General features: G+C 39.7%; 2 protein-coding genes and 1 pseudogene across 3 annotated transcripts in view; 1 reads left to right on the forward strand and 2 right to left on the reverse strand.

Annotated features, from left to right (window-relative positions):
• Window positions 1-9,266: 9,266 nt before the first annotated feature.
• On the forward strand, window positions 9,267-32,045 carry NIPAL1 (NIPA like domain containing 1). The gene is made up of 6 exons (XM_012441186.2): window positions 9,267-9,361; window positions 17,631-17,897; window positions 22,013-22,069; window positions 24,868-24,958; window positions 27,122-27,282; window positions 27,785-32,045. Exons 1-6 carry the CDS (start codon window positions 9,316-9,318, stop codon window positions 28,393-28,395), a joined length of 1,233 nt encoding a protein of 410 aa, XP_012296609.2. The 5' UTR covers window positions 9,267-9,315; the 3' UTR covers window positions 28,396-32,045.
• Window positions 18,540-18,649, reverse strand: LOC135271901 (U5 spliceosomal RNA; annotated as a pseudogene).
• Window positions 32,046-49,365: 17,320 nt separating the features above from the next.
• Window positions 49,366-72,089, reverse strand: part of TXK (TXK tyrosine kinase) — a 68,227-nt gene continuing 45,503 nt past the window's right edge. For both annotated transcript variants that reach the window (XM_012441143.3, XM_012441145.3), the window contains exons 9-15: window positions 71,199-71,273; window positions 67,872-68,043; window positions 61,336-61,552; window positions 57,795-57,859; window positions 55,310-55,428; window positions 52,930-53,087; window positions 49,366-50,685 (exon numbers count right to left, since the gene is read on the reverse strand). In XM_012441143.3, the coding sequence (XP_012296566.1) occupies window positions 50,617-50,685; window positions 52,930-53,087; window positions 55,310-55,428; window positions 57,795-57,859; window positions 61,336-61,552; window positions 67,872-68,043; window positions 71,199-71,273 (875 nt within the window). In that variant the 3' untranslated portion in view covers window positions 49,366-50,616. The remainder of the gene's footprint in view (window positions 50,686-52,929; window positions 53,088-55,309; window positions 55,429-57,794; window positions 57,860-61,335; window positions 61,553-67,871; window positions 68,044-71,198; window positions 71,274-72,089) is intronic.

Raw genomic sequence — 72,089 nt, forward strand, 5'->3', positions numbered from 1 at the left:
GAAGCTCATAAAGGATCAAGCTAACTTGCAAATAACTCAAATTCCTTTCCCTCTTTTAAAGAGACAATAAAATCCAAACACTTCACAATATATACTAATACTGTCTGGCATTCAATCAGAAACTACTAGACACATAAAGAAGCAGAAAAATGTGACACATAATGAGGAAAAGAATCAGTCAATAGCTGCATTCTCAGAAGTGACAGAAATCATGAAATTTGGCTGGGTGCAGTGGCTCATGCCTGTGTAATCCCAGCACTCTGGGATGCTAAGGTGGGTGGATCACCTGAGGTGAGACATTTGAGACCAGCCTGGCCAACATGGTGAAACCTTGTCTCTACTAAAAACACAAAAATTAGTCAGACGTGGTGGCACTCACCTGTAGTTCCAGCTACTCAGGAGGCTGAGGCAGGAGAATCACTTGAACCCAGGAGGCAGAGATTGCAGTGAGCTAAGGTCGTGCTACTGCACTCCAGCCTGGGAGTCAGAGCAAGACTCCATTTCAAAAATAATAATACTAATAATGGAATTAGCAAACAAGGACTTTAAAATATATATTATAAATATGCTCAAAAATTCAAAATAAATCATGTATAAAATCAACAAACAAATTTAAAAGGAAAAAATAAATAGAACTTCTAGAAATTAAAATATCTGAAATTAAAAATTTATTGGATATCTGTTCAATAGAATAGAAAATGCATATGATAAAATCAATGAGTGTGAAGACATAGCAATTAAAGCTGCCAAAATAAAGCAAAAAGAGATGAAACATTAGAATCTTAGTAACTCGTGGAACTATATTAATTAGATCAATATGTGCAGTTGGTACCCTAGAGGAGAGGAGATTAAAAACAAATATTTGCAAAAATAGTCATTGTACCGAACCCCAAGTTTCTCTTCAAAGAATCGGTATATCAGTATGTTCAGTTCTCTTATTCTTCTTTAATTCTCTATTTTAAAGTTTAACTTCTTTGTAATTCCAGTAAACAACCTTCTCCACTGGTTCTAATCGGTGGTTCACTTCTGCTCCCCCTTCCTCCATCTCCATCCTGACTCATCCTGGTCACCTAATAACTCCTGGTTACCTGCTCTGACCTGCCCATAACCCTCCTTCCAGCAAAAACACCCACACTGCCACTTCCGCTCGGATCCCTGCTCTTTTTAAAATAGCCAGTCAAGATTAGTCTAGCTTGTGCGTTCTAACCCTAGCTAACAGGGGACAACAGAGCAGTACAGACAACTCCCTTCAGGCATAAGTACCCCTTCCCCCTTGTCAAAGTATGCTGCCACCATTGTTCCATCCCTACGCCACACCCTTCTATAGAAGTAAACTGCCTTGCTGAGAGGACTTACCTTCAAGTGCTGTTTCTTTTGCAGCATCAAAATTTTACTTATAACATAATGGCCAATAATTTTCCAAATTTGATGAAAAGTATAAAATTACATATTCAAGAATTTCAATAAACCCCAAGCAGAGTAAAAACAAAGACAATCATTCCAAGGCAAATAAAATCCCAATTACTAACAATAAGTGATTAAAAAAAAAAAATTTAGACAGCCAGAGGGAGAAAGTAGGCACATTACAAACTGTGGGAGAAAAAAAAGAATAATTAAATGAGAAATAGTATAAGTTTAGAATATAAAAAAATAATATTATTAAAGTGCTGAAAGTAAAGAAACACTGTTGACTTATACTTTTGTACCTAGGGAAAATAGCTTTTGAAAATAAAGGCAAACTACTTCTTCTCAGACAAAGAAAAACTGGGAGAACTTACTGCCAGCAAATCTACACTATAAAAAATATTAAAGGAACTAATCTTTAGCCTTGAATCCACATCAATTTTTATAAAATATGTACTCAGACTAAACAGGCTAATTAAAAGCAAAGATTTTCAAATTGATTACAAAAGTAAAGTGCAACTAAATGTCATTTATAAGAAATAAGCTTTAAATATAAAGACACAGGTTAGAAGAGGGACAAAAGGCATGACATAATAATAAATGCTAATAGGCTGGGTGTGGTGGCTCAGGCCTGTAATCCCAGCACTTTGGAAGGCCAAAGCAGGTGGATCACTTGAGGCCAGAAGTTTGAGACCAGCCTGTTGAGAAATATGTTGAAACCCCATGTCTACTAAACATACAACAATTAGCTGGGTGTGGTGGCACACACCTGTAATTCCAGCTATTTGAGAGGCTGAGGTGGGAGAATCACTTGAACAAGGGAGGTAGAGGTTGCAGTTAGCCAAAACTGCACCACTCCACTACAGCCTGGGTGACAGAGAAAGACTCTGTTTCAAAAAAAATGCTAATAACACAGTTGATTTAGCTATATCAATAACAGACAAAGTAAACTCCAAATCAGAATGTATTACCAGAATAAATGGGGACATTTAATAATGATAAAATTGTCAATTCATTAAGGAGACATAATAATCCTACTTGTGTTTGTATCTAATGACCAAGTTCATAAAATTCATGAAGCAAAAACTGGCAGCACTAAATTTATAAACAAATCCACAATTACAGCTGATTTTAACACTCCTTTCTCACTAATTCATTAACAAATATAAAAATTGGCAATAAACTACATTTTGATCAAGCAATTTAACCCAATTGACATTTCTAAAACACGACACCCAACAAGTGCAGAATACACATTCTTTTCAATTTAACTTGGAACCTCCACCAAGACAGATCATATGCTAGGCCATAAACCAAATCTCAATACATTTCAAATAACTATCATTGTATAGAATATGTTCTGTGTTCAAAAGAGGATTAAACTAGTAATCAATAACAGAAGTATATCTGGAAAAGCTGCAGTTATCTGGAAATCAACCAACACATTCCTTTATAACCCATGGGTTAAAGAAGAAATCGCTAAGAAAACTTTAAAATATTTTGAACTAAATGATAATAAAAACACAATATATCAAAATTTGTGATATGGAGCTAACACAGTATGTGGAGGCAAATGTTAGCTTTAAACATTTGTATTGAAAGAGAATAAAGGTTTCAAATCGAAGTCTAAGCTTTCACATTGGAAACTGGAAAATGGATAGCAAATTAAACTCCAAGTAGAAGGAAATATGTAATAAAAGTAAGAGTAGATATCAATGAAAATTTAAAAATAGGTAAAGAAAATCAATAAAGGTAAGAGCTAGTTCTTATAAAGATTCATAAAATTGATAACCTCCGAAGTAGACTGATTGAGAAAAAAGTTACCGAGTGTAGGCTAGGCACAGTACTAGGCTGGACTGCAACACTTCTGCAAACAGCCTCAAGCCCTGCTCTGTAACTGCCCAAGGAGTTCTTCCTGCCCACTACAGGAAGACAGACCACAACACTGTAGTAGAGAAAATTTAGTAGACACAAGGCTAGCTATGCCACATGAGAAATGGAGTTTGTATTCAAATTATCTCCTCCAAAGTTCTTAGGTCAGGTTTTTTCAAAGGCAGTTTTAGAGAAGGGGAGGAGGTGGCCAGGTAATAGGTGCTTGCTGCTGATTGGTTGGGGTGGAGGTGAAATCATAAGGAGTCAAAGCTGTCCTGGGGACCGAATCGCTTCTGGGTGGGGCCACAGGAGCTGGGTTGGCTGGTCCAGGTGGAGCCATGAGTGTCAGACAGGCAAAAAAAAAAAAAAAAAAAAAAAAAAACTTGAAAAGATATCACAACAGGCCAGTGTTAGGTTCTACAATAGTGATGTTATTTGCAGGAGTAATTGGGGAAGCTGCATATCTTATAACATCTGGAATAATGGCTGACAATTGTTTATGTCTGCACCTTAGCAGGACTCAAGCTCCCCTCCTCCCCACCAGGCTGAAGGCCTCCCATTAGCTTTACAAAAGTGGATGAGTTTTAGGATAAGACTTATTATCATTTAAACTATAGCCTAAATATCTTCCAAAGTTAGCTTGGCCCTGTGAACCCTGAAAATCTTATTACTAGTTGGGTAGGTCCCGAGTCATTTAGGAGGGCTCATTTTTAGCAGATTGTGAAGTCTCATGTCCTATGAAGAGAAAATTAGGGGAGAAAGGGAAAAAACAAGAACAAACAAAAGAACAATCCTGGAAAATTGATATAGGCCTCATTACTCTGAAGTCCACACATCAAGAGAGAGGTATGAAAGTAGCTTATGTATGTAAATAGGTTGCTGTTATTTTCTTTTGAAGTTTAAGTTGTCTAGCTTCTGTTCTCAGGGCTTTTTGAAAACACAGCTTAGTTTTCGGTGACTCCAAATTAAGTCCGAAAAATGGAGGAAAAAAGAAGGAAAGGAATTGAAAGCATTATTTTGAAGGCTTGTAGCCAAGAAAAATTAGAATTCAGTCCAAATTGTAGAAAATAATAAAAATTGAAAAATATTAGGCAAGACTGGAATCTAAGAACAGGAGTACTATAGTTTTTGAACCATAATTTTTTCTCTCCAGTTTCCCATTTTTACTAAAGACAAATCTGGTAGGACTGATTTGCTTTATCATACTTGGCCTGGTTATTTGCTTATGGTGCAACAAGAATAAGTGTTTTTTTACATGGGCTTTTAAGTTGGCTTTGATGGAACTTTATTCCATAGAAGAAAATCTCGGATAGGACTGTTTTAAAGTCAAGTCTAGTCATGGATTTGTACCATCAAATACCTATGAGTTGGGTGAATTCCTGTCCTCTTGAGGGTCCAAGATAAACTTGGGACTCCTGAGCCTGTCAGAAAGTGACATTCTTTACTTAACACAGGTCAGGAACCTTATACAGGGGCTCGGTAGACACAGGTATGAGGCCAGTTTTCCCAAGGCGCTTGTATTGGTTCCATAAGTCAAGTTTGATTCCTTAAAGTAAAGCACACCATTCCAGTAAAAGCTTTGGTAAACTAACTAATTTCTCCAATTGTGTCCTGTTACAAATGAAAACAGATTCTTATTGCACTTATGCAAATAACTGTATTGCCATAAGTTAAGAATACTCACAAATAGTTTCCAAATTCTGTAGAAATCCGGTACAGAGAAACGAATATGCTCTGAATTTTATTCATAGGAGTATACTTAATTGTTAAAAGCTGTAAATAGCTTGAAAGTTTTCTTGACTTTGAAAAACAAAACAAAGGATCAGCAACATTTTAAGCAAAACATTAAAAAGATTACTTTGGACTTCTATTAGTTTAGTACATGCAGTTAATTCCTGTTCCACTTGATATTCATGAACATTTCAGCTCTCCATGAGTCCTGAAAGTTTTTCATCTATTCTGATGTCACAGATGCCTAGCTAACAAAAATGTGACATTATGTAAATAAAGCCTCTTTAGTAGTCAAAATCAAAAATCTTTCCTCTTTTTTTTTTTTTTTTTTTGAGAATTTAGCCACTTTCTTCCCCATAATCTGGAACTTGCCTTTGGATTTGATCAAGTTGGATAGCACTGATCAAACCCAGTGGGAAAAAGACCCACAAAAAACAAACAGCAAAAAACATTTAAGCAAAACAAACGATGGCACTATTTATATGATCACTGAATGCTCTAATGGTAAGGAGAAATTAAGACCAGTTGGTTGTTAATCTTAACTTTAACCAATTCAGGTACTTACCTAGGGATGAGTCTCAGGCTGTACACTGCTCTTTACCATCCTAGAAACAGGGAAAAAAACCTCTTCTTCCCTTTTGGAAGTGAGCCAGACTCCATAAAGGAGTTACCTGCCTTCCAATGTCATAGAAACAGGAACTCTTGCCTTCCTTGATGGAAACAAGTAAAACTCCAAAAAAGAGGAGTTGTACAGCAAAATAAACTTTAGATCTTGACTAAATTTTGGGAACTCAGGGATTATCTAAGAGTATCAGAGGTGCTGAGCATCCCTTCTCTCTCTCTCTTTCTCTATCTTTCTTTCTTTCTTTCTCTCTCTCTCTCTTTCTCTAACTTTCTTTCTCTCTCTCTCTCTCTCTCTCTCTCTCAGAGCATCAGGGTGCTCTCAGATCTTAGCAAATTGTCCTATTGGTTTGAGCCATAAAATTAGCTCATGCTGATACCAAGCACCAATAGGAAATTTGTCAAAAGTCAGGGGCATCTCCACTCAGAATCCCTCTGTGGTTACCAAAATGTAAACCTTGAAAATTTGAGAGAGGTCTCAGTTAATTTACAAAGTTTATTTTGCCAAGGTTGAGGACACACACCCATGATACAGCCTTAGGAGTTGCTGATGACATGTGCCCAAGGTGATCAGAGCATGGTTTGGCTTTATACATTCTAGGGACACATGAGACATCAATCAACATATACCAGATGAATATTGGTTCTGTCTGGAAAGGTGGGACAACTCAAAGCAAAGGCAGAAATACTGGAAACAGAGAGGAGGCTTTCCAGGTCATAGGTAGATAAGAGAAAAATGGTTGAATTCTTTTGAGTTTCTGATTAGCCACTCCAAAGAGGCAATCAGATATGCATTTATCTCAGTGAAAAGAGGGGTGACTTTGAATGGAATGGGAGGCAGGTTGGCCCTAAGAAGTTCCTAGCTTCACTCTTCCCTTTAGCTTAGTGATTTGGGGGCTCCCAGATTTATTTTCCTTTCACAGCCCAATAACCCAGGAATAATTAAGGGAAAGGCAAGATAGAGGATGAATTAGCTCAGCTTACTGTTAAAATTTTTTCAGTGCTATGATTTTTGCAAATGTGGTTTTAATTTCCCAGCTACCACCCCTCTTGTCTAGTTGTCTTATCCATTGCCCCAGAAACCAGAGACCTCCCCACAATGTAGCAACTGAGGGGTTAACCTTTACACAGCAGGAACCCTCCCAGACCTACCCAAGCTCAAAAGACCTGTGGCCTTGTGCCTTGAGGTTCTAAGGCTCTTCTGATCGTTATTTATTTTGACCATCACCCCTAGGTCTAAGTGTCCTAGCACAAAGACCAATAAAACAGGAGTTGGCATTTTAGAGGGTTTCATTCAATTAGATTCATTAGAATCTCATTCTAATTTTTGAGTCAGAAGAGGAATTTTCCTAGAATCAAAGAACGGGCTAGTTGGAGATTTTTTTTTTAGTGCTCTTCTTTTAGTTAAACAAACAATATGCTTTTTAGGGGGAATAAATATCCCCCAAATTTATGTCACTCAAGATAGTCTGTGGTACTATAACTGTAATCTCCAAAGTCATCTAGAAATTGTCAGTAAAGGAAAATACATTATAAATTTCTGCTAGACAATATTTAAACTGAAAAAACAGTGATCTTAAATGAGTTTAAATATTTTTTTCTGAATGTTTTTATTTTCAGAATTGTAAGCAAGAACTACAACAAAATGCCTCTTACCTAAAATAGGCCTTAATATGCAACTGGAATTCAATAAGATGCATTTTTTAAAGTCTGCTTTTTGTTTTTTAATGTCCAATTACCAAATGGGTTAAGAACACATACTTGGAGCCTGACTTTCTTGGTTGGCATCTCCGTTCCACACTTACTGGCTGTGTGTGCATAGTCCAGTTACTTAATCTCTGCGTGCCTCCATTTCCTCAGCTGTAAAGTGGGGGTAATAGTATCTACCTTGCAGGATTTTTATGAAGATTTACAAAGCAAATATTTGTAAAGATCTTAGAAAAGTGCTTGCCACATGCTATCCAAGTGTTTGTTACATAAAACATAAGCAACTTAGATCACGTTTACTATCATTACCAATCTTTGATAAAGACAAAATTTTAAGCAGGAAATCCAAAGAAAACATTTAAGTAGAAGTCTAAGGTTTAAGGCTTGTTATCGAAAATTGACATAAATCTGCCTCCCTTTCACTTTCACCTAGTCCACTCTCCATGGTGTTTCTTCTCTGCAAAGTCATCCACATGTATTACAAGTGTGTGTCTTGGATTGGTATGTTGACTAATTTGTACTTAGCTCTTCTCTCATCAGTCTAAGAACAAGAAAAGCAAGATTGGGGCCTCTACTATGAAACTCTTAGGTAATAAAATTAATAGCACTGTTCATGCCTACCTAGAACAAAGGCTACCTGAGTATGTGAGAGTATTTTCCTTAGCGTTAAAATGCCAGAACACGAAGGTACCCTAGTTCTCCCTGATGAGGATTTGAGCCCGAATTGTCCCCCAGCCCCGCCACTGCCTTTATTTTTTTCTTGAGACATGGTCACACTCTGTTTCCCCGACTGTAGTACAGTGGTGTGATCATGTCTCACTGTAGCCTCCGCCTATTGGGCTCAAGCCATCCGTCCTCCCACCTCAGCCTCCCAAGTAGCTGGGACTACAGCAGCGCACCACCACACCTGGCTAATTTTTGTAAAGACAGGGTTTCACCATGATGCCCAGGCTAGTCTCGAACTCCTGGACTCAAGCGAGCCACTAGTCTCGGCCTCCCAAAGTGCTGTGATTACAGGCGTAAGCCACCTCCCCCAGCCCTGCCCACTCCCTGTTGCATAAATACTTACTATCAAGTCTTCCAACCTTGGTTAGGTTACTTAACCTCACTCTTTTGTCTCTAATCCCATATCTGTAAACTGAGCGGTAATAGACTGTTGTGAGATTTAATTAAGACATAATGTGCCTGCATATGTGTGATATAGCAAGGATGTCATAAATATTAGTTATTAATAATTTGTGGGAATAGGTCTTTCCAGATTACGGATTGCTTTTCTCTTAAAGGTTTATTTCAAATATCTCTATGACCCAGATAATTGGGCAGGGTAGGAGGAGGAGCTGCTTGCTAATTGGAGACGGAATGGGGAGTGGGTGTAGGGGGCGTAGACGGACAGCGACAGGAGCTGGTAACAGCACAGTAGGGCAAAGTCTGCTCTGCAGCCCCCAAAATAAACGACTCTAGCAATCTGCGCAGAACCCCAGCGGTCAGCAGCTTCCGTGAGAAGCAACTAACATCTGAAGGCTTCCCAAAGCAGCAGGGCTCTGAGAATCCAGCGCGGGAGAGTTTTTGACCCGAGAGGAGCCAGAAGGGGGCCTCAGCGCAGCCTCCACTCCACTCAATTCCCGGAGTTGCCTTGGTGGGCTCCATGCTCCGAGAGACGCCGTTGGTCTATGAGGCATGTACGTGTTTCTCTAGTTCCTCCAGCAGCCTCGCGGAGGGGCAGCTGATCCTCCGGCCAGATACACGAGTTATCCCGGGCTGCCCCGAGGCCCGCGGGAGCTCTGAAAGTCTCTAATAACCCCTGGGCCGCGCCCGGCGCTGAGGCCCCGCCTGGCCAAAGCCATTGGCGGAGGCTGCCCCGGGGGCGGGGTCAGGGCGCCCCTTCCCGGACCCCGCAGCCGCACCCGCCGCGGGTCCACAGGGAGGAGAGGCCCAGGTGAGGAGCCAGCGCCCGCGTTCGGGAACCCCCGTCCCGGGGCCATGGGGGCACAGGTGAGGCTGCCGCCCGGAGAGCCCTGCCGAGAAGGTTTGTGTCTGCCCTGAGCCGAGGGACCTGGCATCTGGGTGGCGAAGAGACCGGGTGGGCGGGCCCCGGAGACTTGCAGAGACTGGAAAGGGGGGATGTACCGACTCTGAACGTAGTCGTTCACTCAGTCATTCAGTCAGTCAGTCGGCCGTCCAGCCAGGCGTTCAACACTTATTTACGGGTGCGTAGGCGATTCGGGCTGTGCTGGAAAACCTGAGTGGAATAAAGCAGATGGGACTCCCACTTGGTTCCCTAGGCCGACCAGTGTAAAGTACAGCGTGCTGCGTGTGGGACGGGGAAACTCGGGATGCTATGGGAAGAATCCCGAGTCCCTCTGAGAAGGACCTTTCCTCTGACTCAGGCTCACTTCCAGAGTCCGCTGCCGAAGTCACCCGGTGGGCAGAGGGCGTGTCTGCCTCGGGGGTAGGGGGACGTGGGAGTCCTGCGCTGCGTCCTGCGCTGGCTCCCGGGAATCGAGCCCCGCGAGAGGTCGGGCGCGCAGGGCCGCGGGGGTAGGCGCTGGGCAAGTCTGGGCCGTCCACATCTCTCCTCTTCGTTGGAGGTGACAACGTCTCCAACCCCACGAGCCAGTCTGACTCGCTGTGCAGTCACTCTTTGGCTGCTTAAGGCGAGAGCCCTACTGGAGAGGAAACCAGGAACCGGGAGCTTTCGTTGGCAGGCTCTTCTCACTGCTTCCTGGGATGGGATCTCAGCTCCCGCCTGAGCCCTGTGAAATCTCTGGGCGAGGCTCCTTGCCCTTCAGCTGTCAACTGCAGAAACCTCACCAGTTCACAACACTGGTGGGCTTTCTGCATTCTCCATACAGAAGGCCCCGATGAAAGTAAGGAAGCGGGTAGAGGGAGCGACCAGAAGGGTGTAGATCCATTGAAATGTTGGTTTTCACCGCGCCAAGGGGAAAGCAGCTTTTTAATTTACCTAGTAATGCGGTAAAGGGAAAGGGAGGCAGTGAATGGCATGGTAAGACACACATACATATAAATAGTCCTCTTACATATATAGATATGTATATATGTACACATCTTTGCAAAGGTGCTCAAAACTTCCCTGGTTTCCTCTCCTCTTGGCTCTTCCAGCTTATTCCTTGATGGGGAGAGGCTCTTCCAGGTTATTCCTTTTTGACATGTGAGTTCGTCAAAACTATGCCAACAAGGAAGTGAAGGGACACCAAAAAAAAAGAGAAATGCCTGAACAAGTAATAAACTATTTTTTTAAAATGTTAGGCAGCTGGATCTAGAATTATTTTCTAGTCTTTTTTTCTCAAAAAGAGCAAAAGTGCCTGAAAAACTCACAAACTATTTAAAAAAATTTTAAAGGCAGCTGGATCTAGAATTATTTCCTTGTCTCTTTTTTCTCAAAAAAAGAAAGAAAGTGCCTTAACAAATCACAAACTATTAAAAAAAAATTTTTAAGCCAGCTGAATCTAGAATTATTTCCTAGAGAGTCAGGTTGTGTGCCCTTTTTCTAAATATTTTCTAAACCAGCAAATCAGACGGTTACTAACACACCCACCTTTGTTTACCCAAGGATCTGTAAGTAAGAAGGGTGTATGAATTATACCCACTTGTTTGAGCTTCCGGGTGTTTTTCCTGCTTTGCTCATGCATTTAGTTCCAACAAGAAACGTTTAAGCTCCAGGCTTAACACCTGTGATTAACCATGGTAATTAATTGTGGGGAAAGCTGGTGGGAAAAGACTTAGAAATCTGAATGTACTTTATTAGTAGTGGGAAGAGATTAGGCTTTGGCATCAGACAGTCTGAGCTGTAACTTAGCTTCCTTGAGCCTTGAGCCTGTCTATAAATTGGGGCTCATCCCTCCAGTTTACAGTTGTGAAGAGTAGGTGCAGGTGGGATTACAAATGAAGTACACCACTCAGAGCTTGATGTGGAGTAAACAGATTCAATTTTTCACTTGTTCATTCAAATAACAAGAGTCCCATATGCCAAGCACTAGGATAGGTGCTAGGATAGAGGGATTTGCAAGACAGTCTGGACCTAGACGTTAGGACTAGGTTTTACTCTCATGCACCTTACTGTTCAAATGGCAGCTACTATGCAAGAAACAAAGTAATTTAAAAGGTCATTATAATAGCAGTAATGTATTGAGAGTGTAGGGAGGTTTAGATTGGGTATTCAATAAAAACCCCTAAAGAAAGTGATATTAAAGCTGAGACCCAAATGACAAGGAGTCAGACATGAGATCTGAAGATAGAGCATTCCAGTTGAACTTCCACAAAGAAAAAGTTAATTTCATACTTTGATTTTGAAATTTTCTTTTTTTGAAGTGGAGTCCCGCTCCATCGCCCAGGATGGTAGTGCAGTGGCGCAATCTCGGCTCACTCCAACCTCCACCTCCCGGGTTCAAGCGATTTTCCTGCCTCACTCTCCTGAGTAGCTGGGACTACAGGCATGCACCACCATGCCCAGCTAATTTTTTTATTTTTAATAGAGAAGGGGTTTCACTGTGTTGACCAGACTGGTCTTGAACTCCTGACCTCAAGTGATCCTCCCACCTTGGCCTCCCAAAGTGCTGGGTTTACAGGCATGAGCCACCCACCTGGCATTGGTTTTGACTTTTAAAGCTATAGATGCTTCAAAAGGGTCTCTAATCCAAAATTATCTTTAAAAGAAACAAATTCAAACATGCATGAAGGCTGTTATAAAGCTGTAATGAAGTATGAGATCGTCTATTTGATTGGGACCATTAAATAGGGTGATGTGATGGAAATTGACTAAGAGGTTCCTTGAGATTGGGAAGGCAGGAAAGGCCTCTCTGAGTTGCTCAGTCCTCTCACTTAAATGAGAAGAAGCTAGCTATGCCAGCCAGCACTCTAAAAGTGGAAGTAAAAAAGGAAGCACTCTGTAAAAAAGGAAGGCTGCTTTTTTAAAAGCTTAAGGTGAGAAGGAACTTATTCTATAAAAGGAACAGAAGAAAAGGCAATAGTAGGGAATGAGGTTAGACAGCTGGAGACTGTTATATTCCAGTGAGGGCAGATAGGATAAACAAACAAATAACTACACATATGTTAAGAATGCCATGGCAAGTAGTAAAAGCAGCATCAAGGAATATATTTTTTCAAACAGGATTAAACAAAAGAGCCTTTCTGCTACGTCTAAAAGCAGAAACCCTGAAGGGCTGAAGAAACTGCCATCAGCCAGGTTGCCTGGGGTGACACAGGTAGTACACAATACATATTTGTTGAATGAAGAAAAGAAAATTAGTATTTCGGAGAGGGGTGAGAGGGAGAGTAATGCAATATGATGTCAGAAACAAGCCAGTTTCAGAGCATGGAAAGTTTTAAAAGTTCAAAGTTAGTCAGGATTGAGGTTTTTTTATAAGTTGAGATGAAAAAGCATGACAGGGGACAGGGAGGATTAAGCCAGGGAGTGATGTAACCTGGTTCCTACTGGTCAGTGTTTGGAGAATAAATTGTAACAGACATAAAGATATTTCATTCAGTTATTCCTCTGCTACTAAGAACAGGCCAATATATCATATATTCTCGCTTAGGTTTCTAGGTCAGCTGAAGGTTGACTGATCTAGATGGGGCTCACCTATGTATCTCTGCTTCAAGCTACACGTCCACCTGGGTTTGGCTCCTTTGTGTGGGATGAGGTCACATCTGCTCCACATGTCTTCATTTGGGTCCTGAGGCTGAAGGGACAGCAGTTCCTCAGGGAATTACAGAGATACAAATGAGTAAACCCAACCACATAAGCATTTTTGAAATAAAGCTTCATTTCACCTCTGCTGACATCCCATTGGCCACCAAATTACTTCCAGCCCAACATCAGGTGAAGCACCTTTGCCCACACTGGGAAGGGTGAGGGTCTGAATACTGAATGAATAATAATCTAAACTATCACAGTAGAATAGATGGTGAGACCCCCTCAACTGGAAATATCTTGCGGTGATTGAAAATGTAATTCTATGCAATCACTTTCTTAAAACCAGATTTCTCTTCCAGGTAATAAACTGGACAATTTAGATTATTATTTAAATTTATATTATTATTCTCTATAGGCAAATAGTTGACAAATTATTTAAAGCATTTCATCCTTATATAAACATTAACGATATATTTCAACTGGCTTTTCTTATATAGTTTTCTGAAATAGAATGCTGGCTGGGAATTGGGTTACTTGGTCCTGGTTTTAGCAGTTACATAACTTTGGTCAGTGTCACTTAATATATTGGCATCAGTTTCTTTAAAATGTCTCCTATCTCACAGTGCCTGTGAGTTCAGAACTGGCCCATCAAGAACATTCATGAGATACCAGTATTGTAAGTAATTCTGAGAACAAAGACAGGTTATGATTAAACTTTAAAATCATTGAGACAAAGTCCCTTATTTTACCGACGAGGAAACTGAAACCAAGAGCCATTACTCAACTTGCCCATGATTATAGATAATAGATCTTCATTTTTAAATTTTAAAGGTATATGTATGTAAACTATTACACCTGTACATAGAAGATAAGTATTAGGTTGAACCATATGAAACTACTTGTCATGGGGTTGAAATTTTTCAGTTATCATCAATTTCACATAGTTCAACATAATATAAGAACATTAGGAATACTACTTAACTATCAACCAAGTATAAAAGAGAAAAATTAGTTGAGTAATAGTTATACAGTGGAATTCTCTAGAACAGTGGGGGGAAAACAAACCCTGCAGCCGCATGCATCATGTTTTGATGAAACTCAAAAACAAGCAAGTCACCAAAGAAATACTTTATCATTACATTTTCATAGGTACAAAAAGAGGCAAAACATTAAAGATATATGGAAAAAATCATTGTTTTAAGCAAAAGAATGTTAAAGAGAAAATCAGGATAGTTGTTAACTCTGAGGGGTGATGTTTTATTTCTTAAATTGGCTGGTTGATACATTGGTGTGTATACATATATACACATTGGTGTGTGTGTGTGTGTGTGTGTATATATATACACACACCATATGGTATGTATATAGAGATATATATATACACACATTGGCGTGTATATATATAGATACATTGGTGTATATATCTACATATATAATGATATCTATATATATACACCAATGTATCAACCAGCCAATTTAAGAAATATATAATATATATAACATATAACATATATATTTATATAAATATATATATAACATATATTTCCTAAATATTCATTACTCTATTTAGAAAAATAACATCAAAGAAGAAAGACATGTTCCTGGCTAGCAAGAGTATCCACTGGTATAGTCACTTTAAAGGACTATTGATAGTGTCTATTAAATTGAAAAATAATGAGTGTAGTAAATGTTCTCTTTCTGTGGGATAAAGTCTAGATTAAACTCCCTGGAAAATTACTGTGCTTACTTGAATCTTGAGAAGCCAACTGTGACTTGAGATAGCTTTGATTCCTTTAAAACACTCCAAATTCCCTACCCACACACCCTCCATTACTCATCTCTCCCCTTCTCCCGTAAGTCACTCCACACTCACTAACCCATCCTTTCTTTCCTCTTTCAGTCATATCTGCCACAACCTCTCTCCCTAACATGTTCCCAAAGCATAAAACAATTTAAGTTCTAAGGTCAGTAACCAGACAAGATTTTTATTATTTTTCCTGCCATAAAACTTGGAGCATTCATACCTGTCAATTACAAAGCGAACTTGCAAAATCCAACAGTGATCATTTGCTCTCCCTTATCACCCTCTGCTCCCACACCCGCTACAATGTCAGAACCATTTTGCTATGTCAACAGCTTAGAAGGAATATTGTTTCACTGGAATGAGATCCACCCACACTGATTTCAGAGACGAAGTTTTGGAATGGTTATGTTAACTACATAGTAAATTGCATGAATGCAGCCATGGAATTTACTAGTAAGTCAGGTTCAGTGTTTTCTCAGGAATGAATGTAATCAAAATTCTTTCAAAAATATACTTAATCACTTTCCCTTCTTGAGGCTTAGATGAGATAAACATTGTTTGGAACAAGATTGCTAAGGTCCGGCTTGTTTGAAAATTTGCAACATCAGCCTGGCCAACATAGTGAGACCCCATCTCTACAAAAAATTTAAAAAATTAGCTGGGCATGGTGGCACATGCCTATGGTTCCATCTACTTGGGAGGCTGAGGTGGGAGGATTATTTAAACCCAGGAGGTCTGAGCCATGATGGCACCACTGCACTACAGCCTGGGTGACAGAGTGAGACCCTGTCTCAGAAAAAAAGAAAAGAAAATTTGCAACAGTTCTTATTAAAACAGTCAACCTGAAAATTCTCTAGTATTATAGAATACCCTGAAGTAATATAATTGTCCTTAGAATATTTTGTTCTGACTTTGAGTTTATTCTGGAGTTCTATTTCTTTGTTTTGTTTTTTCCTTTTTATGGAAGTCTCACTATATTGCACAGGCTGGTCTTAAACTCCAGGGTTCAAGGGATCCTCCAGCCTCTGCCTCCCTAAGTGCTGAGATTACAGGGGTGAGCCACCATGTCCAACTATTCTGGATTTCTGAAACAAAGTTGGGTCATTTTCAAATTACAGAGATAAATGAAATAAAATTCATGAAAACCTTGAATTATGTTATTTTATTATTTTCCAGACCTGAACTTCGTGGGTGTTTCTTAACTTTGAATGTGGTAAAATTCAGGTGGCTGCATGAAGCTTTGCCAGAGGTGCATAGGTCCACTTATGGAAGTCTTGCTACTAAGACATCATTTGATCAAACTGTCTTTTGTTGCTTATATGCCTTCTTAAGATTTTTGAAATGTAAACCTTTTCTAAAAATTGAATTCCAAAATTGTATCTGATTATAAAAAATTTCTTACATAGTTTTCATTAATAACATAGTAAAACGTTTTTATTTTGTGTTTTAGTGTTTAGCCTAAAAATTCCAGGATGTTTATAATAATGCATCTGGTTCAGGGGATTTACATGCTTCTTTGAATCTTATCCTTTAAAAAGCCTAATGATATTTAATTCATTTTTTTATTAGATTCTATTTTCTTTAGGAGAAAGTGAATTAATAAACCTGAAAAATCAGGGAAAGTGGTACAGAAAACTAAACCCACTTTTAAAACGTGTTTTCTCAAATATATAATTCTTCACACCCACCAAATGACACATACCCTACAAATGAGTTAGACAGATTTCTTTTTTCTTTCTTTCTTTTTTTTTTTTTTTTTTAGACAAGAGTCTCGTTCTCTCACCGAGGCTGGAGTGCAGTGGTGTGATCTCAGTTCACTGCAACCACCTCCCAGATTCAAGTGATTCTCCTGCTTCAGCCTCCAGAGTAGCTGGAACTACAGATGAACACCATCATGCCCATGCTCCGTTAATTTTTGTATTTTCAGTAGAGATGGGGTCTCACCATGTTGGACAGGCTGGTCTTGAACTCCTGACCTCAAGTGATCCATCTGCCTTGGCCTCCCAAAGTGCTGGGATTACAGGCATAAGATAACATGTCCAGCCAATTTCTTTTTCCTTTTTTCCTTTTTTGATATAGGGTCTTGCTCGGTCACCTAGGCTGGAGTGCAGTGGTGCGATCACAGCTCACTGCAGCCTCATTCTCCTGAGCTCAAGCAATCCTCCCACCCCAGCCTCCCTAGTAGCTGGGACAACAGACGTGCACCACCATGCCCAGTTAATTTTTCAATTTTTTTATGGAGACAGGGTTTCACCTTGTTGCCCAGGCTGCTCTCAAACTAGAATCAAGCAATCATCCCGCCTTGGCCTCCCAAAATGCTGGGATTATAGCTGTGAGCTACCACACCCAGCCAACAGATTTCTTGCAGTGTGATTCCTAGACTGAGGTTGCTATGCCTTCTCCCTATGTTCAGGTCTCACAAGCCCTGCTTTCCAGTAGCCAGGCTGATAATGCAGAGTGAAGTGGATGTGACAGGCTGTGATGAACTGTTGAGCACCAGCCAGGTCAGAACAGTTATTTGCTGCTCCATCAAGTTGCTGATTCACCAGAATAAAGACACAAGGTTTGCCAGATCGAATTTATAGGAGGAATCCAGACTTTCACGCGAAATTGTTCTTTTTTAAATGATGACAGCTAAACACTTTAAAATCATTTTTAAAAACCGATGCTAGCCAAATTAACAATGTCTAGGCCTGTGGGCCACCTGTTAGGGACTTCCCTGCATGTAGTAAAATGTTTCAGTACCATCCACTCAAGGCTCTGTCCCCTGCAGAAAACCAGCAAGCATTAATACCTCTCCCTTTCATTCCTGATGTTTTCTTCTCTCCTTTTGTCCAGGATATGTGCTGTCTCTGGTCTGTCCAAACTCCTCCCAGGCTTGGTGTGAGATCACGAATGTGTCACAGCTGCTGGCTTCTCCTATGCTCTACATGGACCTGAATTCCAGCATAACCAACTTCAGCATTTCAGCAAACATAGAAAACAAATACAGTCTTTATATGGGGTTGGTACTGGCAGTAAGCTCCAGTATTTTTATTGGCTCCAGCTTCATATTGAAAAAGAAGGGCCTCTTGCAACTGGCCAGCAAGGGCGTTACTAGAGCTGGTAAGAAACACATGCAACTAGTGAATTCAGGTTTCTAACTGCAGAAATCATCCTGTTGTAAGGCCACAATGCTACAGTAATAATAACTCACTGCCTCTGTTTGTCTTAGTCCCTGTCTTCTTGATGGAGTTGGCTGTGTCTTCCAGTCTCTGATCTCTGCCCCCTTTACAACTTCCTCTTCTGCTTTTCTCCTCCTCACCTACTTTTCTCTTGTTCCTGGAATAGGTCTGGTTCTTTCCAATCCCAAGGTCTTTTCGCATTACCTGGAACTCTTCTCCCTGCCCTTCATTCAGCTGACTCATCCTTCAGACTTCAGTGTGAGTAGCATCATCCCAGAAAGGCCTTCCTTGACCATCCTCTCACAGTAGGTCTCCCCACCCCACCCCGTTATTCTCTGTCACTGCACTAATAGTTTCTCTCACCATACCTAGGATAATTTTTAGTTGTACATGTATTCTTTATTGTTGCTGATAGGTTTACTTGCTTATTGATAGTAGATTCTCAAAAACAGAAACCTTCCCTAGCAGTGTTTGGCCCCTAACAGACATTTATTAAATCAATAAATGGATAACAATAGAATTAGGCTGCTATTTATAGTGACACTTAAGATGCTGAGAAGGTCTGCCTGACTATCCCTTCATTAACCATGAGTTTTCATTTTCTTCAAGAATAATAAAGACCTAAGTATTTTTCTCCATGGAAATCTTTAGTAAAAGGTGAAAGATTTATGGGATCGGAAGAGAAACCAGAGTAAGACCTAAGTGTTTTTCTAACATCCATACAGAAAAAAACCAATGACTACCAATTACACAAGCAAGTTTATAAAAGAGTACCATGAGATGATATTTGTATTATCAGAAAAGAAAACATACTATATGCTCTATTAAAACAATTTGATACTGCCATTAAAGCAGACAAAATCAACAATAATTTAAAACTTATAACAGACCCAAGTATATATAACAACTGAATTTGTTATTTTAAAAAGTGGCATTTCAAAACTGTAGAGAAAGGATAAATCATTCAAAGTATTGAGACAATCGGGAAAAATTAGAGGAGAAAAACATGGAAGTTCTACTTCATACCATTCAGCAAAATACATTCCAGATAGGTTAGAGTTTAATTTAAAAATGAAATAATTATTAAAAGAAAACTTAAAAGAAGGTTTTTCTAAGCATAAAAATAAAGGAAGAATTTATTTTATATAAAGGAAGAAAGTATCTAGATTGGCAAACATTCTATATGGAAACACTTTAACTGAAACTGAAAAGCAAATGATATATTGAGGGGAATATGATGAAATATGTGACAAAATAGTTAAGTTTCATAATATATAAAAAGTGACTGCAGTCAATAAGAAAAAGATTAGTACCCTAACAGAAAATAGACATAGCATATAAATGAGAAACTAACAAAATAAGAAATGCAAATGACCAAGAAATACACATAAGTAAATATTGTTTCACTTGTGCCCAAAGAGATACCAACTAGACAATAGTCAGGTCTAGTGTTGTAACAGAATTCCAACTTAGTTATTTGCAAATTTCTTAAGGAGAAAATCCTAAATAAGCACAGCTAACTACTTTGCAAAATAATCTTCATAGCTTATATATCCTGTTTATAACAAAATCAATTAGGTCAAATTCAGAGAGCTCAGTATATTAAAATTGATAAGAAAACTCCATTTTCTGTAGTAAATATAATGACATAAAGTCACAGATTAGAGTATTAGGAAGATAACTTTTTGAATAGCTTGAAAGCATTTGTCTTTTTCAGTAAACTAGATAGAAACTTGATTTCAGCATGCCAGGTAGAGAATCAGCAGAGTGTATCTGCCCAATGCTTGTTATTCTCTCATTGACTAATCCAAAATCTCAAAAGCTCTATGTCAACCATCTTCTTTCCTTTACAGTCCTCATTAGTGCCAATGTAATTTACTGTTTATATTTTCTGTTTGTAATTTTAACCATAGTGAAAATGAAGTATTTATGTCCACACCTCTGACTGACATAAATACAGTGAACTTGATGATTAAATAAAATTTCCCACAAATTAAGAAAAACTTACCTTTTGTGGAAAAACAAAGGTGACATGGCAACATAATATAGAAAGTTTTAAGCAATCCTAATTAAAAAGGGCAAAGCTGGAGGTATCATAGTATCTTCAAATTATACTACAAAGCTATCATAACCAAAACAGCATGGTTCTGGTATAAAATATACACATAGATCAGTGGAACAGAATAGAGAACCTAGAAATAAAGCCACATACCTACAACCAACTGATCTTTGACAAAGTTGAAAATAACATACACTAGGGAAAGCCTACCCTATTCAATAAATGGTGCAAGGAAAATTGTAGAACCATATATAGAAGAATGAAACTGGACCTTATCTCTGACCATACACAAAAATCTACTTAAGACGAATTAAAGACTTAAATGTAAAGCCTGAAACTATAAAAACCCTAGAAGAAAATCTAGGAAAAACTCTTTCTGGACATTGGCCTAGGCAAGGAATTTATGACTAAGTCCTCAAAAGGAAATACAACAAAAACAAAAATAGACAAATGTGACTTTATTAAACTAAAAAGCTTCTGCAGAGCAAGAAAAATAATCAACAGGGTAAAAAGCTAGCCTGCAAAATAGGAAAAATTATTTGCAAGCTAAGCATCTGACAAAGGTCTAATATCCAGAATCTACAAGAAACTCAGACAACTCTACAAGAAAAAAAACCCCATGAAAAAGTGGGTGAAGTATATGAACAGACATTTTTCAGAAGAAGACATGCAATTAACCAACAAATATATTTTAAAAAATTCACTATCACTAATCACCAGAGAAATGCAAATTAAAACCACAATGAGATACCATCTTACACTAGTCAGAATAGCTATTATTAAAAGTCAAACAACAACAGATGTTGGCAAGAATGCAGAGAAAAGGGAATGCTTATACTCTGTTGGTGGGGATGTAAATTAGTACAACCACTATGGAAAACAATACAGAGATCTCTCAGAGAACTAAAAATAGAACTACCCTTCAATGCAGCAGTCCCACTCCTGGGTATCTAAGGAAAAGAAATCATTTATCAAAAAGACACTACACTCATATGTTTATCACACCACTATTCACAAAAGCGTCATGAAATCAACCTAAGTGCCCATCAGCAGAGGACTGGATAAAGAAAATGTGGTATAATTATAGACACACACCATAGAATACTACTTAGCCATTAGAAAAATGAAATAATGTCCTTTGCAGCAACATGGACAGAATTGGCAGCCATATCCTAAGTGCAGTGACTCAGAAACAGAAAACCAAAAATTGCATGTTTTCACTTATAAGTGGGAGTTAAACAGTGGGTACATGTGGACATTCAAAGTAGAATAATGGACACTGGAGATTCCAAAAGGTGGGAGAGTAAAAGGCCGGAAGCAGGTGAGGGATGAAATACTACCTATTGGGTACGATGTTCACTATTCAGGTGACAGATACACTAAAACCCAGACTTTACAGTAGATTCATGTAACACAACTGTACTTGGACCCCTAAATCTATTTTTAAAATCAGGAGAAAAAAACCCAAATTAAAAATGAACTTCTGATTCATAAAAGAAGAAATAAAATGGGCAACAAACATAGAAAAATGCAGATTGAAATGAGGTATCATTTTAAGACTATCAAATTTGCAGTTTTTTAAAAAAAATTGACATAACTTTTCTGGAGGGCAGTTTGGTAATATATGTAAAGCTCTTTAAAAAACACATTTTCTCCTACCCAACAATTATACTTCTAGGAATTTATCCTGGAGAAATAATCACTTCAATGTTGCAAAGATGTATGTGCAGGGAGATTCGTGAGAGCATTCTATTTGTAGGAGAAACATGGAAAAAAATCTAAATGCAATTAATCCATTAGGGGATTTGTTAAATAAATCATTGTAAATTGGGGGAAAAAAAGGTTTGGAAATGACCAAGTAAATAAGCTAAAAGACTTTAGATTTACTGACTTAATTTTTCTAACTATAATCCAGTACATTTTCTAGAAGTCAATTCTTCAAACCTTCCTCCAGTATAGAACCCAATTTTTGTTCATTTTTATTTTTTGCATTTTAGGACAAGGTGGACATTCTTACCTGAAGGAATGGCTCTGGTGGGCAGGATTGCTGTCAAGTAAGTTTTTAACACTGAGAATACTGTTTATGTGTAAGATAGTAAATAGATTATATGAAATTTTTCAAAATCAGTTAATCTTCCTGTCAAGAATGGAACAAGGATGGAATTTAAGTCTAAAAATTTTTGTGTTGGTGTAATATATTATCCTATATATACTAATATATATAAATAAATTAATTTTTACTCTTATTTCCCACCCCCTGTGTTCTCAGTACTGTCCTGGAATGCAAGGGAAAAAGTTGACCTTTGAAATATTATATTTTAAGCACAGACTTCTTGTATATTCTTCACCATAACAACAGAGAAAATGCTTTTCTTTCATATTTTCCCACCTCCTAATTTGAACCTGTGACTATTGTAGCCACATATTTTCTCAAGAACGGATACATTTTCCTTGCCAGGACAACACCACAGATAAGTGAAAGGCCTCTGTGGCTGCTTGGTACTGAACAAATGGAGAGGAAATGAGGGGTGTCAGCACTCTCTTTCCTCCCAGACCTGCTGTGAGGATTAAATGAGACTTTAGAGGATCTGAAAGCACTGTCTAAATGCTAATGTGATGTCCAAATAGAAGGTAGTATTCATCTCCCTCAGCCACTTTTGCTGACTCTGTCTCCCTCCTAAGTCGTGTGAACTTTCTTAAATCCCAAATCGACAGCTCTCCCCAAAAAGGGCATCATAAATTCCCTCTGTGGCCAGGAGTCTTAAGGCTTCCCTGAATTTCCCCAAACCAAGCAACACATTTCAGTATTTGTAAGATCCTGTTACGGGAAGGAACTGGGTACCTTTTCTTTAGTAAATGGTGGAATCTAAAAGGATGATTAATACAAATAATTTAAATATGTGTAGCCCCTTCAGTTGTTTTTTGTTTGTTTTGGCTTGTTTTTGTTTTTGTTTTTGAGATGGAGTCTTGCTCTGTGACCCAGGCTGGAGTGCAATGGCTCGATCTCGGCTCACTGCAACCTCTACCTCCCAGGTTCAAGTTATTCTCCTGCCTCAACCTCCCAAGTACCTGGGATTACAGGCACACACCACCACATCCAGCTAATTTTTGTATTTTTAGTAGAGATGGGGTTTCACCATGTTGGCCAGGCTGATCTCGAACACCTGACCTCAGGTGATCCGACCACCTCAGCCTTCCAAAGTGCCATGATTACAGGCATGAGCCACCGCACCCAACTGCCCCTTCAGTTTTTAGGGTGCTTTTACATACATTTTATTTGAATAAAAATTGACAAGGGCTGTCTGGGAAGATTCCAGATAGATATTTGCATCATTCTCTTTTTCTCTCTTACTTGCATCTCCTCACCTTCTACCCACACTTTACAATGAAAATATAAGTAGAATATTATATGACTACATTTGCAATTTTATTTTCACCATGTAAAAAAGTTTATGTCAGTATTGAGAGAAAAGCATACATTAGAGAGTAGGTAAGTGACATACATACAGTACTTTAATCATGAAGTCAATGTTTTCCTGGAAAGCTATCTATAAAGATAAAAATATACATAATGTAAAGTATCCAAGGAAACCTTAATATTCCAAGAAAACTGCCATGGTTCATTCTTTTTTGAAGAGTCTTGCTCTTGTCACCCAGACTGGAGTACAGTGGCATGATCTCAGCTCACTGCAACCTCCACCTCCCGGGTTCAAGCGATTCTCCTGCCTCAGCCTCCCAAGTAGCTGGGATTAAAGGTGCTTGCCACCACGCCCATCATACTAAAAATTTTGTATTTTTAGTAGAGATGGGGTTTCACCATGTTGGCCAGGCTGGTCTTGAACTCCTGACCTCAAGTGATCCACCCCCTCTGCCTCCCAAAGTGCTGGGATTACAGGGGTGAGCTATTGTGCCTGGCCTTGCCATGGTTCTTTCTATGAGAGCAATGTCTTAATTATTCTATAAGTTTAGATTTGCTTAATGATGTTTTCCTAATGCTGGGTACTCCTCTAGATTTGGGGGGATGTAGGATAGCAGCCAGACAAAGGTACAAAGAAAAAATCATGCTGGTGTTCTTTTCTCTGTCTACAATAAGCATTTGCTGGTGTAGTTGCCAGTGTGAAATACTACATTCTGTGGGCAAGTTTCCAGCTGTGTTTTGTGAGAATAACTTGGCCTCAGTACAACAGCCCAGCTCTTGAAGGGATTTCTCTCACTCTAGAAGTTATTTACAGCATGCTATCTCATACAAGTCTAGAGTTCCTCTGATGAGAAAAAGATTACATTCAGAAGCATATCATGACTTTAAAACAGCTGCCTGGATCTCCTTAAGCTACTGAGATACCGTTACTTGCTTGTAGACCACTTACAATAGAGGGATATCTAACTTTATGGGCCTATGGCTATTCCCTACCTACACACCAGATTAAAGCATTCTAATATTCCAAGCCAGTTTTGATGGTTGTGGGTAACCTATAAAACTGTAGGTATTCTTGAGCAAGTGAAATGATTCTCTGCTTACTACAAAGCTACCTCTACTAGATTTCATCAGCATCACCAAATATGTCTTCAATATTGAAATAGCTAAAAATCTCTGTTGAAAGCCATTTAAAATGGGTACTCACCTGTCACCACTTTTTGCAACTATTGAGTTTGTATCACCTGGTATTACAGTTTGTCTGCATCTCTTAATAGCAATTATCCCTACCTGCTATAAAACAGGTTACATCATTCTTTTTTGCTAGATCTTCCCATGTATTTGGGTTACATGTCCACTGCTTTGCATGAGTCATTTGTTTTTCTCTTCTAACAAGTGAGCCCATTTTTAATATCAGTATCTCTGCTTGCTTTCTAGTGGGAGCAGGAGAGGCTGCGAATTTTGCTGCTTATGCTTTTGCACCTGCCACCTTGGTCACCCCCCTGGGCGCTCTGAGTGTTCTCATAAGGTATGTGAGTGATAAGGAACTTGGCTTCTAGAGGTATTTTAAGACCAAGATAAACTTAAACCATAAGAAACATACGACTATGGATATGTGAAAGCAAACACGCAAATCTAGACCAACCTGGGCTCTAAAAGTCTAGAACCCAAATTATTTCTGACATTCCTGGGAAGCTTTGGACAAGTCACTTAGCCTCAGTTTATTCATTCATAAAGTGAGAATAATACTTTTTCTTGCCTGAAATCACAAAAATAACTTGAGAAGACTATAAAATAAATAACAGTAGAAATAGGACATCAACTGTCTTATTATTTTAAAAACCTAAGACACAGTGAGTTTGATTTCCTACTAACATAAATGTGTGCTTCATTTTTAACAATGCAGTGAAGCATAGCAGATTTTTCAAATCTGTCATCAGAACAAATTGCCAGAGTCCATAGTGGTTAATGACCATAGTTACCAGAGGACTTTTAAAAGCATGGTGTTTTGGTTAAATTCCAACTCTCACTAAAATTCTTGCATTGTTTGCTGGACACTTAGTTTTAGTACTGGAAACAGGAATAACTTTCTTATTTCATGGGATGTGGATCTAATCCTTCTGAGTTTATCTTTATTATGATCCCAAATGAATGTGTTTAATAAGCATATACATTTTTGCCTGTTCTTCTCATCTTTTTCTTTTCTATTCATTATCAACCTCTTGTAGAAAACTTATTATTGAGCCTACTCAATTCTTTTTACCTTCTTTATAGGACTGTTGTGAGAATTGAGTGAATACACATAAAGCCCTTAGAACACTTGGCTATGCATTGAAGAGTCAAGTATCAGTAGTAGTAATAGTCGTGTCAGTAGTATCAGTAGTAGTAATAGTCGTCTTCACTAAGGCTGCAGTCCTATAACTGGCCACATGAGGGCAACGCTAGGAAAGTACCTGGTAATTGATCATAATCTTGGGGACAGATGGGCACTTAATTGCCTTCATGGGGATGCCAGGGCATTAGAGGAAGAAGGCTGGTGCACAGAAGCCACAGTAGCACACTGGTGGAGCAGCAAGATGGTATACTCTGGTGTCCATGGTAGTGTGATTCTGGAGCTTCCTGAGGCCACAGCAACTGAAGCATTAGGAGTACCAGATAGGTCTAAGTATCAGAGCAGTAGCAGGTGGTAAGGAAGTATTTTGATATTTTGAAAGTCTATATCAAGCTTGTCCAACCCATGGCCCACTGGCTGCACGTGGCCCAGGATGACTTTGAACATGGCCCAAAATAAATTTGTAAACTGTCTTAAAACAATGTGAGATTTTTTTTTCTTTAGCTCATCATCTATCATTAGTGTTAGCGTATGTTTTTTTCTTTCTTTTCTTTTTGAGATGGAGTTTTGCTCTTGTTGCCCAGGCTGGAGTGCAATGGCGTGTTCTTGGCTCACCGCAACCTCTGCCTCCCGGGTTCAAGCAATTCTCCTGCCTCAGCCTCCCCAAGTAGAAGGGATTACAGGCATGCACCACCATGCCTGTTTTTTTTTTTTTTTTTTTTTCAATTTTTAGTAGAGAAGTGTTTTTCCATGTTGGTCAGGCTGGTCTCAAACTCCTGACCTCAGGTGATCTGCCCGCCTCAACCTCCCAAAGTGCTGGGATTACAGGCATGAGCCACCGTGCCTGGCAGTGTTAGTATATTTAATGTGTGGCCTAGGAAAGCCAAAACATTGGACACCCCTGGTCCGTTTGATTGTAGTGATATGAACTAGCTGATTATTAGCCCTGGGAAGAGTAATTTTTCTTTAGGAATATATCTTCCTTTGAAACATTCATGGGCATACATATTCTAAACGTATCATGCCAGTAAGATATAAAAGATTTTCTGTTTTGCTTGGCTTTATAGGAAAAGATGGAAAAATTGAAAATGACTTGAGTAGAACCTCTTGTAAGGTCATTGGAAGATTATGGGGATATATGATATTATAGCTCTTTAGATATAAAAAAAATGAAGCACATTTGATTGCCTGTCAGTTCTGAGTTTCAAACCAATCTAGGTTTTTCCATGTCATATAGCATATTCCAGCCAGCTCACTGGGATACATGGTGGCCTGTACCACCAGTATGACTTCTGAGTTGCCGTGGGATCAAAAGGTAATTGAACTAGAGTGATCTTTAATTTTTTTCTCTCCCAACAGTGCGATATTATCGTCCTACTTTTTAAATGAGCACTTGAACATTCATGGGAAAATAGGCTGCGTATTAAGTATATTGGGGTCAACTGTGATGGTTATCCATGCCCCACAAGAAGAGGAAGTCACTTCTTTGCATGAAATGGAAATGAAATTGAGAGATCCAGGTCTGTGATTCAACCTAAAGAAACACTCAAATTCTGCTTCACTTTCTCTCCTCACCAAATAGTATTTGTAATAATATTGTAATAAGCTTTCTACAAGCCATGTTGTGGGTTGTGAGACGCAGTAAGGTTTGATTACTATTTGTCCTGAAAAGATGGCAGAACTTATTTTTGTGTTCATGCTTCCCTTTTTACACAACCAAAGGGAGAGGGAGGGATGGTAGAGGCAAAAGACATATATTCAAGATCAAATCTTTGCCACTTTCTTCCTCTGAAAATAAAAAGTTAATCTGATAATATTTGCCTTAGCTCATAGGTGAGATTTAAGTATTTGTGAAAGTCCTTTGTAAAATGTTGAAAACTATGCAATAGAATGTTGTTTTAAATTTGATCTCACTTCTATTTCTAAAATACCTATGCTCTTAAACTCTTGACTAACAAGATTTCAGAAAGGTATAATCCTATGAGTATTTTCTGAAGTCAAATTATTTTATCTTCCTAACAGGGTTTATTTCCTTCGCTGTGATCATAACTGTGATCTCCTTGGTGCTGATTTTGATTGTGGCTCCCAAGAAAGGACATACCAATATACTGATCTATATTTCAATCTGTTCTTTGATTGGAGCGTTTTCAGTTTCTTCTGTCAAAGGCCTGGGAATTGCCATTAAGGAGCTGATAGAATGGAAGCCAGTTTACAAACATCCCCTGGTCTTTGTTTTGCTGGCTGTACTTGTGCTTTCAGTAACTACCCAGATTAACTATCTCAACAAGGCACTGGACACCTTTAATACCTCTCTCGTGACACCCATTTATTATGTATTCTTCACATCCATGGTAGTGACTTGCTCTGCTGTCTTATTCCAAGAGTGGTATGGCATGACAGCTGGAGATATCATTGGGACCCTGAGTGGATTCTTCACTATTATCATTGGCATCTTCCTTCTACATGCTTTTAAAAACACTGACATTACTTGGAGCGAGCTTACGTCTACTGCTAAGAAAGAAGTCGTCTCTCTGAATGTCAGTGAAAACAATTATGTTTTACTAGAGAACTTGGAGTGTTCAGCCCCAGAATACAATGATGACGTTACCCTGTTTAGCAGAACTGATGACTGAAGTCTCTGAAAACACTGAGTTTTAACCAATATGAGACACATGAAGAAGAAAATGAGTGCTTGCTTCTTGGAAAAACTGCTAGGAAAGTTAGCATTTTTACAGTTCTAACTAATTTAGATGTGAGGCCAAGTAAAAATGCCATCTTTTTGGCCGTGAATTTGAAAATCAAATTGATTATCCTCCAGAAGACTTCTGCTGCTTTTCATTTCTACAAACTTTGAAATTATCTCTAAGGATCAAAGAAGTTAAAGAGCTATGTGTGTCTCAGAATAATCTCCTTCTTCTGGTCACAATATATTTGTCTCTGCCAGGTGGCTCTTCATTTCTTTGGTGGCTCTTTTTAGACTCACAGTCATTCACTAATATAAAATTAGCAGTGTTCTGATACATGCAGTATCAGCCATATTCTCTGTTGAGTCATAATTTCAAATTATTAAAACTGAGAAGAGAGGCCAGGCATGGTGGTTCACATCTGTAATCCTAGCACTTTGGGAGGCTGAGGCAGGCAGGCAGATCGCTTGAGCTCAGGAGTTCAGGACCACCCTGGGCAACAAGGCAAGACCCTGTCTCTACAAAAAAACATAAAAATTAGCCAGGCGTGGTGGCGCATGCCTGTAGTCCCGACCACTTGGGAGGCTGAGATGGGAGGATCACTTAAGTCTGAGAGGTTGGGGCTGCCGTGAGCCCAGATTGCGCCACTGCAATCCAGCCTGGGTGAAAAGTAAGGCCCTGTCTCGAAGAATAAGAAGAAAAAGGGCCAGGGGCTTTTGCTTTTAAAAAATTTGTTTAAACTGAGAAGTGAGATCACGGGTGCTTTGTTCTCCCTTCTGCACCTTCCTTCTTCTAAAACTAGATAGCTAAACAGTTAAGAAAAAAGAAATTTAAAAAAAATAAGCCTGCCTTGTTAGTGGGCTAGAATACACAACACACACACACACCCATGAAGAGTATATGAATTCTAACTTATTGACATATCATAGGAGTTTACTACCAATTAAAGAGGGAGAACGAAGGAAGAGAAAAATACTTCAGACCTCAGAAAAAGGAAAGTTTTCTCACAAAAGCACAGGCACATGTGATTGTTTTCACAGCTTCCATTAATTAACTCAAGTCTGGAAGACATAAGACAAAATGGAGTTTCTGCAGAAGTCAGGTGAATTCAGCTTTGGAGTCACTTCTGTTCATTTTTTTCCCTTTCTTTTACTATTATCCTAAAGGTTATTTTTTCTTGTTGATATAGAGATTTTTGTAAAAGATTGCTACATTATTTTAGGATTATATCCTACACTTCAATTGTTCACAAATGTTTGATCCCTAAAGGGTGAGTTTTCCACAGACTGTTTGGAAACAACTAGAAAAATCTTTGTGAAAAATCTGAACAAATTATCATAATGGCTCTCTTGAAGTTTGGTACTTCCACCCTTATTAAGGAAATTATGATTAGTTGCTAACCGTTAAAAATAGGCATATTCTAATAGGATAGAAAGTCAACTTCCTAGCGAGCAAAATACCAAGACCTCAGGGGCTACTGCAGGAAAATACCTTTTGCACATTAAAATGTTTGTAAAATTTTCCTCTCTCATTTCAAATGCATGGAAGGAATAACATTTTTGGTGGTCTTTAATGTAATGGACAGATTTACTGTCACTTATTGATTTTATCGAAAATAAATTGGCTATCTTATTTTTATACTAATCTTATTTTTCTCAAGAATTCTAACCAAAAAGATTGTCATTAAAAAAAATTCAGGTTGACTGAATTTTTTTCTGCTCTAACCTTAAATGTTATTAGATTTGGTTTTTGTTTCTAAGCTAGCTCAAGACTGCTCAAGGTCATAATGGTAAGCTTTATTATTCAGAATTCGATCAGCATTTCCCCAGGTCTGTTAAACTATGACTGATGTTTAGGATGACAACCTACCTGACATGGCTGCAAGGTTCTAATGGGCCATTATAGTCTTTAGAAGCATCGTTTAGTGTTGAGTGCAATTCTAACACATTCTAAATTTTTGAAAATCGATAATCCATGGAACATCCATAGGTTGATACCTCAGGTCAAATACGTGTTTACTCTGTTGATTGCTGTTTCACTTTACTTGTATATCAGATATATAAGCTATGAACACCAGTTTGTAGGAAAAGTATCTTCTGGCTGGGCAGTGGCTCACGCCTGTAATTCCAACACTTTGGGAGGCCAAGGTAGGGGGATTGCTAGTCGCCAGGAGTTTGAGACCAGCCTGAGCAATAAAGCTAGAACCCATCTCTCTTAAAAATGTAAAAAATATCAAGAGGCTGAGTCAGAAGGATCACTGGAGCCCAGGAGTTCAAGACTGCAGTAAGCTATGATTGTCCCACTGCATTCCAGCCTGGGTGATAAGAGACCCTGACCTAAAAAAGTGTCTTCTGATAAGGTTGCATTTGAAAATTGCAGAAATTAAAATTTTTTTTCTTTTAGTATTAAGAACTTTATTGATCTCTCTAGGACACCTTCTTGGCGAGGAAATTAATGGCATTTTTTGTGACATCCAACCTGAGACTCTGGCGGTTCTCTGTTCTGGTAAATTAAAGTTTCAGACTTTTCTTTGTGTCCCCTTTTACAAAGTGTTTGCCCTTGGTAAGTTATGACCAGGTCAAATGTTCCCAGACACAAGGCTCAGTGTGTATGTTACATGGGAAAATGAACTGGTGTTGACATGAATGCATGCCCAGGAGGATGACTGGGAAAGATTTAATGATTGAAGTATGCTGAGAAACTATGAAAAATTTGAAAACTCTACATAAAAGTCACTGATGGGCACATGCATTAAAAAACCAAAATGTTATTACAAATCTAACACTAAAAAATATTTTCCCAAATATGAACATATTGACTAAGGAAGAATAAAATGCTGGACCCCTACAGTCAGACTATTAGTCTTAACTGGTAGTTTATGTATATATTTTAACACTTTGTCATCATGTAGCTATCTTAAGATTTATTATATGAACATCTGCATGTGTGTCATTAAGGATTACAAAGCTGTGCTCACACAGGACAAATGGAAAGATTTTCCTACTTCTGTAATGATAAATTTTATTTTTATCTTACAATTTTATTCTTAGGTCAATGGTTATTTATTATAAGTTCAAATTGCACAATTTTCATAAGACCCTTTAGATTTAACAAATGAAATTAACACATATTTTAAAGTATTAAATACATGGAAAGCATCTGGCATTATGCCTGATAATAGGGACTTAGTAAAATTTAGTTTTCTTTGAATCAACATTTGAATTTTTACAGTCTTGCCACTAGAGACTTAAGGACTATTGAATGCCTATTTTTATACATTCATCTTCTCTCAATTTTTCACATTATCTCATTTTAAATAATGCAAGTGGAAGTGAATTCATCATACTATCTCAACACCAATACAAAATTATTCCAAAGATTGTTCTTAAAACCGGAAAAACTGAACTAAATGCTATTTTCCCCTTCCAATGAAGCTTTGTGGAAAATATATGAATATATGAAATGTTCTCAAATATTTTGAATAAACTGTTCATGAAGCCTTATATTTTATTTTGTGCATGTTTATGCTGTTCATTTTAGAAACTGTATAAATCTTAAATGTATATTTTTCATTTGCAATAAAATGTGATTTAATGATGCTTTTAAGTTTTTAGTTTATAGAAGTTAAGCATATGTAATGGCAAAAATATTCCCATGTTGTTTTGAGATTAAAAAGAAAGTTTCAGGCCAGGCCCAGTGGCTCATGCCTGTAATCCCAGCACTTTCGGAGGCCAAGGCAGGCAGATCACTTGAGGTCAGGAATTCACAACAAACCTGGCCAACATGGTGAAACCCTGTCTCTACAAAAAAATATAAAAAATTAGCTGGGTGTGGTGGCGTGTGCCTGTAATCCCAGCTACTTGGGAGGCTGAGGCAGGAGAATTGCTTGAACCTGGGAGGCGGAAGTTGCAGTAAGCTGAGATCATACCACTGCACTCCAGCCTGGGCAACAGAGTGAGACTCTGTCTCAAAAAGTAAAAATGTTTCAGGGTTTCAAGGAAAAAAAAAATGGCACTGATGTTAATATTACTATTTCATTTCCCTTGAAATTGAAATTTGTTTTCAGAAGGCTCTCTGAAAGACCATCTCCCATGTAACAGCTTGAACAAAAGCACATGAACAAAAACTCTTATCCTTCAAATTGAACGAAAGCTCAAAGCAGTCAATAATAAAATCTCCCCTCAGAACAGTAATTAGTATAAATATATTTGGTACCATGCTTTATAAACCCTCAGCTAGTTTTCTTCTGGCTCTGTGGAACTATACCTTTGCTTCATGGATTAGCCGCATCATGTCATAAATTTTCTGTTTGGTTTGAATTCCTGTTTGAGAACAACACCCTCACAAAAATTTGAAAAACTAGGGACTGGGTACAGTGGCTCAAGCCTATAATCCCAGCACTTTGGGAGGCCAAGGTGGGAGGATTGTTAGAGGCCAGGAGTTTGAGAACGGCCTGGGCCATAAAACTAGACCCCGTCTCTACAAAAAATTTTAAAAACATTAGCCAAGTGTGGTGGCATGTGCTTGTAGTTCCAGCTGCTTAGGAGGCAGAACTGGATTCCCTTGAGTCCAGGAGTTGTAGGCTGCAGTGAGCTACAATCATGCCACTGCACTCCAGCCTGGATGACAGGGCAAGACTCTGCCTTTAAAAAAACAAGCAAAAGAGGCCAGGCCCAGTGGCTTACACCTGTAATCTCAGCACTTTGGGAGGCCGAGGCAGGCAGATCACCTGAGGTCAGGAGCTCCAGACCAGCCTGGCCAACATGATGAAACCCCATCTCTACTAAAAATACAAAAATTCGCTAGGCATGGTGGTGCATGCCTGTAATCCCCGCTACTCGGGAGGCTGAGGAAGGAGAATTGCTTGAATCTGGGAGGCAGAGGTTGCAGTGAGCCAAAACTGTGCCATTGCACTCTAGCCTAGGTGACAGACCGAGACTCCAAAAAAAAAAAAAAAAAAGAAAAGAAAAAAACCTCTAGATTACTTCTAGAATGGATTTTGGGTAATGACATACGGCTCCTTCCTGAGTTAACTGTGCTTCGCAAACATCCAGAAAATAAACTCAAGTATGTCCCATAGCTCAAGGCTGGTAACACGTTGTTTCAAGAATGGGCAAAATAGCCTTGTAACTGCTCAATGGGTTCAACCTTGCCCCGCTGGCTAGACAGAGCCAATTTATCAAGACAGGGAAATTGCAATGGAGAGAGTTATTCATGCAGAGCTGGCCAGTATGGGAGATGGGAGTTTCACTATTACTCAAATCAGTCTCCCGGAGCATTCGGGGATCAGCGTTTTTAAGGAAAATTTGGTGGGTAGGGGGCAGTGAGTTAGGAGTGTTGATTGGCTGGGTTGGGGATGAAATCATAGGGAGTAGACGCTGTCTTGTGCCAAGTTGGTTCCTGGGTGGGGGCCACAGGATCTAATGAGCCAGTTTATCTATCTGAGTGGTGCCAGCTGATCCATCAGGTGTAGATTCTACAAAATATCTCAAGCACTAATCTTAGGTTTCATAATAGTGATGTTATCTCCAGGAGCAATTTGGGGAGAGTCAGAATTTTGTAGCATCCAGCTGCACAACTTTTAAACCATAATTTATAATTTTGTGGTGAATAGACTGCAAAGGCAGTCTAGTCCACAGGCAAGAAGGGGTTTGTTTTGGGAAAGGGCTGTTAACATTTGTGTTTCAAAGTTAAACTGTAAGTTCCTCCCAAAGTTAATACGGCCTATACCCAAAATAGAACAAGGACAGCTTGGAGGTTGGAAGCAAGATGGAGTCGGTTTGGTCAGACCTCTTTCACCACAACAATCCTCCTAGCGATATTCTGCAATGGCGGTTTCAGCCCTTCAGCTGAGAAGGCCTCTCTGTCTCTCCATTTGCTTTTGCCTTTGTTTTCACTGCTAATGTTTCATCATATTACCAAGAGTTTTCAATAAAAGTATATTTCAATAAAAGAAATCTCTCCTCTCCTTAACCCATGGAACTGTAAAGCTGGGTTAGAATGGGCAAGACGTGGAAGAAAAAATAAATTCTAAAGGGCAGAATGAAATGAGGCTCTGTTTACCATTGTGAGCTTGCTCTAACTTAATTAGGTCGAGTAGTCTCGAATGTATATTTTTAAAAGGCTAGGCTTTCTAGCGGTTTTGAGACTCTGCTTTCAAGACCTCAGGGCATGAATTTACATAATGCAGTGATTTGATCTTTTCAGGCAATACAGAAACAGACTGGATCAAGTTTACCTGGGCAGAAAGGACCAGCATCAGTGCCATGTTTCTCTCACTGTCAGAACCAAACTGGTTTAGAGTCAGACAAACCTAAGGATTTCAATGCAGGTTACACACAACAGTTCCACTTCTTATGGGGAGGCACCTGCTGATTGACGATCAGCCCGAAGCAAAAAGGAAAAATAAAAAGCATGGAGGAACTAGTCAAATTAGATCAAGTGTTACACTCTTGGTTTTGCTGTTCAGGGTGGGGTAACAGGGGCTGGAGAAAGGAGATACCTGAATGTAACCACATGTTCTACTTTCACAATATCTGAACAATTCACAGTCCAACAGAGTGAAGAGTAACCACTGTCATCAAACACATGTAAGCATCTGATTTCTCTGAAAGGTGACTTCATCATCATGAATGAGAACTAAAGGGTGAGATGCAAAATACATACCTAAACAGAAACATGCTCAATTTAATTACATGAAATTTCATGACAAGACAACACTGACTTTAGTCAGAAATATACTCACCTGATTGTCATTTCTGTAATCAACCAGCAGACTCCACAAAATTAAAAAAAAAAACCCCTTTTGAAATATTTGAACCTCTGGCTCTTTGCTAAGGGTTCATCCCCTGATGAGATACACAATGTAGAATTCCACCAGTTTCTCAGCACCTCTAGTATTTTGCTCCAGAGATCTGGTCCTATTGAAATCAAGTGAGGAGAAGCCACAAGCTCCCCGATGGTATTCCAGCTCTCTGTTGCATAGCATTGTATTCCCTCTGCTCTTCTTAGCTTTAATCCATAGCTATTCTGGTGGCTGACACAACTGCTTTTAACCCTTGTCTATCGGTGAACTAGCAGAGAAGCTAGCTAACACATGTGATGAGTTAACCAGGGATAGCTTGCTGAAAAGCCGTTAGTCATAAGCATTGAGGGGATATCTTTCTCCCTATGATCTACTTTTTAATAAACCTCACAAGAAGCCTCAACCCAGAGTAAACATTTGTACATATTTTATCTAATTTAATATTTTTGGCCCTGGCTATACATTTACCTTCACCTGCAGATGGTTTTAAAAACTACTTTAAAATTACCTATTCCTGTTGGTGCAGTGGCTCACACCTGTAATCCCAGCACTTTGGAAGGTGTACATGGGTGGATCACCTGAGGTCAAGAGTTTGAGACCAGTATGGCTGACACGGCAAAACCCCGTCTCTACTAAAAATACAAAAATTAGCCAGGCATGGTGGCAGGTGCCTTTAATCCCAGCTACTCAGGAAGCCGAGGCAGGAGAATCACTTGAACCTGGGAGGTGAAATCGCACCTCTGCACTCCAGGCTGGGTGACAGAGTGAGACTCTGTCTCAAACAAACTAATTAATTAATTTAATTACCTATTCCTTAGGTCAGTCTGATTCATTCCTGGGCCCCACCTCAAACCAATTAAATAGAACATCTGAGGGTAGGATCGAGCTAACAATATTTGTTAAAATCTTCCCAGGTGATTTGAATATGCAACTAGGATTGAAAACCACAGATGTAATCTAAGACCTCACCTATTAGAAGTCACATCCCAATTTCAGAGTTGCTTTAAAAAAAGTGCTGAAATAATGATACACATTCTGTGGTTGTGGTTATTCTCAATTTCTTAGATTTCAACCATCTTTGAAATAAGGTACATGATCTGCTCCCACTCTCCCCCAACAATGATAGTTATACCTTCTTGAAAAACATAGGGAATTCAACAATGTTATTATTCATAACTTATCTAAGATATTTACACAAAAATTGACATAGATTACCTTTGCATTAGACAGCTTGAGCTGCCATTAGCACAATACCATAAACTATGTAGCTTAAACAACAGAAACTTCTCATAGTACTGGAGGCTAGAAGTCCAAGGTTAGGCACCAGCAAGGTTCCGTTCTGGTGCGGCTCTCTTCCTGGCTTGCAGATGGCCACCTTATTGCTGTGTGTCCAGCAGGGAGGGGTAGAGCAAGCTCTCTGGCATCTCATCTTATAAGGGCACTAATCCCATCATGAAGATTCCACCCTCAGGATCTCATCTGATCCTAATCACCTCCCAAAGGCCCCATCTCAAAAACTATTGCATTAGGGGTCAGGGTTTTAACATAATGAATTTGGTTGGGTGAGACAGGGGACACAAACATTCAGCTCACAACATTTTTACTACAAGCAATTCAACTAATCCAAATAAATAAGCACATATTAGCTAAGACTTCTTGATTACTAAGTATTTCATGCACACAATCTTATTTAATTCTAACAACTCTGTGAAATATGGGTTATCATGCCCATTTTACAGAAGAGGAGGCGTAAGTTGGGGAAGAACTTAGGAAGGGAGGAAGTAGCAAAGCCGCATGTGAATGCTGGCCGTCCTTGGCACCCACAACAATCATTTCTATTAGCATCATCTGTATAATTAAGGGCTTGAGAAAGATTTCTAAGTGGAATTGGATAGCCCACTAGCTGCCACCAGAAGAGTCAGCAGAAATGTAACATTTAGGAATAAGACTTAAGTCCTGTTTCTTAAGACTTAAATAAAGATTTCTAATTTGTGGGGTGCTTGGTTTTAAAACCACCAATGCCTTGTCTCATATAAGGAGTCTGGAAGCAGGCAGCTCAGAATCAGTGTAGCATCTCAAGAACACTAGGAGGGACCAGGCTCCTTCTATTTTTCTACTTCATAGGTAAAGCTGCCAGACTTAGCAAATAAAAGCACAGGTCAGGACACCCAGTTAAACCTGAATTTCAGATAAAGAATGAGTAAATTTTAGTAGAAGTATGTCCCATAAAATATTTGTAACACAGTTATGGTAATAAACAGTCTGATTTTGTTTTTCATATTTGCTGACAACTTGCAGGCCTCAACATCCCCCCCTCTTCTGCCCTACACCCGGGCAAAATAATAAGAAAATCAAAGTATTCCCTTCTTTCGTGCCAGCTGGAAGCTCAATCTACACCGGCCTCAGCCCTTTCATAAAACCCCAAGGCCGCCTGCCCTCCCCACTTGCTCAGCCTGTTTTCAGACCTGCTCGGGAGCCTGCCCTGTGCTCCTCAGAAAGCCCCATTATTTGAGTCATAAACCTTTTCATATCCTCTTTGGGTATGACATCAATAATCCCAATCTTTGAACCAAATTTGGAGCAAGGAGTTCATCCATTTCTGGGGGTGATGACAATGTGGAGGGGGACCGCAACACTTACACTAAAAAAATGATGCATTGTTGGCCTGGCGCGGTGGCTCACGCCTGTAAACCCAGCACGTTGAGAGGCCAAGGTGGGCAGATCACGAAGTCAGGAGATCAAGACCATCCTGGCTTACACAGTGAAACCTTGTCTCTACTAAAAATACAAAAATTAGCCAGGCGTGATGGTGGGTACCTGCAGTCCCAGCTACTTGGGAGGCTGAGGCAAGAGAATCGCTTGAACCCGGGAGGCCAAGGTTGCAATGAGCCGAGATTGTGCTACTGCACTTCAGCCTGGGAGGCAGAGCTAGGCTCCATCTCAAAAAAAAAAAAAAAAAAAAAAAATTCATTGTTTATCTGAAATTCAAATTTACCAGCTGTCTCATATTTTATTGGCAGCCCTGTCTCCAGGCCTTCATCTTCATTCTTGTTTCCTCAGAGTCACAGATGGGTGCTCTACTTCCAGGTCCCAAAGCCATATTCCAAGCAGGAAGACGCAAAAACTTTTTCCTTCTATTAAGACCTTGGATTTTTTATTTGGGAAAGGAAGGCTTCCCCAGGCACTTCCGGCTATATCTCACTAAGTGGAACTTTCTCGTGTAATATGCTTGCTATGAGAGGGCCCAAAAAATTGAGAATTCCAGCTTCCAAAACATGAAGAGTAAAGAGTGGTAGCTGACTTCTGGAACATAAAGTCAGTGTCCACTGGGAAGCTGTCTGTTGCCATACATTGTGGATATAATGCTTCTTAAAGAACTCTATTTACCCACAAGCTAGTTATCCTCTTCCTAAAATCTTGTTAGTTAAGGGAGTTAGGAGACAAATGAACCTCTGTGAAGAAGGATATGGGCCAAGGACCAGCACCTGTGTCATTACCAGGGCGCTTGTTAGAAATTCAAAATCTGAAGCTCCACCACAGACCTCCTGAATCAGAATCTACATTTTAACCAGGCCCCCAACTGACTGTATGTACTAATGCATTAGAGTTTGAGAAGAACTGACTTAGAAGAACCGTAGTTTTCACATTTGCCATTGGAATAGCCCAGAGAACCTTTAAAAATACCAATTCCTGCCCTAGATATTTTGATTTAATTGGCCTGGGGTGCAGCTTGGGCATCAGGATTTTTTAAAGCTCCCAGAAGATGTTAATAAGCAGGGACGTTTAAGAACTGTCCTAGAACAGTGGTGCTCAACCCTGGCTGCCCATTGGAATCACCTGGGGTGCTGCGTTTTAAAACTACCAATGCCTGGGTCCCCCTAAGAGAGGTAAAATCAGAACTGCGAGGATGGAGGAGGATGAGAAGGTGAAACATGAGCAGTGGTGTTTTTGAAAAGCTCTCAGATCATTCTAGTGTGTGAAAACCACACCAGGAAGAGGAAGTGAAACGTTCACATTCTCCAGCCCGGTGGTTTGTGGGCAGAAGAGGGAGAGTGGTGTTAGAGGGGTTGAAGATACTTGTAAGGGCAGGAGCGCCAGGTAGAGGATACTGGCAATGGCAAAGAGGCTTGCGCTCTGCCTCCTCTGCCTTGTATTCGGATTCGTGGAGGAAACTGCCCCACAAACTGTCTGGAAAGCTGCCATGGAAAACTCCACCGCACAGTGTGATTAAGCAGGGAAGTGAGGGTAGAGGTAGTAGTGCAAAATTGTAAAGTTTTAGCTTTTGGAGCTATTCTCAGTCCCCGTGTGGTATGGACAGGACCCAGAAGTTCCCACATGTGCTCAGAATGGGCCTCTGGAAGCAGCTGAGTTGAGTCAGAAGCACACATGACACTCACCCTTCGAGAGCAAGGTGACCTGCAACCCACGCTGAGGGGCCACGGAAGGCTGTGGCAGAGTCTAAACTTACACTCTCAGCCCGTAGTGCCAGCAAGAGCTGGGGTGAGATCAAGTCAGCCAGGGAGAGCTTCTGTGCCCTGGCCAAGTCAGGAAAGACCAGTCCACACCAGTCACCAACTCCACCTGCAAAAGCTAGCAAGGTAAGCAGCAGCTAGGATGATAAGAAATGTTGTGGAGACCAGAGGTGCCAAGGGACACCGCTCCAACACAAACAGCCCTTCCCCTTCACTTCACTGTGAGGTCACCTTGCCAGGGCTGAGAGTCACAGTCTGCACTGGAAGGGCTGCTCATTGCTAGCTGTTAGCATTCACTCTAATAGATAGGTCTGTGCCTTGTCAAATCAGTTAATTATGTTGAATGTCACTACTAGATAAAGTTGCCCCTTTCCCTCCAAACTGCATTTCAGCTTTCCCAGACAGCTCCACGTGGTGAAAGCCACCAAACCCACCACTACTTGCACTCAAGGAAGGTACCTGCAGAGGATTCTCAGCTTTTTCTTAAGATCTTCATATATTGTTAATTCTAATTGTGAGAAAATTTGCTCCCAGATCACTTCGAAACGAAGTACTAGAGAAAACAGAACCTGGCCAACCGGCACTAAATGTTGACAACATTCTCCCAATTTACTCATCATGTTTGACCTAACTTGCTTTAGAAAAATAAAGGCCATAGCTGAAGTGCTCCAATTTGTTACTAGAGAAGAAGGTGGGGCTGGGTGCAGTGGCTCACGCCTGCAATTCTCACACATTGGGAGGCCAAGACAGGCAGATCAGTTGAGGCCAGGAGTTCGAGACCAGTCTGGCCAACACAGTGAAAGCCCCAGCTTTACCAAAAAAAAATACAAAAATTAGCTGGGTGTGGTGGCACACACCTGTAATCTCAACTACGATGGAGGCTGAGGCAGGAGAATTGCTTGAACCCAGGAGGCAGAGGTTGCAGTGACCCTAGATCACACCACTACACTCCAGCCTGGACAACAGAGTAAGACCTAGTCTCAAAAAAAAAAAAAAAAAAAAAAAGTAAAGAAAAGAAAAGAAAGATAAGATGGTAGATTACATGCAAAATGGCCAGAAAGCGAGAGGGGAATTGGGAAAAGATGAACATTTGGTATTTGTTGACTATCATTCCAGCATCTATCACTCCCTTTTCCAGACCCTCTGAATGGCTCTCAGTTTCTATTTTCAAGGTAAATGGATTTCAGCCTTGGCTCTTGAGGAAACATGTGCCCAAGTCCAAACCAATGAAAGCATTCCATGCCACTAGCTACATATGCCTAGCAGGCATGTGGATCTGATCCAGTTAAAGAGAACCTCAGGACTCTGGTGGAAATGCTGAGATGTTCTCTCCCTCCGGATGGTACAGTCTGTCAAGGTAAGGTATGTGACCAGAGCATCCCCTTTTCATCTGGGAGGGGTGGAAGAGGAGGCAGCCTGAGACATGAGAAATGGAGCTGGAAGGATGATAACAGGGTGAATGTCTGCACCCCTGAACTTCACAGTCACAGGGTCTAACGCTACCCCTTTTAGCCTTAGCACTGTTGACATTTTGAGCTAGATAATTCTTTGTTGTGGGGCACGTGCTCTTTGTAGGATGTTTAGCAACATCACTGGTCTCTACTCACTCGATGCTGGTAGCATCCCCTGCCTGGTGGTAACAACCAAAAATGCCAGTTCAAATTGGAGTTTTGTTTTGTCTTGTTTTGAAAGTGGCATGGAGCCACCCTGCCTCCAGAGAGATATGATTCACCCACTTTGTCTCCCTTCAACTAACTGGGTGTGGCTCCAGAGGAAAAGAGAGGCTGAAATGCCCATCTGGAAATGAACCCCAGGCCAACTGGATGGAGGGAGGGGTTGAAGCCAGCTTCTCTTTCTCTGCTGCCAAACATGAAAGCAGTTGAGGCTCTTCACTCATCATGTCTTGGATCCTACCAGAGAGGGTGCAAGGCAGGTGGAAAAGGAGACATGCAAACCAGAGCCAAGGACCAGTCCCAGCAATATCTGGGGTGAAAAAGGCTGGGCTGGATAGGCACATCAGGGAATCAGCTTGCATGACTGGCCAGAATTAAATCCTCATGGGGCTGCTTGTTAGCCAACAGTAAGTGGCTGATTGGTTATGTGTGGCCCAGCATACATCCCTCCAGATTCAGAAATCCTGTTGCATACAGAAGGGTTTTGAATAATTTTTATGCTACAGATCTCTTTGGAAGTCTAGGGAAGGCTTTATACTCCTTCTTGGAATAATTTTTGTGGTTTTTTTCTTTTTTGAGACAAGGTCTTGCTCTGTTGCCACAGCTGGAGTGCTATGGCACAAACATTGTTCACTGCAGCCTCGACCTCCTGGGCTCAAGTGATCCTCCTATCTCAGCTTCCTGAATAGCTGGGACTACAGGCGTGTACCACCATGCCCAGCTGGAATAATGTTTTTAAATGCATAAAATAGGAGTATATACAAATAAAAAGGAAACCAATTATGTTGACATAAAGTGATCAAAATATTTAAAAACAAATGTGTGCTTTCATAAAACGTCTTTTTTATTGTGTTAAATGACAAGATCTAGTGACAGTTCTAAAAGTGATCACAACTTTGAAGTAATGATGAATGTAAATTGAGAAAGTTGAAACAACTCCCACATGATATGAAAATACTAGTTTTTCATATTTTGACAAAGTCACAGAAACTGCTTATATAAAGTACTAGAGTATTGTGTGTTTTTTTCCCATAATTCTAGATATGAATTCACCTTTAGTATCATGGGAAATGTGAATTCACACTTAGAATTGTGTGAAATGCTAACGTTTAGAGATAAATAAAAAATAAAGCTGTAATTTTTTTCTCCATCCAAGTCCATGGACCTCCTTAAACCCAGGTCAAGAACCTTTGGTAATTAAATCAGTGGTTCTCAACCAGGGGCAATTTCGCCTCCCCCAGGAGAAACAACCAGAAATGTCCCTAGAACATTTAGCAATGTTCTAGGGACAGTAGAGACTTAAAGACAACATTCTAGAGACTTAGAGCACTGTTTGACATTATTTGCAAAAGCCGAACATATACATAAATTTGGCAATGTTCTAGAGACATTTCTGGTTGTTTCTCCTGGGGGAGGGGCATTGGCATCTAGTGGGTAAAGGCCAAAGATGCTGCTAAATATCCCCCAATGCACAGCGCATCCTCTTACAACAAAGACTTATCCAGCCCAAAATATGAACCGTGCTAAGAGATCTGAGAACCCTTGGATCTAGAGAAACTAGAGTCTGAATGAAGAAGATTCTCCAAAGGGAGCTGAGAAGCTGCCCCTTGCCCAAACCACACACCCTGTCCTTAGGAAACCAAAAACACATCGCCCCTACTTGCACCCTAAGTGTTGCTAGTGTCTAGAAGATGTTTTCATGGTAACACAATTCAAGGCAGACACAGGAAAGAGCGCAAGTGCAACATGGGTGAAGGAACTGCATACGTTTTTAAGGGAAAAGTGACTCACTGATAAGAAGACATTTTGTTTTCTTTTGAAAGTTTGGAACTTCATCAGGAAGTAATAAAGCATCTCCTTCCCCACTCTCATCTCAGGTAAAAAAGGCAAGATTGTGATTGACAAGGTTTGTGCTTCTTACAACACCTAAGTTCCCCAGGATGAAAATAGTGTTTGAGACTTAGAGCCAATGAAGACAATGTGGATATCATTTTGTGACATCCAGAGTGGGTGGAGGGTGGTGCTTAAAGATGAAACAGAAATGCACTGATCTGGAGGTGAGAGGCTGGCTCTCCTGAGACTGGCCACTAATATGAGGAGTGGTAACAGACTCCCTTCTTGGCCAAATTTTAGTTAACGTTTCTGTGAGCCCTCTTCTTACCTAGGCCTAATCTCAGGCCCATCTGTGGCCTGGCTATAGCAAGAATCCTGCTAAGTCAGTTTAGCAAGAAGTCCCCAACCCTTGATATTTGATCAAATTTCTCATCCTTAATATCTTAGTCCTCGACCTGCCTTTAGTTAGAATCTTGTTAAACCAGTTTAGTGACAATCCCCCTCTATTTCATATCTACTGACTCCAGCTGCCTTTGCTGTAGTCAGAGTTGAGTTCAGTCTCTCTCTACTATTTGCAATACTTTCAAATGAAGTCTCCCATACCATTTGAACAAGTGTCAAAATAATTTTGTTTTAAGGGTCAAGGCCCAAGCTCTACAGCACTGAGAATAAGAAAATGGTCCCATGATGTGCGGGAGGCTGAGCACTAAGGGATATGGCTTCCTAGAGAGCAGTGGCTAGGCCCTGGGGGCTGAGCCCACAGTCAGCAGGGAGGACTCCTATGACAGGGATCTCTATGCTGGACAGAAGCAGAGGACCAGGGACAGCTCATCCTGAAAGGAAGAGAGCAATAGAACTCACAGGGCCCAGGACGGTCCTCCCTGCACCCCCACCCCTGAGCTCTATTTTTTGATGCAGCACAGAAGCCTCCAGGACTTTTGTCTCTCCTTGGGGAGTCAGGCAGAGCATCTCCCCACAAAAGGCTTTTCTCACCAACTATAGCAAGGGAGAGTTTCAGGACCAGATTAAATTTGATTCAGAAAAACAACGTTGGCTGGGCACCGAGGCTCACGCTTGTAATCCTACTACTTTAGGGGGCCAAGGCAGGTGGATTACTTGAGGTCAGGAGTTCGAGACCAGCCTGGCCAACATGACAAAACCCCATCTCTACTAAAAACACAAAAATTAGCCAGCTGTGGTGGTGCGTACCTGTAATCCCAGATATACATGAGGCTAAAGCAGGAGAATTGCTTGGGAGAAGGAATTTGCAGTGAGCCAAGATCACGCCACTGCACTCCAGCTCAGGTGACAGAGCGAGACTCCATCTCAAATAAATAAAGAAAAAAAATTTTTTAATGTTTATAAAGAAAAATAAAAACAATGTTACACTTCTTACACTGGGCATTGGGGAGTGAATCTGTACTGGCTATATGTGAGTGTGTATCTGTGGGTTATACGAGGTTCTCCCGTTAATGTCCAGTTCTTCTCTGCAAATGAAGTAGAGAAACTCTTCTCCACATGTAGCTCCGGGAATGGCCTCCCCTTGGTCCCAATTGTAATTTTCTCGTTTAATTGTATCTTTGGTTGATGGTCATCTATTATACAACGACTTCTGCATCTCATACCATTTATGTTTGGATTTTTCCACTAAGGCAACTGTCACCCAGATGTGAACTCCTTAAATTTTCCAGATATCCAGGCTATCAGGAAGTTAAATATCTGTAACCTATATGTTAGCTGAGGTTCTATTTAGTCTCAAAATCGACTTTTGCCTCATCCTCAATGTAGAAACTGCACACCTTGTATATATCCAAAGTCTTCTCGAAGTTTAGATAAATTCTCAGAGGGGTTATGTGCTTAGAGTTTCTTTTGCCTTCCAGTTTTCCATGTTTCATGTGATCTTTGCCCTGTGCCGTGTAGAACTAGATATAAAATACACCTTGTATACTTCTACACATGTAATAAAACCCACTTAAACACAGCATTCATGATCCCAACAGACTCCACTGAATAACAAGGGCTAATGGAAGAGGGGGAGGTCACATCATGGACACCCTAAGAAAGCAGCCATTCCTGTGCCTCCAGTCTATCAAGCACCATGCCACCTCCAGCTGTTTCCCTGCTTCTCTCCTCCTCTGTCTTTCTTCAGTTTTTCTACAGGACGAGCAATTCATCCTTCCTTCACTGCCCTGGAAAGGGGGCTGAAGCCAGGGGGCCAAGTTGTCTAGCTCAGCAGATCCCACCCCCACAGAGCCCAGCAAGCTAAGATCCACTGGCATGAAATTCTCACTGCCAGCACAGCAGTCTGAAGTCGACCTTGGATGCTCGAGCTTGGGGTAATCTGGCATTACTGAGGCTTGAGTAGGCAGGTTTTCCCCTCACAGTGTAAACAAAGCCCCTGGGAAGTTCGGACAGGGTGGAGCCCACCACAGCTCAGCAACACCACTGTAGCCAGACTGCCTCTCTAGATTCTTCCTCTCTGGGCAGGGCATCTCTGAAAGAAAGGCAGCAGCCCCAATCAGGGGCTTATAGATAAATATCCCATCTCCTTAGATCAGAGCACCTGGGAGAAGGGGCAGCTGTGGGCACAGCTTCAGCAGACTTAAACATTCCTGCCTACTGGTTCTAAAGAGAGCAGCAGATCTCCCAGCACAGTGCTCAAGCTCTGCTAAGGGACAGACTACCTCCTTAAGTAGGTCCCTGACTCCCATGCCCCCTGATGGGGAGACACCTTCCAGCAGAGATTGATAGACACCACATACAGGAGAGCTCTGGCTGGCACCTGGCAGGTGCCCCTCTGGGACAAAGCTTCCAGAGGAAGGAGCAGACAGCAATCTTTGTGGTTCTGCAGACTCCACTGGTGATACTCAGGCAAACAGGGTCTGGAGTGGACCCCCAACAGACTCCAGAAAACCTGCAGAAGAGAGGCCTGACTGTTGGAAGGAAAACCAACAAACAGCAATAACATCAACATCAACAAAAAGGGCAGCCATGCAAAAATTCCATCCAAAGGTCACCAACAGCAAACACAAAAGGTAGATAAACCCATGAAGATGAGGAAAAACCAGTGCAAAACAGCTGAAAATTCCAAAAACCAGAATTCCTCTTCTCTTCCAGAGGATCACAACTCCTCATCAGCAAGGGAACAAAACTGAACAAATAATGAGTTTGACAAACTGACAGAAGTAGGTTTCAGAAGGTGGGTAATAACAAATTCCTTCAAGCTAAAGGAGCATATTCTAACCCCAAAGCAAGGAAGCTAAGAACCTTGAAAAAAGGTTAGAGGAATTACTAACTACAATAACCAGTTTACAGACGAATATAAATGACCTGATGGAGCTGAAAAACACAGCACGAGAACTTCGTGAAGCATACACAAGTATCAATAGCCGAATCTATCAGACGGAAGAAAGGATATCAGAGATTGAAGTCCAGCTTAATGAAATAAAGCATGAAGACAAAATTAGAGAAAAAAGAATGAAAAGCAATGAGCAAAGCCTCCAAGAAATATGGGACCATGTGAAAAGACCAAACCTACGTTTGATTGGTGCACCTGAAACTGACGGGGAGAATGGAACCAAGTTGGAAAACACACTTAAGGATATTATCCAGGAGAACTTCCCCAACCTAGCATCAGGCTAACATGCAAATTCAGGAAATACAGAGAACACCACAGGGATACTCCTTGAGAAGAGCAACCCCAAGACACATAACTGTCAGATTCACCAAGGTTGAAATAAAGAAAAAAAGATGTTAAGGGCAGCCAGAGAGAAACATCGGGTTACCCACAAAGGGAAGCCCATCAGACTAACAGCAGATCTTTCTACAGAAATCCTACAAGACAGAAGAGAGTGGGAGCCAATATTCAACATTATTAAAGAAAAGAATTTTCAACCCAGAATTTCATATCCAGCCAAACTAAGTTTCATAAGTGAAGGAGAAATAAAATCCTTTACAGACAAGCAAACGCTGAGGGATTTTGTCACCACCAGGCCTGCCTTACAAAAGCTGCCGAAGAAAGCACTAAATATTGAAAGGAAAAATCAGTACCAGCCACTACAAAAACAAACCAAAATGTAAAGATCATTGACACTATGAAGAAACTGCATCAACTAATGGGCAAAATAACCAGCTAGCATCACAATGACAGGAACAAATTCACACATGACAATATTAATCTTAAATATAAATGGGCTAAATGACCCAATTAAAAGGCACAGACTGGCAAATTGGATAAAGAGTCAAGACCCATCAGTGCACTGTATTCAGGAGACCCATCTCACATGTAAAGACACACATAGGATCAAAATAAAGGGATGGAGGAAGATTAACCAAGGAAATGGAAAGAAAAAAAAAAGCAAGGGTTGCAATCTTAGTCTCTGATAAAACAGACTTTAAACCAACAAAGATCAAAAGAGACAAAGAAGGGCATTACATAATGGTAAAGGGATCAATGCAACAAGAAGAGCTAACTATCTTAAATAAATATGCACCTAATATAGGAGCACCCAGATTCATAAAGCAAGTTCTTAGAGACCTACAAAAAGACTTAGATTCTCACACAATTATGGTGGGAGGCTTTAACACCCCACTGTCAATATTAGACAGACCAATAAGACAGAAAATTTACAAGGATATCCAGGATTTGAACTCAGCTGAGGATCAAGCAGACCTAATAGGCATCTACAGAGCTCTTCACCCCAAATCAACAGAACATACATTCTTTTCAGCACTACATCATATTTATTCTAAAATAGACCACATAATTGGAAGTAAAACACTCCTCAGCAAATGCAAAATAATTAAAATCATACCAAACAGTCTCTCAGACCACTGTGCAATCAAATTAGAACTCAGGATTAAGAAACTCACTCAAAACCACACAACTACATGGAAAATGAACAACCTGCTCCTGAATGACTATTGGGTAAATCACAAAATTAAGGCAGAAATAAATAAGTTCTTTGAAATCAGTGAGAACAAAGACACAACATACCAGAATCTCTGGGACACAGCTAAAGCAGTGTTTAGAGAGAAATTTATGGCACTAAATGCCCACAGGATAAAGCAGGAAAGATCTAAACTCGACACCCTAACATCACAATTAAAAGAACTAGAGAAGAAAGAGAAAACAAATTCAAAAGCTAGCAGAAGACAAGAAATAACTAAAATCATAGTTGAACTGAAGTAGATAGAGACACAAAAAAATCCTGCAAAAAATTCAATAAATCCAGGAGTTGGTTTTTTGAAAAGATTAACAAAATAGATAGACCACTAGCCAGACTAACAAAGAAGAAAAGAGAGATGAATCAAATAGACAAAATAAAAAATGATAAAGGGGAGATAACCACTGATTCCACAGCAATACAAACTACCATCACAGAATACTATCAACACCTCAATGCAAATAAACTAGAAAATCTAGAAGAAATGGATAAATTCCTGGGCACATACACCCTCCCAAGACTAAACCAGAAAAAGTCGAATCCCTAAATAGACCAATAACAAGTTCTGAAATTGAGGCAGTAATTAATAGCCTACCAAACAAAAAAAGTCCAGGACCAGACAGATTCAGAGCCAAATTCTACCAAAGGTACAAAGAGGAGCTGGTACCATTCCTTCTGAAACTATTCCAAACAATAAAAAAGAGGGACTCCTTCCTAACTCATTTTATGAAGCCAACATCATCCTGATACCGAAACCTGGCAGAGATACAACAAAAAAAGAAAATTTCAGGCCAGTATCCCTGATGAACATCGATGTGAAAATCCTCAATAAAATACTAGCAAACTGAATCAGGAGCACATTAAAAAGCTTATCTATCCACTAGGCTGGAGTGCAATGGCACAATCATGGCTCACTTCAGCCTTGACCTCCTGGGCTCCTGTCTCAGTCTCCGAGTAGCTAGGACTACATGCATGCATGCATGCATGCACCACTACACCCAGCTAATATATATATATCTTTTATAGAGAGGGGATCTCACTTTGTTGCCCAGGCTGGTCTTGAACTGGGCTCAAGCTATTCTTCCACCTCAGCCTTCCAAAGTGCTGAGATTAGAGGTATGAGCCACCACACCCGGCCCAAACATTTCTGAGACCACCAGTTGAATTATCAAGTCTCTTCTGGTACCTGATTCTCATTAGAAATAATACACATTTATTGAGTGTCATTGATATATAAAGATATCATTCTTTGAGTGGGGGAGATACTATTTAAAAGTCACAACTACTGACAATCAACAACTGAAACTCTAATAAACTTGTTCCCACAGAACCATGATACAGGGTGGGAAAGTGTGCAAATAGTGGGCTCCTATTGTTAGACTTCATGGTAATTACACTTGTGCTTTCTCCAGTATGTTTCTTCTTATGACACTCCTGAAGCACTCAGAATGATAAAGATCAGTTTCTGGTCATTCCTACAAAGAGTGCAGGCAAAGTTAAGATTTAACTGTGATTGCCGGTTGTTTCATCTCAAATTCAAAATCCCAGATTTCTGAAACAATGGAGCATGATGCCACATTTGGTTATCTTGCTTTTGTCTCCTCTTCTGGAAAGAACAAGCCTTCCTGAAAATTACAAAGGCACTTACTGTGACAAAATAAGGCCTCTGAAACTGTCCAATCTCACATGCAAAAAGTATAAAATCACAGAATTAAAATCAGGTTCTGGATTTTCCTGGAAATAGAATGTCACCAGGATCTGTTCAAAGACGAGCTTCGATTACATCCTATAACAGTGTTTAAAACTCACAAGCAAAAAAAACTGCCGTCAGTATAATCAGATATGTGCAAAAACAATTTGATAAATAGCGTATAGGAAGATTATATTAACAAAAGACATTTCCAGAATGCTAACATTCATGTGGCTTACAAAAGTGCATTTTCTGCAAAGATCTATACAGCCCAAAAGCATGAAATTCTGCAAGGGAGGCCCCTTTATCCCATGAGTTGGCAGAATTTATTTTCATCTTCTACGCATGGATCACTGAAGTGATGAATGTCATTCATCTTCAAGAAGGAAACATTCTAAGCCTTGTGAAGGGTCAGATTTTCATGTACCCTCAACGGTTCCTGGGGCGATGATCATGAGGAGCAGTCACTATGAAGACTGCTGTGAAGCCTTTTTCACTTCTTCACATTTGGGATGTGAAATATTTTACAGAAAAATAAGAGTGTACAAGTCCATCTCACGCATAGAAAAACATAGATTGTCTGAATAGTCTTAAATTTTTTAGTTTTAAAAGGCTGTGATCTTTGCAATGTTTTCAAGAGTCAGCAACTCTAAGGGAAAATATTCACCATAAGTGTCCCCATATGGTGAAGATATTCACAATAAGTGACAGTTTTGCAAGATGATTCTTTGGGTTGGCATTCCATTTCAGGTCACCAGGTTTCTGCAATCTCTGTGAGTGCCCGCAGCAGGTCGGCAAATGTAGGGCGGCCTTTGGGCTTCTGGAAAAGGGAGATGTGGGTGGTTAACTCAGCTTAATCCACTTATGCCAAGTGTTCCATTTTTGGAACGCTAAGCATGTGGGAGTTATTTATATCCTACTGCTCAAGGTCATCACCAAGGTCTGATTTTTCACTCACACAAAAATTCAAAAAATTGCAACCTGCAGCATAAATGGGTCAAGAATCACTCAGAGACCAGCTCTGGAACTTGCTGGCAGAGACCTGAATCTAGGCTGGTTCTCCCCCAGAAAGGAAGAGAAAGTTATCTTGAGTGACATACCACAGTATGATTGGCAGTTGAGTGAGGCGTGAGTATGAAAATGTTAGCAAATGCTGCAAAAATAAAATGGCTAGACCTGCAAACACTAGCCACATGTGGCTATTTACATTTAAATTCCCTAAGATTACATAAATGTTTAAATTCAGTTCTTCAGTCATGCTAGCCACTTTTCAAGTACCCAATAGCCAGAAGTGGCCGCCATATTGGACTGCATGGATGTAGAACGTTTTCAGCATTGCAGAAAGCTCTCTAGGACACCCCCACCCTAGAGATCTATTTGGATGACTTGACATATGTGAGGTAAAGAAAGGTCTGGGAGAAGGGACATCTAGAGCACCAGGCTCCCAAGCTCAGCTTGAGATATCTATGATACCTGAGCCCCTACAGAAAGGAGGATTTCAATCAGAAAGCAAAAGGCATGTTTTCATGAGGGACTCTGAAGATCCTGGGGCACAGGTTGTGCTGTCTTTAGTCTCCGTCAACAGAAACATAAGAGTGTGGAAGTCCCTCTCACCCATAGAAAAATGATTGCTCCATAAATGTAATGCTTCTTGGACTATGAATAACCACATCACTCTTAAAATATTCAATATTCCAGTGTTTGTGGATTGATAATCAAGTGCTTTATTTTTTTACCCAGGAGGAAATGTCTCATCAAGCTGTAATTTTTCTAGGCTGAAACTGTCAGCTGGAAAGAGAGCAAAGCTCTCAAAATCACAGAGAAGTTCGCTGAGGACAGAGGTGTGTTGAGTCAGTGCCCAGAGGTGGAACAGAAGCCCCTCTGGCTTTATCTTTAAGCTTGGCATTTCAACAAATAGGAAAACTAAGTTCTGGAGCGACTTTTTCCTGACCAGAACTTCCTGATGCACTTTCTGCCTCCATTCCTATTCTAGTTTAATCTCCAGCGGGATTCCTGAGTGCCGGAAAAGACATGAAACCCGTCACTATCAGTGTTGAAAAAGCAAGACAAAGGAAAGTTGAGTGAAGTAAATGGAAACACTATCTTTCTTTTTCAACGTGGAAGTTTAACAAATCTGGTTCTACCCTTTTAGTTTCCACCATTAATTCTTTTTTTTTTTTTTTTTTTTTTTTTGGGATGGAGTCTCGTTCTGTTGCCCAGGCTGGAGTGCACAACCTCGGCTCACTGCAGCCTCCACCTCCCGGATTCAAGCAATTCTCCTACTTCAGCCTTCCAAGTAGCTGGAATTACAGGCATGCACTACCATGCCTGGCTAATTTTTGTATTTTTAGTAGGAACAGGGTTTCATCATGTTGGCCAGGCTGGTCTCAAACTCTTGAACTCAAGTGATCTGCCTGCCTCAGCCTCCCAAAGTGCTGGGATTACAGGCATGCACCACAATGCCTGGCTAATTTTTGTATTTTTAGTAGGAACAGGGTTTCATCATGTTGGCCAGGCTGGTCTCAAACTCTTGAACTCAAGTGATCTGCCTGCCTCAGCCTCCCAAAGTGCTGGGATTACAGGCATGCACCACAATGTCTGGCTAATTTTTGTATTTTTAGTAGAGATAGGATTTCACCATGTTTGCCAGACTGGTCCCAAACTCTTGATCTCAGGTGATCTACCCACATCAGCTTCCCAAAATGTTGGGATTACAGGCATGAGCCTCCATGCCCAGCCCATTAATTCTTAAAGCTAATAAAACATCTAATCATTGAGGCTTAAGTAACCAAGAGTTTTTCTGTAAGAACTAATCTCAAACAGATAAGATTCAGAAAATGCACTGAATTTCTCAGATAGAACGCCATTGTTCAAAACAAAATATATTTATGACTTTGTAGTGAGAGTTTCAGATAGAAATAGTATGTCACACTCTCAGGATCATGACCAAGACACAGATGCCTTTTCTTGTCATGATAGAGACCTGGAGTAATGCTTGTGATAATCAGGTCTGCTCTCAGATGCCAGGACTGCCAACCTTTGCAGGAAAGTAAAGGACACTTACCTCATGCCAGCAGCTGTACATGACTTCGTATATGGACATTGGTGCCAGGTGAGGGCGATACAGCCTGAAGCCTTCAGAAATAGCTTCCACAACTTGCAAATTTGACTTATTTTCAAAAGGCATTTTTCCTTCTGTAAAAACTTCCCACATTAAAACTCCTGCAAACAAGAATAAATGAAAACAAGGGGTTAGAGAGAAATGATTGCTTGGGAACTGAAAGAACAATTTCAAACTACAAGGCATTATTTTTCTGCTCCAGATTTTAGGATATAACCATCCTGAATAACACCAGTTCTATCAAGGAAGCAAATCATGCGTACCTCAGTTTTCAAAGAGGCCTGTAAACTGAAAATAATCTAAGTTAAAATCAATGCCTTTCCTTTTCCATGGGTCTTGATTGCCTCCCTTATCAGGAGAAAATGCCAGTAGAATTTTCATTTCTTTTTTCTTTTTGGAGATGGAGTCTTGCTGTGTCGCCCAGGCTGGAGTGTAGTGCCGCAATCTCGGCTCACTGCAACCTCCACCTCCTGGGTTCAAGCGATTCTCCTGCCTCAGCCTCCCAAGTAGCTGAGATTACAGGTACCCACCCCCATGCCCAGCTAATTTTTGTATTTTTAGTAGAGATGGGGTTTCACCATGTTGGCCAGGCTGGTCTTGAACTCCTGACCTCAGGTGATCCACCTGCCTCGGCCTCCCAAAGTGCTGGGATTACAGGCGTGAGCCACCGCACCCAGCCTATCATTTTAATTTCTAAGTAGCACTTATGTCCATGCACCCTGAAATCAATGAACTTTTCTGCCATTCCATAGACACTGACAGAATTATGTGAGCCTCTGCTGCCACTCGGCCAAGAGTTTCAGCCAGCAAGTGGCTTTGTCCTCTTCTTTCTGCTAAAAGATTAGACTGATGGACAGGGCCCCAGAGTATCTAGCAGGGGTTCTGTACATAAGTAGGTCTCCAATAATCAGTGATTGATTAGTGAAACTCCTGAAAGAACTCCAATTTTAGTTCATTTAATTATTCACTTATTCTACAAATATTTACTAGACATTGATGAGAGGCCAGGCCTCTGCTAGGGCCAGGAGATTTTATAAGTGTGAGATCAATCCATGTGTTTAAGGAGCTCACTGATTACCATGTGATCAGTGAGGGAGACAAGTGGGTAAAATTCAGGGAGTTCTAATTGTTCTGCAATCACTCGATGAGGTCCTTACATGGCTCTTCATTGGTCTCTAAGATGCGGTCTGACAACCTAACTGCTTTTCAGTAGAGCTTCCAAATGTCACCTGCTGAGACTATCCTATGTCCATGGAGAGATAATGAGATTAATGACACAACCTTAACCTTATTTTTTTTTTTTAATTTATGTTTTAATTTGTTTTTTGAGTCAAAGTCTTGCTCTGTCACCCAGGCTGGAATGCAGTGGCACCATCCTGGCTCACTATAACCTCAAACTCCAGGGCACAAGCAATCCTCCTGCCTCAGTCTCCCAAGGAACTGGGGCTACAGGTACATGCCACCACACCTGCCTAATTTTTTTTCTTTTTTTGTAAAGACAGAGTCTTGCTACATTGCCCAGGCTAGTCTTGAACTCCTGGTCTCACGTGATCCTCCCACCGCAGCCTCCCAAAGTTCTGGGATTGCAGGCCTGAGCCACTGTGCCCAGTTTTAACCTTATTGTATTGTAGACAATAAAACCGACACCCTTCTGAGGACCCAGAACCCACAAGCCTTCAGGCAGGTCTGGGTGACAGAGGATAGATTTTTGCATATTTATTACCATTTTTTGAAAATCAACCCCGAAACTCCATTGGACATGGGTCTATGGTGTCTCTTTCTCAATGAAGAACATTATCCAATATGAATATCAATTCACAGATTCCAAGGAAACCTATGTCTAAATTCCACAAAATTTAAAGATAATGAAGTAAATGAGATGCCACCATTTTTTAAACTCAGGTTTTAAGTTCAGGTTAACAATGGAACAATTGGAAAACAGTCAAGCTGCCTCATAGTTTAGACAATGGAGTTCATTAATTACACTCTAAACTCAACAATGTCATAAGATCATTTTTCCTTCAGGTCTCTGTGCTGTGGAAAACTTGTCTGAGTTTGTTTTCTAGATCAGTAGACTCTTTGTTACGGTTTTACAGTGAGTGCCCATTGAGGAAGGAAAAAATCCGAAAGGCAGACTTAATATAAGAAGGTATGTGACACCAGTTGCCAGAGACAGTCAGGATGTGGTTAGAATACATAGAAGGAAGCACAGTTACAAGAAGACTTAAAAAATGCTACATGAATTAGGAAATCAAAGTTAAAAATAATGTATTGCCAATTTTATTAAATCAAGCTCCAGCAGATAAACATCAGATACACTCACCAAATGACCAGACATCAGATTTACTGCTGTACTTATTGAAAAGAAAAACTTCAGGAGGGGACCACTTGATAGGGAACTTGGCTCCAAAAGAACTGATATACTCATCATCCAAAACGTACCTACAGTTATCAGATTCAAAACACATTGTGTTAATTACCTCCAAGCTCTATTTACTTCAAATCCCTTTAGTCAACTTTGAGTTGCTAAAAAACAAAGTATTTTACCCCGGAAAGGTTGTGGACACCTTCTTGTTAGTAGAGTGTGAAAGTACCCTAATAATGTTTCCTCCTCAAACTAAGTCTCTATTGTGCTTTTTTTAATGTGGATCTCCAAAGGTCATAACCCTGCTTCAGTTCAAAACATGGCTCACTGTAAAGAAGCATGCTAAATGCTCTAACAACCAAGGTTATAAAAAGGAAATAAAAGACCACCCTTCTTGGGGGTGGGGTAAAAAAGACCAGTCTTCTTAAAATGGAAATGAATGATTCAAAGTTCGATGCCAAATTTCCTTCCACGTCCATGTTTGTTTGTGGGGCATAGAGAAGGGGGGAAGTACAAGTATATGAACATAATGCTTCTGATGTGACAGATCTCTACTGCATTACAATGGCCCTATATGGGAAAAAATCAAGAATAACTACTGTCTCCTTAAAAAAATAACAAACAAGTTGAACCTTCTCTCTTTTTTGAGAATTGTGCACAGGGATGTCCAAATGTGAGAATCTGCAGAGAAGAGACAAAAACTAACTTGTGCTTGTTTCCCCTTAAATATACAATGCAGTGTTTTCACATTTATTAACGCCGCCCCTACTCTCCCACTTTCCTCCATTTACATACTCTACCTCCCTCCACCTGTCAGCCTTTTATTGAATCAGAGGGCATTCTACTTAGGTAAAGAATGAATATCAGAAAACAAAGGGAGAAAAGCCACTGTCTATAGATTTTGAGTTTTTCAAGTCTAGGCTCTTCAGAGAAGAAAGACTGAGTTATCAACAAAATCTTTTGGAAAATGGGCCATGAACAGGAGTGAGATCTCACCACCACCATCACCATTACCACCACTATCCAGAAAAAGATCCATTGAGCCAGAGGAATGGGGGAAATAAAAGGGAACGGAAAGGGGTACTAGACAGTAGGTGGCTGAGTTAGGGTCCTGTATCTTGTACCCTGTAAGGGCTGCCCAACCCACATAGCAGGAAAAGAAGCTCCTACTCCCACATTAGATTGGTGGGATTTAAAAGTGAAACAGAACCTGTGCTCTTTTTCCCAGGTAGAGCCCTAGGAAAGGCAGAAAGACGCCAGTGAAGAAATGGCTGTGGACATGCCTAGGTAAATGAGATCTGAGATCACACCATGGAGTTTTGTAATCATAAAGAATATCAGCCAGGAAAGATTGCTCACACCTGTAATCACAGTACTTTGGGAGGCCGAGGTGGGTGGATCATTTGAGGTCAGGAGTTCAAGACCAGCCTGGTCAACATGATGAAACCCCATCTCTACCAAACATAAAAGATTAGCTGGGTGTGGTGGCATGTGCCTGTAGTTCTAGCTACTCAGGAGGCTGAGGCAGGAGGATAGCTTGAGCCTAGGAGGTTGAGGTTGCAGTGAACCAAGACAGCACCACTACACTCTAGCCTGGGCAACAGAGCAAGACTCCATCAAAAAAAAAAGAATGCCAATTCTGAAGGAATCTTGCAGAAAAAAAAACAGTATGGGTTAGCAGCTACCTGTTTGAATGGCTAGCCAAAGACAAGACCAGAGGATGGTAGCTACAAGGATGCCATGTACACAGATAACAAAAGGCCCAGTAAGCCACCTCCCTACCAGTACTAAAGCCCCATGAGACAAGAGCTTGGACTTCGAAGCTCAGGGAAGCCAGGGAGAAACCCCAAATTCACTGGGATTGTATTTCTAGCACCACCCCCAAAAAAGGATGCTCAAAATTTAAACTATATTGAGTTGTAGAAAAATATGGTTAAATTTTTCACACTCATGAACTGTAGACTTAAAGTCAACTACTATACTTAATAAGAGAAATGTTTGGTGAGGACATAGAAAAAATATATATATATTTTTCTATATATATATGTTTTTGGAAGAAAAAGATAGATATTTATATATATATATTTTTCTAATATATATAGATATTTTCTGATATATATATATAGGTATATATATATATCAGAAAAGCTTTTTTTCTTCACCTTGCTCAGTGCACTGAGAAATTTCTTTTTAAATTTTAAGATGTACCATAGTTTTGTTAAAAGATCAGAAGAGTAGCCCACAGTAAATGTTTCCCTCACAGCTAAAATTGGTATATGTCCTAAAATTCAAAGTGGATCAGTAGGCCATACAACCAGGCCTACAGCCTAGGAAGACAAAAACACAGCCAGCAGCATCTTTAGTTTATCAGTACACAAATGTTAGATTCCCTCTTATGAGTAAAGAAACAAACAAAATACATATATATATACATAGCATGTACCTCGTCATTCCAAAGTCCGAAATTTTTACTATGCATGTCGAACTGACCAAACAATTTCTTGCTGCCTATGGAAAGAAGAAAAGAATCCGAGTTTGAATACAAGTTTTTCTTTCAAGAGTTTTTCCTCTCCTCTTCCTTAGCTTATTTGGGCCCCACACTACCTCTCTGTGTGGATAGCCAAGTAATTTTTATGGTGATATTCATCAGCAGTATAGATTCAATAGTTTGTCTTCACTTTTTCTTTTTTTTTCAGACAGGATCTGGCTCCGTCACCCAGGCTGGAGTGCAATGGCATGATGTTGGCTCACTGCAAGCTTCCCCTCCTGGGGTCAAACCATCCTCCCACCCTGGCCTCTCAAGTAGCTAGTACTACAGGTACACACCACCATGCCCAGATGATTTTTGTATTTTTAGTAGAGATGGGGTTTCACCATGTTACCCAGCCTGGTCTTGAACTCGTAGGCTCAAACAATCCACCCACCTTGGCTTCCCAAAGTGCTAGGAATACAGGCATGAGCCACCATGCCCAGCCTGCCTTCACATTATTAATGAGGATTAATTCAATCTAAAACATGATAAACTATGAATCTTGGCATAAAAAAATAGTGTATATTTTTTAATTTGTCTTTATAGGAAAGCCCAAAATACAAAACAGATAAGACATAGTCATTTTATATCTTTGGGATCTCTACTACATAATCAAAATTAAAATTATATTTTAAAACATATTTCACTCAAGATAACTATTTACAGTGACAATTTTGTATTTCTTAAAATTATCACAATGAACTAAATATAATGCTATGTAGAAACAATATATATATGATGCCAAAACAATTCATTGTTAGAAATTTAATCAAGAAAATCATTGATTTGATTATTTAGACTCACGTAGTAAACTAGATAAACTATTTGATAGAATTTTCCTCTTTTCAGCTAATTTGTGGTTCAATTAGTCAAGCAACAACAGCAAAAAACTTGAAATAATAAATCACAAGGAACCAGTTTAGAAGATGCAGGAAGTCCTAGCAATGGCCAAACCACAAGAATAGTTGACAGGGGAAAGACTCATTGTTCACTGATATATTAAGTAGCATATAGATAGATGAAATAGAACACAAAAGAAAATGAGCAATCAAGGAGAAAAAAAAAAAAAAAAGGATAGGAGGACCCGTGAGAAGCCATTTAGAGCAAATAAAATGACCAGAACTGTCACCCAGTTGTTATCTAAAAAGACAAACCTGCAAAGACTAGGAAAGTGAGCTAGGTAAAGTTGATACCATATCCATCAATTCAAAAATTTGCTCATTGCTCCTAGGTGCTGGATACTGGGGAATGTTCCATGAGAGATTTTTCTCTGTAGAAGCAATACTTAGCATTGCTGAGCTCTTCTACATGCTAGACACTGTTTATTAATTCATGTAATTCTCCCAACAAACCTATATGATGAAGGTGCTATAATTAACACCACTTTACTGGTTAACTAGCTTGCCCACAGTCGCACAGCTAGTAAGAAACAGAGATAATATTTCAACCCAGCTAGCCTGGCTCTAGTGCAGTAGTTCTCAACCTCAACTTCACATGGGGCTCATCAGGGGAATTTTCAAATGATATTGATACCTGGGTTTCAGCCACAGAGATTCTGATTTAATTGGTCTGGGGTATGGCCTAGCTATTACGAGTTTTCTAAAAGCTTCCAAGTAATTCTAATGCACATCAAAGTTTGAAGTTTGAGAACCTCTGTTTGCAACCTGTGTTCTTAATCACTGAGTGGCATATCAGATATCTAGGCCTTGATCTCAAAGACTCTAAGTCTAACAAGATAGACTCTAGTATTTGTATAAACAATGTAAATAACTATTGGATGAAGCAGTAAATAGCAAATTCCCTGAGTGTTCTAAGTCATGGGTAGCATAACTATACTTCCCAAGGTGTGCTGGGGCCAATGTGACTATGCCCTCTTTTTCTCCCCAGAATACTCCAGGCTGGACAGTGAGTAATCTGATCACTCTGGTCATGGGTGATGGAAGCACAGGATTACTTCCAGGGGGCAATATCAGGGATTTCTCATAGACTTCTCCAATTCTCATTCGAGTTAATTTTTAGATTTAGAAATGAAACATGGAAGGACATAAGGACATCAAGGAATAGTAGGAATATCATGAATAAATGTGGAATGGACAGAAAGTGTTACTCAAGGTTAGGTAGCAATGCAGGGAAGCAGTGCTGTTAGCATACGGTTTGGGGCAAGACAATCACTTATTTAAACAGGAATGTTCTGAACATTACAGAAAAAAATAACTTAGCATTCTTAGTTTCTTCAATAATGCTGGTAATGCTCTTGCAATCCTGTTAGGGCCAAACTACCTCCACAGCAGGGGCAGTTATGCTCCTAGGTGACATTCCTTAGATAAAGTTGGAGATTAAAACTAGAACTTGTTCTTCACTGTTGTATTACCAGTGCTTAGCAGAATGCTTGGCATATACTAGACACTCAATACATGTTTGAATATGGGTTGAAAGGGAAAAAGGAGGAAGGAAAGAAAGAAGAAGGAAGAGAAGGAATAAGGGAGAGAGGAAAGGAAAGGAAATCAGTTTTAGTCACATAATAGGGTAGTTGGTTAATTAGTTCAAGGAGTATTTAGAATATGGCTAAAGAAATCTTGGCTAAGAAATCGCCTTTGCAAAATTATGACTGAGAACCTGACTGACTCCATCCTGTTCTAACCTCCAAGCTGTCCTTGTTTATTCCTGGGCATAGGCTAAACTAATTTTGGGAGGAATTTATAGAGTTTAAAACAAAGATGATAACAGCCCTTTCCCAAAACAAACCTCCCTCTTGCCTGGGGACTAGACTTCCTTTGCAGGATTAACAAATTAGACACAATATTAGAAATTATGGTTTAGGAGTCAGGCAGCTGGAGGCTACAAGATTCTTACTCTCCTTAAACTGCTCCTAAGATCAATGCTTGAGATATTTTGCAGATCCTGCACTTGATGAATCAACTAGCACCACCCAGATCAATTAACTGGCTCATCTGATCATCTGGACTCCACCCAGGAATTGACTCAGCACAAGGCAAGATTGACAGATTCAACTTCCAACCTACCTAACCAATCAGCTCTCCTGGCTCACCAGTTTGCCCCCATCCACCAAGTTATCCTTAAAAACTCTGATCCCTGTATGCTCGGGGAGACTGATTTGAGTAATAAAACTCTGTTCTCCTGCACAGCCAGTTCTGCGTGAATTACTCTTTCTCTATTGAAACTCCCCTGTCTTGTTAAATTGGCTCTGTCTAGGCAGCAGGCAAGATGAACCCATTGAGGCTTTACAGCTACAGCATCAATGGGCAATTACAAACAATTAAAAACAAAGTTACATTTCACAACAAATTTCATGAATAGGTAAATGTTCATGAAATTTACCTGTTCATGAAAATTAAGTCAAGGATACATTATTCAAAGTATTGAAAGTAATTGTCACATCCTTCTCAATATAGGTATGATACATTTAAAAAAAATGAATTTACACCAGACTTACCAAATCCCTATGAATATAGCCATTTCTCTCCAGATATTCCATTCCTTCACATATATCCTCGCATACACTCAGTAGCATTTCCTTCCTAAGCTTTCCTTTTCTCTCCCTGAGATAGTTAAGCAGGCAGCCATTTTCCATGAACTCCGTCACAATGTAAAGGGGCTTCCGCTGTATACAGACCCCATAAAGTTGAACTAGCTTTGAATGAGATAATGTCCTGGTGAAGAAAAACATATACCAGTGAGCAGAATTGTGTTTGCATTTTAAAGTGTTTGAACACAACTGGTAATATTTACCATCTATTTATCACTCTCATTATCAAGATAAGATAAAAATCAACCCAAACACAGAGAAAGTATTGCAGTTTCCTTGCCACTGAATGCACTGAGAATTTGGGGTCAAGAGTTTAAATGGTAATGCCAAAGGCAATGTGGAGACAGAATATTACATGTCCCATATTGTATGTGTCGGCATTTTATTTTTCTTCTCTTCATTTTATAATCCTTTTGTTTCTTCATCACTGTCTCTCCTTGCTAGGTCAAGCAGATTTCCTTTTCTGTTCCTTGAATTCCAACTTTCCTACCTGCAGCTGTTCAGATGAAAAATTCTGGACAGACAGGAGGGAGGAAAGAGTGACTATAAAAGAAAACAAAAATTAAATTCTAAAGCATGAAGTTCTTTAAAAGGAAATTTCCAGATAAAGTTGGAAACTAAAAAACATTTACCAACAAGAAAACTTGCAGTGTAGTTAGTAATCACACACACACACACACACACACACACACACGAGTCCTTGAATGTTGCCTATTAAAACATACCCAGAACTTTTTAGTTATCTAGACTTCAAATGTTTATTGTTATTTTGTGTGGGTGTGTGTGGAATATTATATTAATCTCTAAAAGTCTTTTATGCCAACTAGTCATCGTGGAAAATAATATTCAAATTAATGCTTATAATTTTAGAAGACGTATAATACACCAGTTCTCTGTGTCAAAAGTACCTTGAAAAGTTATCACTTCTTTTAATTCTTTTCATTAATAAAGGTAAAATAAAATCAGTGACTTGGGAAGACTGTGTACCTTAACACAATGTATATGAATGATTATTGACCCGTTACCATGAAATTAGCTTGTGAAAACTCTCCAGTTAATGGGGAAGAGAGGCATTCAGAGAACTTAACATTATCTTAATTTGGAGATACATATTATATATATTTTGTCTGATTCACTTTTTGAATTCATAAAGTGTACTTTCAGTTAAGGGATGCAGTTTACATGTGTATAGAGTAATTGCAGAAAAGCAAGTGTTGGGATAAAATATTAATTTGCCACAGGAAATGCACCAAGTTGATACCCACATGGAAGCATTTGAGAATTGAAATATTACTGCATTTGCTTATCAAGATTGCTGGTAAAAATCTAACAGAAATAAGGCAAACCTTTATGAAAATCAGGCAAAAACAAATACATTCTCGTATGTGATTCAATCTAACAAGACAAATATTTCTCACAAGCATAGAAAGATGCAAATGGAAAAATATACATTCTTGTTTGTTATAACTTTAGGACTTCTTAATACACGTTATTTCTCAGTTTAGACAAGTATGTAGGAATTTATCATAGGGCAAACACACATTTAAATTTGTTATTTAAATATTTTTGGACACTTTGCAGGCTTCTCCATTTCTCCTATTCTAATTATTCTCTTTCACTAAGTAATCGCATTAAGTTTCAGGGTTTTAAATACCATCTCTGGTGATCACTCTCAAGTTAATACCCTCCACTCTGACCTTTTTCCTGAACCCCAGACTCATATATTTACCTCACCACTGGATCACACTTGGTGTCTAATAAATAACAGAATTCTCAAATCTAACATGTCCAAAGCAGAATTCTTGATTTTCCCCCTAAACCTGTTTGATCTTGCCCCATCTTTGTAAATGGTGCCACCCTTCACCTAACATAATAAGGTACACCAAAATCTTAGAGTCATCTTTGTTCCTCTGGTTTCTTCCCACTACCTGCCACATTTAATTTATCAGCAAGTCTTGATGACTTTATCTCAAAAATGTATTCTGAAACAATTCTCTTTCCATCTCTTGCCCTCTGACATATATTAGTTTTCCAAGAATGTGTTGATAATTATGTTCATTAAGATCATAGTTTTTGTGCCCAGACAGTTCACAGTTTTTATTTCAATTAGAGGCTCTAACAATGTTTTGTTGTGGGACTACAGGCAAATTACATAATGTAAACCAAAAATAAAATTCTAAGCCCCCAACCATCTCAAGGGACTCTTCCTCTTAGCCATGGATGTTCCAAAGTTAACCTGTAAAACTACTTCAGGCCATGATGGGAAGAGGGAGTTGGACATGCCTTTAATAAGAGTCTGTTAAGACTCTTATTAATAAGTCTAATAAGAAACATTTTAATTATTAATAATATTTAACATTTTAATTATTAATAACATAATTATTAAGAAGTCTGATAAGAAACATTCACAATCTATTTCCTCTGAAACCTTCTACCTGGAAGTTTCATCTTCCTAATAAACACAGACCATCTGTGTTGGTCTCCACAGCTCTTTATAGCAACCTGGACATTCCTTTCCATTGATTCCAGTTCTCTGGATAATATCCAACTGTCAATCAGAAAATCTTTGAATCTGCCTATGACATGGAAGCCCCCACTATAGACCAGAGACAGGGAAATGCGGGGTAGAAGAGGGCAGTTCCCCAGGAAAGACCTCTCCCTCAAGCCTAGATACCGATGGCTCTAAGTGAGAACAGGCATTCCTGTTTTTGTGCCCCAAAAGTTGCTTTTTGACCCACCACGCCCACTATCCTGTACCCATATAAACTCCAAACTCCAGGCTCCAGAAGCAGATGAGGAGATGAACAGACAGACAACTGGCAGAACAGAACAGCAGAGAAGGAGAGAAGAGAAGGAACATTGGGAGGAGTTTGGCTGGGGACAGTCAGAGAGTCAGCTGTTGGACAGCCAAACTCCAGGGGCAGGTCATCTTCCCATCCCATCCCCTGTCGAGCTTTCCATCCATCCTGCTGAGAGCCACCTCCAACACTTAATAAAACCCCATATTCGTTCTTCAAGTTTGTGTGTGACCCGATCTTCCAGGACACTGGACAAGAGCTTGGGATACAGAAAGCTGTCACACTGGCCCCCTGCTCTTGCAAAAAGGCAGAGAGTCCACTGAGCTAGTTAACTCTTAAGCCATCTGTGAACCACAAGTCTAAAAGAGCACACTACAACACAGGCCCACTTGGGCTTTGAGGGTTGCAGACACCCACCCCTAGATGCTGCTGTGGGGCTAAAGCTCAAAAGTGCTTGCCCTGGTTCCTGCACCTGCCCATCTGCATGCTCCCCTTCCTGTAAAAGTTTTGAGATCATGGTGGCTGAACAGAGAGTCACACCTCTGTCATATGTCCTGCAAGTGGGAGCCAAACTCTCCTGTTCTACCACTCCCAGCTGTCTTGCCTTTCCAGACCAAACCAACATACATCTTACATGGATAGATTGATGTCTTATGTCTTCCTAAAATGTATAAAACCAAGTTGTAGGCTGATTACCTCGGGCACATATATCAGGACCTCCTGAGGCTGTCATAGGCATGTCCTTAACCCTGGCCCAGCAAACTTCTAAATTAATTAAGACTTGTCTCAGATGCATTTTGGTTTACGATAAGCTTTCTAAATTTTCTTTCTTATCTATAAAGCTGGGATCTTAATAGAAGCCACCTCGTAGAATTGTGGTGAGGATTCATTAACTCATTCAGTAATCCATATATGTTTTTTAGCACCAACTACATGCTAGTCATCCTTTTCGCACTCACCAGGTTGAACAGGAGAAATAAATAGAAGGTTCTATTATTATAGAGCTTCCATCCTAGTAGGAGAGAAATAAAACAACTACACATGAAGCTTCAGAGTCTGACAAGTACTTTGATGGAACTAACACAAGGTGATATAGCAGAAAGCATTTGGCATTGGGTGTGCCAACTTAAACAGAGTAGTCAGAAAAGACCTCCTGGAAGAAGTGATTTTAAACCACACAGGGAAAGGAGCTAATATGTGCAAAGCCGTATATACTTGGTAGATAATATGTCAAATGCATGTCAACTATTTTAAAGATAAATAGGATGTTAGAATGGAAGATTTTCTGCCTCACTTTTTTAAAAATCAGGGGTGTGTGTGTGTGTGTGTGTTTGTGTGTGTGACAGGTTCTTACTCTGTCACTCAGGCTGGAGCACAGTGGTGCCATCATGGCTCACTCTAGCCTCAACTTGCCGAGCTCAACTGATCCTCTCACCTCAGCCTCTTGAGTAGCTGGGACTACAGGTGCCCAATACCATGCCTGGCTAGTTTTTGTGTTTTTTGTAGAGACAGGGTTTCACCATGTTACCTAGGTTGGTTTCAAACTCCCAGGCTCAAGCGATCCTCCCACCTTGGCCTCCCAAAATGAATCAGGGAAAATATTGTCCTCAAAGATCCTAACCTCAAATGCCCAATCAGGCTTGTACCTTTCAAGAATTCTCTCATCATGACATTAAACATCTTCAATTATTTCTTGTTTGATAGAGTTTCAAATATGATTTTAACTCTCCCTGAATCACTGGTCTCCCAATCATTCTTTCTTTATTATGCCTATTTAATCCAACACAGAAATACAATTTTTGTCCTTTAGGTATAGAAAAACCATGGTCAGATACAGATAGTTACAGGAAGAAAAGGCCAGACAGAGATAGGTGCCTGGGACATCTAGGGACACAAAAACATCCTTGGGAAGCTGATGTCACTTGGAAATTGTAACATAAATTCCAACTTCACTTGGAATTTATGTCACTGGGAAATTGTGTTTATAACAACTTCTCTTGGAATTCATTCTATTGTAAGTGAATGGAAAGAATATTTCGATAGGACCCTTGGGGTAGGAGGTGAGAGCCCCAAGGGATATCCTTGTCTGCCTTCAAAAGAGAATGGATCCAGTTAATCGCCTCTGATTGTTATTTGCTTGTTTGTTTTCTCCAGTTGGAGTCTGCAACTGTGGGTCAGGAATACATTTCTCTGGAAAACAGAGCAGAATCTACATAATGCCATCTGGAGTTGTTCTTCTTCACAGCATTGTTGTTCCTCTAAGTAAATGTTGAACAAATATTTAAAGAATGTTAATTTGAACTATGGTCTAATTATTGGCTGTCCTGGTCCAGCTCAAGTTGTTACAGTTGTGAACTACAAAAATGGGTTCAACCGAGTCAAAATGCTGTCCTGGGAAATCACAGAAGAGTTGTGTCTAATGGTCTACAAAGAGCCACTTCTTTTAAAGCTCTAGACTCTTACGTCCTCTGAAAGCAAATACTTTTTTATCCTTATAAAAACATTAACTCTTTTTGGCCACTGGAAGATGCTCTTTCAAAAAATGAGTAGTATATCACCACCAAGACATAACCACTTTTGCTTCTGGGAAAAGAGGGGATAAAAGAGTACTGTAAAGCACCTATTATTGAGCTGAAAGAACACACTTGCTTGTCACTGGACAGAAGGCAGGGAAATACTGGATAGAAGAGGGCAGTTCCCAGCAAAATCCCCACCTTCAAGCCTGGAAACCTGCAGCCCCATTTGGGAACAGGCATTCTTATTTTCACGCCCAGATGTTGCCCTTTCCAAGACCACTCTAGTCTGCCACACCCCTATCCTGTGCCCATATAAACCCCAAGCTCCACTCGCAGAGTGACAGAGTGGTGCAGCAGAAAAGAAGAGAAGAGGAGGAGTGTCTGAATATTGAGAGGAGCTCACCTGGAACAGTCAGAGAGGAGACTGGCTGCAGAATGGTCGAACTCTCAGGGAAGATCATCTTCCCACACCATCCCCTTTCCAGCTTCCCATTCATCCCGCTGAGAGCCACCTCCATCACTCACTAAAATCCCTGCATTCACCATCCTTCAAGTCCATGTGACCTGATTCTTCCTGGATGCCATACAAGGACCCAGGTATCAAGAGAGCAGGGTGCAAAAGGCTGTCACTATGAATCTCCACTGAGATGGTTAACACTTAGCTATCTGCAGAAGGCAAAGCTAAAAGAAAATTGTAACACTTCTAGACACTGTGGTGGGGCCAGAGCTCAAAAGCATTCACTCTGGCTCACTTGCATGCTCCCACTCCCGTAAGGGGTTTGAGCACACAGCAGCTGAGTAAATAAGCCACCCCCTTTGCAAAGGGTTCTGCAAAGGGGTCAAGGGAATTTTCCTGTCTTATCTTTATTACAAAAATTATCTTATTTAATTCACACATCGATGCAGTGAGGTAGGCACTCTCATCCCATTTTATAGATGAGAACATTGAGACTTGGAAAGGTAGAATAATTTACCCAGTCACACCCAGGTCAAATAATGTGCCTGGGTTACACAACCAGCTTAAGCAAAGTTGTGACACAAATCCAGGTGTGGCTGCCTCCAAAGCTCATGTTGTTTCCATGACACCAGCACATTATATAATATTTATCAGGGTGTTATCTATACGTACATCATCACTTTGGCCTCTTCAATGAAATCCTCTTCAGACATGGAGCCTTCATTGATGGCCTTGATAGCTACCTGGATATGTGACCGCCATTCACCTAAATGGACCACTCCAAACTGACCGCTTCCAATCTCCTTTATAAAAGCCAATTCAGATGGATCTATCTCCCACTTTTCTGAAAAAGTAAAATACCCATGTTACAAGTAGAAAAAAAGAGTGTTAAAATTTTGGACTGGAAAATGTTTAGGAATTATCTATTATTTGACCGAGACGTTAAAACATTTATAAACAAGTGGAGGGGATCTGAAGCCATTTTAATACACTCACTGTGACTTAAATGTAATTCAAGAACTCAAGTTTCAAAACACAAACTTTGCTTACTTGGTGATGTTTGTACAACAGGTTATGGATAGCAAATGCACTCTCTGTTCCCAAAGAGAACAGTGAACACACTTCTGTGCCTTTCTAAACTAAACCTACCAAAACTAGACCTGGGACCCAAAATATTTATGTTCCCAGTCTGGTTTTTTCCCGGTGAGTAAATCTGTAGGGCAAATAAAACTGTGATTTCAGTTCCTCCTATTGATCTTCTCACTTCATCTCTAAAGGGCTTTTCTCTTTTGGTACTTCTTCTTCCCAGGGAAAAGTCCAATGAAATCATCTAATAAACATATTCAATGTTAGAAATCTAACCCACATATATCTAAGAATATATCTGAAGTGAAATTTGTTGCTGTGTATTTCTCATTTTATAGAAGTAAATCAGGATAAAATAAACTGCTTTTAAAATAACCCTCTTGAAAACTGTATGAAACTTAATGGTTTTAGTGTCTCCTTTTTATACAGCAACACCACCATCTGCTGGAACTTTTGAATCATGCATTTAAAAGAGTTGTAAAGGTCGATAGTCCCTTCTACCAGCTGTGCAAAGTAATTCCCTCCTCCCTATAGTAGGTATGTTTTATTTTATTATTACTTTTTTTTTTTTTTTTTTTGGAGACAGAATCTCACCCTGTCACCCAGGCTGGAGTGCAGTGGCACGATCTCAGCTCACTGCAACCTCCACCTCTTGGGTTCAAGTAGTTCTCCTGCCTCAGCCTCCCAAGTAGCTGGGATTACAGGCATGCCACCACACCATGCTAATTTTTGTATTTTTAGTAGAGACAAGGTCTCATCATGTTGTCTAGGCTGGTCTCAAACTCCTGAGCTCAGGCAATCCCCACTCCGGCCTCCCAGAGTACTAGGATTACAGGCAAGAGCTACCACGCCCAGTCTAGAAGGTATGTTTTAAAAGCAACATGGAAGGATATATTCATGGCCTTGGAATTAGCAGATTTATTCAACAGAATATAACCACAAAGAAACATATTGATAAATTATACTTCTAAAACTTACGTTCATCAAAAATACCCCCATTAAGCAAGTAAAAAGTTAAGCCACAGAAGATATTTCTAAAATCTACAACCAACATAGAATTCTTACTCTGAATATAAATAAATCAACTAGAGAAGACATATAACCTAAGTTTTTTAAGGGTAAAAAAGCTGAATGGAGTATTCTTTCATAAAGAGAATATCCAAATGGCCACTAAACCAAATCGACCAAAATAATTAGTCATCAGGGAAATGCAAATTTAGACCATAATGAGATACTACTACACATACCAGATTGGCTAACATGTAAGAAAAAACCTAGAATAAAATATTGGCAAGGGCAAAGGTATGGAGCCACTGTAACTTATATATTATTGATGGGACTGTAATTTGGTATAAGCTCTTTAGAAAACTGACTATATCTACTAAATCATCTAACCACATGCATAGCCTATGACCAAACAGGCCTACACTTAAGCACATATCCAACATATGCTGGAATGTAAATGAGCACTTAACTTCATCAAAACACACAGAGGAATGTTCTTAACAATATTATTTGTAAAATATATATATATATATATATATATATATATATATATATATATATATATTATTTGCCAAAAATTGGTAACAACTCAGATAGCCATCTAAAGAAGCATGGCTAAATCAGTTGTGGTATGTCATGCAGGGTAGCACTGCACCACAGTGAAAATAAATCAACCCCACCCAGGACCATGGATGAAATTCACAGATGTAATGAGGTGAGGAGGAAGGCAGATACAAAAAAATGCATAGTGTCCGATTCTATTTCTATAACCAGGCAGAACAAATCAAGCTATAGACTTATGAGTTGTGTGCTATTCTATTCGATTTTAAATTTTTTTAAATTTATTTTTAAGAAATTAAAAAGAACATATTTAACATAAGTAAATTGTTAATGGTGGAACTTTGTATTATGTATAGTATCTGTGGACCAGAGGAATAATACAAGCACCAATAATAGCTAGAAATCCTGCTTCCATTCCACTTAACTTAATGAAACCCTAAGTCCCAGTTACTTGTTTCCCAATATAATTGTGTTATTACTTTTCTTCAGTATATTCTGAATCCCACTAATGAGAGAAGTTTAAAAGAATAAAATGTCACCAAATTAGAAAACAGGATTCCCTGGTACTTATTTATTCCCACAGTTTTACAAATAGCATATTTGCTAGAAAGTGACTCAAATTGAACTTTGTGCACATTCGATTTGGAAAAAAAAAAAAAGGATGAAGAAGATACTTTTAGCAGCTCTTTTTAGTAGCTTCTCTTGAAAAGGAATCATTTCCCAGGCACCCTTGTAACCAAAGAACAACAATGCAAACATCCGAATAAAAACAATTGTAATTTATCAAAGGGGTGAAGATTAAGGCTCCTGATAATGTAACAGTAAAATCTGAAGTGAAACTAAAGCATTTCTCCCCAAAGTTTATATTTCCCTTACAAGAGGCACATATTTAAACATCTCAGAAGGGTGATTTAAACTTTGAGAAGAAATGTTTCTAGATAGACATTTCAGAAGTGCTGAGAGTTCAAAGAATCAACAGGGAACTTGCAGTAGATTATTTTCTTTTCTTATTTATTTATTTATTCAGAGGAGTCTCACTCTGCTGCCCAGGCTGGGGTGTAATAGCACAATCTTGACTCACTGCAACCTCTGCCTCCTGGGTTCAAGCAATTCTCCTGCCTCAGCCTCCCAAGTAGCTAACTACATCTGGCTAATTTTTTGTATTTTTGCTAGAGATGGGCTGTCACCATTTTGGCCCGGCTAGTCTCAGACCCCTGAGCTTAGGTGATCCACCCGCCTCAGGCTCCCAAAGTGCAAGGATCACAGGCACGAGCCACAGTGCCTGGCCAGAGTAGATTCTTTACTACTGGATTTGCTATTTTACTTCATCATGTGTGCACACTTTACCGTAGCTAAACCCAGCTGTGGCTGGTAAACAACTGCCCATCAGCCCAACTGGATATCGGAGACGTGTCATGAGACCTGTGGAGAAAGAGAAATCAATATTTCAAGGCTATTTGCCAATATAGAAGAAAGAATGAAATAAACTAGAAGATTGTATCATTCTTTAAATAATTAGGCAAACAAAATTCATTCTACATGTTAGTTTGCTTATTTTCCCATTTGAAAAACATTTTCAAAAAAAAATGTTCATTGTATACAATTTAAAGAATCTAACAAAGTATAAAGATGACCCCTAAAAATCCCTCACAAAAATCTTAGAATCCACAGATAGATTCTTATCATCTTGGTGAACATGTTTGCAAAAATCTCTATGTGCATAATTGAAAACATGAACACATCCAATATATTATTTTACAAAAAAGTAAATATTTTGTAACAAGCTTTTTGCACTAAGCATGTAATTGATATATGTCATTGACTATAAACAGAGCTTAAATTTATTTCCAAGATTTCACTATTGTAAAATATGTCATATTTCCTTGAACATATATTTGTCTGTACCTCTCAAATTATCACCTTATAAAATGTGATTTCCAGGTAAAAGGGTGTCCAGAATGGCTGTACTAATTCATTCATCCACCAATGGTGTTGAAGTGTGCCCATTTTCTACACTCTTTGTTTTTTGTTTTTTAATAGCATGGTAGAGTAAATGAGACTTCATTTGATTGGGTTAATATATAGAATTCTATACATTAAATGTCTCTTTTTTTCCTTTCATTGACCCACTTGGGCATATACCTTACATTTCAATTTAGTTTAATAATCATTTATTATTTATTTATCCAACTAATATTTATCAAAAGCCTGGTATGTGCCAAGCACTAGCTAGATGTT

The sequence above is a fragment of the Aotus nancymaae genome, unplaced genomic scaffold (genome assembly GCF_030222135.1).
Source record: "Aotus nancymaae isolate 86718 unplaced genomic scaffold, 86718_ANA_hifiasm-v0.15.2.pri h1tg000006l, whole genome shotgun sequence".
Classification (NCBI taxonomy): Eukaryota; Metazoa; Chordata; class Mammalia; order Primates; family Aotidae; genus Aotus; species Aotus nancymaae.

Bases quoted from the DNA above. Each gene is read 5' to 3' on its own strand.
- NIPAL1 (XM_012441186.2), top strand. From the start codon at position 9,316: ATGGGGGCACAGGTGAGGCTGCCGCCCGGAGAGCCCTGCCGAGAAG. The intron at 17,898-22,012 runs GTAAGAAACACA...TTTGCATTTTAG, and splicing joins CAAGGGCGTTACTAGAGCTG to GACAAGGTGGACATTCTTAC. The intron at 24,959-27,121 runs GTATGTGAGTGA...CTCTCCCAACAG, and splicing joins GCTCTGAGTGTTCTCATAAG to TGCGATATTATCGTCCTACT.